General features: G+C 36.9%; 2 protein-coding genes across 2 annotated transcripts; one reads left to right on the forward strand and one right to left on the reverse strand.

Annotated features, from left to right (window-relative positions):
* The first annotated feature begins 32,434 nt into the window (after positions 1 to 32,434).
* LOC127786915 (hsp70-Hsp90 organizing protein 3-like) lies at positions 32,435 to 36,363 on the forward strand. The gene is made up of 7 exons (XM_052314681.1): positions 32,435 to 33,402; positions 34,737 to 35,025; positions 35,163 to 35,248; positions 35,383 to 35,606; positions 35,698 to 35,764; positions 35,848 to 35,907; positions 36,005 to 36,363. The coding sequence occupies exons 1-7, from the start codon at positions 32,521 to 32,523 to the stop codon at positions 36,116 to 36,118; spliced, it is 1,722 nt and encodes a 573-aa protein (XP_052170641.1). The 5' UTR covers positions 32,435 to 32,520; the 3' UTR covers positions 36,119 to 36,363.
* A 3,843-nt stretch (positions 36,364 to 40,206) lies between these two features.
* On the reverse strand, positions 40,207 to 45,616 carry LOC127787005 (elongation factor G-2, chloroplastic). Its single transcript, XM_052314828.1, has 4 exons — positions 45,278 to 45,616; positions 42,084 to 43,498; positions 41,106 to 41,618; positions 40,207 to 40,553 (listed from the first exon to the last, which is right to left on the reverse strand). The coding sequence occupies exons 1-4, from the start codon at positions 45,552 to 45,554 to the stop codon at positions 40,386 to 40,388; spliced, it is 2,373 nt and encodes a 790-aa protein (XP_052170788.1). The 5' UTR covers positions 45,555 to 45,616; the 3' UTR covers positions 40,207 to 40,385.
* Positions 45,617 to 60,948: the final 15,332 nt, after the last annotated feature.

Here is a 60,948-nt window from a genome sequence, read left to right on the forward strand (position 1 = left end):
CCAAATTCAGCAGTACTAAGTTCACCTCAATCAACTGCACATGACCGCGTATGTTCGCAGTCACCATCGAAATCGCCTTCTGAGTTTCGAACACAATTTACCAGAATTCACAGTCAGAATCAACTCCTAACTCTGCCTTCAAGATCCGTTTCCGATCCAAAACCCGTTGCACCACTCTGATAACAATGTTTTTGCTGCGCACATACTTTCGGAACTTGATTGAATCAGTTCGGCCACCAAATTCATGTCATGAAATCCATGATTGACTCTACTTCAATTCGCCTCAGGCCTGCGTACTTACTTACCCAATCACCGACCAAGCTCCGTAACCACCGAAATTCCTTGTCTCAAATTGCAGAACTCCGCTTCCAGATTACAACTCTCGACTGAATCAAGTCAGAGATAACCTGGCCACAATTCGCCCTTACACCTTGAGCAAGACTTACCGAAATTCGCGACCGAACGTCCTCCTCTTGCTTAGCCTTCAAAGATCGACCAATAGTTGCTTGCTCGCCTGGTTACAATCGGCCCTTGGTTCCTTTGGAATCGGATCTGAAATGTTGTCCGATTTGATCTGTTAAGGCTCTTCGAGAGTTCGACTGTATCGTTGAGAGTTCACGGCTAAGGATTGATCGGCCTTCTTTGCCTTCAATTCCGAGCCAACACTCACCTCCTCGTGCGTCGGAATCAAATTCCGAGATTCAATCGGAAGTCAGAATTGCCTAGCCAAGTCGCCTTCAAATCCCGAACTAGAATTACAGCCAATAGTCGATCGGAATTCACCAGCGGACCTTGGTTTCGATCAATCCTTGTTTCCTTCCTACTTAGATATGAAATGCGGACAAAATCGCTGCTCGAACTTGCCTGAACTACTGGTTTCCATAATCGCCTCGTCTTCGCGTCTAGATTGATTGAAATCACAACCGAGGAACGACGGCTCTAATACCAAATGTCACGACCCTAGGGTTTAGCTAGGGTCTAGGAAGGCAATGGGAAGAATTTGGGAGAGGAACGGAGAAGAAATTGGAGGGAGATATATAGCAGAAATTAAGAGAAAGGGAGGGAAATAAGGAGGAACTAGAGAGAGAAAGTAAGGAGGGAAATATGAATTCACTAAATTATTCCAACATATATTTCTCTACATGCTATGGCCTATTTATAGGTTGTTCAAGTAATAGAATATTGTAGAATAGCACCCATGTGCACTTTAACAGAATGAATAGCATCTCATAACCAACAATTGTAACTAATGGCAGCATTGCCCCTCTAATTCCTCTTGGGTCATGACAACATATCACTTAACTTGTATGATAGCAAAACTAGAACCTCACTGATGTAAGATATGTACCTAGCTTAAAAAGAAACTTGATATCTCTTGGCATTTTAGATGAGCTAGGATTTTCTTATAGAGCAGAAAATGGTTCTATGCATGTGTTTAAAGGAAATGATTTAATCATAACTGGTGCTAAGAAAAATGGATTATATGTTTTGAATGATTGTTATTCTCTCTTTGTTAACATGCATTCTGTCTGCATTGTTAATACTGATAAGACAGAACTATGGCATTTGAGGCTTGGTCATATGAGCTTGAAAGGTCTTCAGCCACTGTCAAACCAAGGTTACCTTGGATCAGTGTCATCGCATGGCACCTTATGAAGCCCTCTATGGGAAGAAGTGCAAAACACCACTTTGTTGGACGGAAATGGGTGAAAGACAGCTCCTGGGTCCTAAATTAGTACAAAGGACAAGTGAGAAGATCAAGATGATCCAAGAATGAATGAAGATCGCCCAAAGCCGACAGAAATCCTATGCGGACAATCAGCGGAGAGATTTGGAATTCAAGACAGGAGATAAGGTATACTTAAAGGTTTCACCTTTTCGAATGACCTCCAGAGGGAAGAAGCAGGGAAAATTGAGCCCGCGGTATATTGGGCCATATGAAATTCTAGATCGGATCGAACCTGTCGCATATAGGTTGGCCTTGCCCCCAGCACTATCCAACATTCACAATGTTTTTCATGTATCCTAATTGAGAAAGTTTGAGCCAGATCCATCTCGACGAACATTCGAAGAAGTGATCAAACTCCAAGACAACTTGTCGTACGTCAAGGAACCCATGAGAATTCTAGATCGAGAGGAACGAGTGTTGAGGAATAAATCAATACCGCTAGTAAAGGTGTTATGGAGACATCATGACATTGAAGAAGTTACGTGGGAAAGAGAAAGGGAGATGTGCAAGAAATACCCCTATCTTTTTGATGTAATAGAGGATATGGAATAAATTTTGAGGACGAAATTTTTTAAGGAGGGTTGAATGTAATATCCCAAATCCTTATGAGATTGGTTTATTTTGAAAAATATATAATGCTTGTAGGCTCAACAGAATATAATCTGAAGTTTTAAGCCTAAAACTAGCATGACCATTAGAAGGCTTAGGGTCAGGGTACAAGGCGCTTTCTCCTTGAGAGGTATTTGGGAAATTAAGAGTTTCCTAGGAAGAGAAGGCATAAATAATGAAAGAAGTAGGGATGAAGTGAAAATTCTTAAAACTCGTAACTAAGGAATTAGGCTAACCAAACCAAATGAACCAGTTGTTCGATAAGGATAAGGATGAGACACTTGGCACCATGGGGATGTGCCACATTGAAGAGCAATGATGAGTCAAGATTAGCATCAAATTTTCAAGATCTAAGTGTGTTTAACAAGTAATGACAAATGGCATAAGCAATGATGAAGCCTAATCCCTATATAACACTAGGCCAAATCATGTGGCACCCATAGTTCTGAAAGGCGCGAGACGCAAAGGATCATGGAGCCTGAGGCGCGAGATGCACTAGGCGAGGTGCGCCTTTGCGAAGCGAGGTGTGCCTTTTAGAAAAAAAACTCAAAATCTTGTAAAATCATAAAAAACTATCAAATTATCAATAATAACACATGCATATCATTAATGATTCATTATCTTCAAATTCTAAATTAACATCATCAAAGTTGATTCATTTATCATGCAAATTCAAAACTAAAAACATCATCAAAGTTCAAACTTAAAGTCTCAAACTCAAACAAGTACCAATCATCATGCAAAGTTCTAAACAAACATATAAACACTACAAGTCCACAATCAATAAAGAAGTTTTAATCAATCATAATCAAGGAGATCATCAACATCAAGGTCAATATCTTCATCATCCCCTTCAATCAAGAAAATGTTTTCATTTTGAAAAATACTATTTTTCTAAGTCTGGAAGATTAGCGCATTATAAGAAGACATATAAGAAAATATTTTTATTTTGAAAAACTATCTCCCGGTATTTTAATAGCTAATATTCATTATTGTTAAAATAATTTTTAATGAATTTTTCAAGAAATAGTAAGTATGTATTTTAGGAGTGGTAAAATCGCTAAATCCTAAATTTGTACTAAAACCAAAATTCTATTTTCTTATTATTATGGATTTTAATTTTTTAGATATTTTTATTGAATCCAAATGGGGTGTACTTTCTTATTTACATTTATGTATTAAAGTAAATATAAGATAAAATATAAATAAAAGAAAATGTGGACATTTATGTATTAAAGTAAATATGTTAATGTATACATGTTGGAATTGAGAAGGGGGGAGGAATTGGGCTGCCTAGGTTTTAATTAAAACCTAGGTTTCATGAGAGGTGCCTAGGCACGCCTCTTGCCTCGGCACCTCACCGTGCAAGGCGAGCGCCTCACTGAAATCGCCTCGCCTTGGCCCAAGCGAGGCGTTGAACTAGCACCTTAAGGCACCTAGGCGAGCGCCTAGGCGCGCCTTTAACAACTATAGTTGCACCAAGTGGCAAAAGCAATGATGAAGCCTAATCTCTAGATAACACTTGGCCAAATCATGTGACACCAAATGGCAAAAGCAATAATTAGTCATGATTTCAAAGTGCCAAATGGCGAAACGGGATTGGACGAACATTTCTATAAATCAAGGCTTAGTGGGGAAGGATTGGAGTAGAGAGAAGCAAGCATATTGAAAGGGAAACTCTGAAAAAAAAAAAGAGTCAAGGTGCTGCCGAAAAACAAAGGAGAAGAAACCTTGAAGAGCTCTCAAGCCTACACCAAAGAACTCGCCAAAACCCACTGAAATCTTGAGGTAAGTACGATTTAAGTTTATAATCTTGTAGAGCATGGGAAAAGGGAGCTATAGAAAAAAACGGGAGTCGAATCAGGGTTAAAACGGTCGAGTTATGGCCGAAAAACGAAAGAAATCGAAAACAGCCCGAGAAGCAGGGGCAGCACGTGAGCTTCACACGCCGGGAGGGGGCTGTGCATGGCAGCGTGTGGGGCCCCTTCCCAAGGCACGTGAGGCCTTCTTTTTCTTGAAATTTTTCAACAATAACCCCTACTTCAATCCCCACACTCTCATGTAAAAATATCTGATATTTACCTTACAAAAACTAGTGTTTTGACAGTAAACAGCCTTGATTTGCATGTAAATAGTATTTTCCGATGAACCCGAAGGTGAGTGGTTTCCTAAAATATCTTTCCCGCATACTGAGCATACTATTGAACACATTGGTGGTGATTATATGTGCATATCACGTTCTTTTATTTGGTATGCATATTTCTTTCCTGTATTTTCATGCATCACTACGTGTGGCTTGTGACTAGTTGTGATTATCATGGGTAAAGGGAGTCTTCACTTGGCCATGTTGTTAGGCCATGTTACATGATAATGTTGGGCAGGGGTGATTGCAACACCATTGCGTCACATCCACCTGGAGCATACATCTTTGCATTTACATGCATGAAATTAATTTTGAACCCTCATTTAGATTTAACAATCTAACCCGGGTGTTTCACACCCCTAGAATATTCAAATGTTTCAGGTTTGTCAGGCTCAAGCTTGGAATAAAAGGGAAAGGTTGTGCAAGTTTAGTTGTTCTAGTGTGTTGTTTCTCTTCTTGTTGTATTAATCTCACGAGTGATGTACACTTTATGTTCCCTGTTATCTTGTCATGAGAGGACTGGATTTTAAAGCTAAATTAAATAATCATGTGTGCTAATGAATGTTTGGTGGAAGTCCCAACACGTTTCAGATTACGATCCTAGTTACATTATATGGGATTTCCATAACGCCCATGTAAATATTATATTTATTTGTATCACATGTCCTAGTTTGGATTGGGGCATTATAGTAACCTGTAACATCCATCATCAAACGATAAGAAGGATCGGATCAACTTACCCTAATGGGTCTACACAAACTTTCCAGGGGTCACCCATCCTTGAGGTACCCTAGCTCAAGCACGCTTAACCCGGGAATTTTTTATCCACATTCAGCTCAAAAGGTATTCAGATGGTATTGTTTCTTTCCTTACTATTCTCGATATATATACTAGCTTCTTGTCATGACTCAAGGAATAATAGAAGGGTATTATTGTAATAGGGTTGTAATAGGTTGTTAAGATATTTTTACAAGTTGTTAGAAGCACATGGATGTTGTTAGGAGGTTGTTAGAGATTAATTAACTAGCTACTATACCTATATAAAGGCCCCATTGTAAGAGGAGAAGATATGCTTGAATTGATAATTGAAAACTCTCACTCTCTCTCTAAGAATTCTCTTAAATCTCCCTCTTATTTCTCTCTTCTGCTCTCCCTCAATTCTCTCTAATTTCTCCCCCATTCTTCTTCAATTTTCCTTCTAATACATTATACTCTTGACCTTAATTCAATTTGATCTTTCCGATTGTCCATTTCAACCCGTTATGATTTTATCGCTTGTTTAATAACTAAATTTTCATCCACCTGAGGAGATAAATTTCCAACATTAAGCTTGGTAGCTTGCAGATCTCCATTATCAACTGATCCAGGCTTCCCATCTGGTTTAAAATCATCTGGCAGCTCATCATTTCGGGTGGATGGGGCAAAATTTTCATTGTGGTGTTCACCACGCTCCTAGTTCCGCCTTTCCTTCATTTCTGATTCATGCTCCAACTCTTTCCATAAAATGATCAATGCTCCTTGCTTACTTGTTTGCTCTTTCTTTTAGCTTCTCCTCCTGCTGCTCCATTTTTAAGAATTCATCTTTGTTAAAACTTCCGTGATAATCATCAAAATATTTCGTTGGAAAATTGTAATGATACTTCTTAATCAGTATCATTGCAAACTCCTATAGCCTCTCGCGGAACATTCAACTGAATTCTTTGCACTCTTCATGTATTATACTTCTTGTTTCCTTGTCAACTTGGTTGATCCCCTTCTTTTGTTCCTTGTTGCTGCCAACTGAAAATGCAGCCTTCTTTGGCTGCCATTGAGGCTCCATTCCAACTGAAAATGAAGCTTTCTTCTACTGCAATTGAAGGCTCATCTGCCCCATGTATGCACTGCCTCCCCTAGCTTCACGAGTTGGATACCCCACTGAAAATGCAGCACTGGTCCGCTGCAATTTTGGCTGCTCTCTTGCATGAAAATTAACCACTGAAAATGCAGCATCATTCGGCTGCAATTGAGACCCCATTTGTTTCATGTGTGCCCTACTTCCCTTAGCTGATTTTTCACAATCAGCATACTTTGAAGACCAAGGAGCTATATACATACTGCTCTTCTTTGCCTCTCCCATTCAAACAAAGTTAACCAAAATTCAAAGTCAAAACTACCTTTTGTTTACCTTACTAACAGCCTAGAATTCAATTGGAATCACCTCCTATTATGCCTGTAGAAATTCGAACACTGACTGTCGGCTTCACCACTGGAATCGGCTGGCTCGAATTTGCTTTTCTTTCCACATTCGGCCTCAGCTTTCAGCCCAAGCTCAATCTCTGTAACCTTAGGAAATTGATCAGTGAGTAGTTGTCGGAACTTCCAGTTCACTGGACTCTAGAATTCGTTGCTCAATCAATTCATCAGAGTTGCCGAAAACACCGTCGGACCAGCCAGGCCAAGTTGCCTTCAATCCTTCTCAACCTGGACCTTAACTATGGAAATTGATTTCCCTGCCATACACTCAAATCAAAATCGCAGCCAAAGAACAACTACTACCCAATCACCGTCCAGGGCTCCCAGCACAATTTGCCATCACTTCTGATTCCAAAATCACCAGAATTCACTACCAGTTCAATCGCTACACCCACTCCCAAGTCCAAATCGTAACACCCACTATGTCGAGACGCTCCAACGTGCAACCCATTGCATCGCAATCAATGTCGACACCTACCGTGGATTGGTGTCCGTCGCGGCTACCAATGAGTTCTTTGAATTCTCATAAATCACCTTGAATCTTTGCTTGATCGATCCAACAGAGAGTCATTGTAATCGATTCCGAGATTCAACCAAAAATCTCCTGGTTGTTTCTCTATCTCGAATGCTAAATGCACTAGAATATTGGAATTGCGCCAGATCTCTAGGAATCGCCTTTGGGATCGTCTGGGCTGCTCGCCTTCCTTGAGCGACTACGATGCAACCAACGAAATTATGTAGAATTGAGAATTCGATGGTTGCAGTAGCTTACGACTTGGCTTCCAAATCCGTTGAAGCTGCGTTCCCTTCCACTTCGAGCAAGACTCACTGAAATTCATGGCCAAGCGTCAATGGTCGACTTCGTCTTCAAGACTCGAACACACTTTCGGAATTCTCAAGCTGAGAGTCACTCCTCCGTCGGACTCACAAGAAGCTGAATTCGCTTAGCTTTGCTTCATTGTACAGACAAGTCGGATCAAAATGACTGAAATGGTCTCCTCATTTAATTGATGCTAATCTGGCTCGCTAAAAATCACTTGAGGCTTTGCTTCGATCACACCTTCCTTCTCGCTATCAACTCATGATCAAAGTGACTTTAATATTACCAGTGGAGTTCCCACCCAATCACCAACCACTGGTTGGAATTCACATGAATTCTTGAATTGGTTTTGATTCCTTTCGGATGCTTGCACTCACCTATCACACCGTAATCAAGGAAACTCGTTGGAGTCCTTGTATTCGCTGGAATCACTTAACAGAGAGAACCGCCGAGAAACGGTGGCTCTGATACCAATTTGTCATGAACCTAGGGTTCATAACAGGTTGAAATGGACAATCGGAAAGATCCGATTGAATTAAGGTCAAGAGCAAAATGTATTAGAGGGAAAATTGAAGAAGAATGGGAGAGAAATTAGAGAGAATTAAGGGAGAGCAGAAGAGAGAAATGAGAGGGAGATTTGAGAGAATTCTTAGAGAGAGAATAAGAGTTTTCAATTATCAATTCAAGCATATCTTCTCCTCTTACAATAGGGCCTTTATATAGGCATAGTAGCTAGTTAACTAATTTCTAACAACCTCCTAACAGCACCCATGTACTTCTAACAACTTGTAAAAATATCCTAACAACCCATTACAATCTTATTACAATAATACCCTTCTATTATTCCTTGGGTCATGACACTTCTCTAACCCTGGGCTCTCGGGGTATTACATTCTCCCCCTCTTGAGCACATGACGTTCTCGTCATGTGACCTTACAACTGGTCACAGATCTTCTCCCCTTTGGAGGTTGCCATCCTAGAAGCCTGCCAGTAGCCGCTCCTTGTTCAGGCCCTCGCGCCCCAGCGCCATTCCCCGCCCTCATCGGACCACCTTCTCCAAGGGTTAACTCTGATACCAACTATAACGCCTCAATCCAAACTAGAACATGTGATACAAATAAATATAATATTTACATAAGCGTTATGGAAATCCCATATAATGTAACTAGGATCGTAATCTGAAACGTGTTAGGACTTCCACCAAACATTCATTAGCACACATGATTATTTAATTTAGCTTTAAAATCCAATCCCCTCATGACAAGATAACAGGGAACATAAAGTGTACATCACTCATGAGATTAATACAACAACAAGAGAAACGGCACACCAGAACAACTAAACTTGCACAACCTTTCCCTTTTATTCCGAGCTTGAGCCTGACAAACCTAAAACATTTGAATATTCTAAGGGTATGAAACACTCGAGTTAGATTGTTAAATCTAAGTTAGGGTTCAAAATTAACATCATGCGTGTAAATGCAAAATGCAAATATGCATGCTCTAGGTGGATGTGACACCAGGGGTGATCTACCCAACATTATCATGTAACACGGCCTAATAACATGGCCAAGTGAAGACTCCCTTTACCCATGATAATCACAACCAGTCACAAACCACACGTAGTGATGCATGAAAATACAAGAAAAAAATATACATACCAAATAAAAGAACGTGATATGCACATACAATCACCACCAACATGCTCAACAGTATGCTCAGTATGCGGGAAAGACATTTTAGGAAACCACTCACCTTCGGGTTCATCGGAAAATACCGTTTACATGCAAACCGATGTTGTTTATTGTCAAAACACGAGTTTTCGTATGGCAAACATCAAATATTTTTACATGAAAGTGTGAGGATTGAAGTAGGGGTTATTGCTAAAAAAATTCAAGAAAAAAGAAGGCCGCACGCACCCCGGGAAGGGGCTCCACGCGCTGCCACGTGCAGCCCCCTCCCGGCACGTGAAGCTCACGCACTGCCCTTGCTTCTCAGGCAGTTTCCGATTTCTTCCGTTTTTCGACCATAGCTCAACCATTTTAACCCTGATTCAACCCTCGTTTTTTTCTATAGCTCCCTTTTTCCATGCTCTACAGGATTATAAACTTAAATCGTACTTACCTCAAGATTTCAATGGGTTTTGGCAAGTTCTTCGGTGAAGGCCCGGGAGCTCTTCAAGGCTCCTTCTCATTTGTTTTCCGGCAGCACATCGACTCCTTTTTTCTCCAGAGTTTCTCTTTCAATATGTTTGCTTCTCTCTACTCCAATCCTTCCCCACCAAGCCTTGATTTATAGAAATGTTCATCCAATCCCGTTTCACCATTTGCCACTTTGAAATCATGACTAATTATTGCTTTTTCCATTTGGTGCCACATGATTTGGCCAAGTGTTATCTAGAGATTAGGCTTCATTATTGCTTTTGCCACTTGGTGCCACATGATTTGGCCAAGTGTTATCTAGGAATTAGGCTTCATCATTGCTTATGCCACTTGTCATTACTTGTTAAGCCCACTTAGATCTTGGAAATTTGATGCTAATCATGACTCATCATTGCTCTTCAATGTGACACATCCCCATGGTGCCAAGTGTCTCATCCTTATCCTTATCGAACGGCCGGTTCATTTGGTTTGGTTAGCCTAATTCCTTAGTTACGAGTTTTAAGAATTTTCACTTCATCCCTACTTCTTTCATTATTTATGCATTCCCTTCCTAAGAAACCCTTAATTTCCCAAATACCTCTCAAGGAGAAAGCACCCTGTACCCTGACCCTAAGCCTTCTAATGGTCATGCTAGTTTTAGGTTTAAAACTTCATATTATATTCTATCGAGCCTACAAGCATTGCATATCTTTCAAAATAAACCAATCTCATAAGGATTTGAGACATTATAGTTGTGCTCCCACATCTCCTCTCAAATCTGGTTGTGCATATCTCCCTGCAACCAATCTGCCACATCTTCCAACTTCTTGTCCACCACTCTGATTGCGTCCTCCATATTTCCTACCGCTATTGCACCTCCATCACCATAGAAGTTACATGTTGTAGCTGCATCTCCATTTATTTCATACGGGTACCATCAACCATCGTATCTCAACCTCCGAGAAAACGTCGACCAAGAAAGTGATCTGATGCCAATTTGTCATATTCCTGATCTGACAAAGTGAATTCTTAATTGCTTGAGAATGGCTATCGCGAGAGAATTGAGAGAATGTAAAGGGGAATTGAGAGATCAGAGAGAGGAAATGAGAATTGAGAGGGAAGAGAATTTGAAAGGAAAACTAATTTCCAAAATTCATTTAACATGTGGAGTAGGCGTAGATCAGTTGCTTTTATATTGATTTATGGCCTAAATGGGCGCAAAAAATGGTTATCCCATCCACTTGCTTTACAACTTGCCCGGTAGCATGCTAGAACATTCCTCCAGCTATGCCTATCCGTGGGACTTTATTTACACTAGGCCTATAGCCTATTACATCAGCCCAATATTCAACTAACATAACAAGCTCCTCAAGAAGGACAACTTCCAGTGGGACCCAAGGGCTGAGGCAAACTTCTTGACACTCAAGAAGGCCATGACAAAAGCACCGGTGCTAGCTCTCCCAAATTTTTCCAAAACATTTGTGGTGGAAACAGATGCATGTGACAATGGGATAGGTGCAGTGTTAATGCAGAAGGGAAGATCCCCGTCCTATATCAGTCAAGCCTTGGCTCCAAGACAGTTAGGCCTAAGTGTTTATGACAAGGAGTTATTGGATGTCTTAAGAGTTATTGAGAAGTGGAGGCACTACCTGGAAGCTGGACCCTTCATTATCAAGACTGATCACGAGAGTCTACAATTTTTATCCCAACAAAGGATGCACACCCAGTTGCAGAGGAAGGGAGTGTCCAAATTAATGGAGTTGGATTATACTATTGTGTACCGCAAAGGAAAAGAAAATGTGGTAGCAAATGCCCCCTCAAGAAGAGAAGAAAAAAGGGAATGTCAATCTATAACTGTTGTGGTGTCCGAGTGGGCAAAGGAGGTGGTAGGAAGTTATGACCAAACCCCATGGGTTCAAGACCTAATAGCCCAACTTGCAATTCAATCCACAGAGAACTCAAGGTATACCCTCTTCAATGGGCTGGTAAGATTTAATGGCAGGTTGGTAGTGAAAGAGGATGAGGCACTCAAGAGGCGGATCATAGCCCCTTTACATGCTTCTCTAGTAGGTGGCCACTCAGGGGTACAAGCCACCTACCAGAAAGTGAGGCAACTATTCTTTTGGTCAGGACAAAAGAAGGTAGTGGCAAGTTTTGTGTTGTCATATGAGGTATGTCAAAGATGCAAGCATGAGAACGTGGCTTACCCGGGCTTGCTACAACTGTTGGCAGTGCCAGAACAAGCATAGGAAAGGGTCTCTATGGACTTCATAGAAGGGCTTCCCAAATTAGAGGGTAAGGATGTGGTTTTGGTTGTGGTAGATAAACTAACTAAGTTCTCCCATTTTATCAATATAACCCATCCTTTCTCAGCCCAAGAGGTAGCAAGGAAGTTCATGGATTTAGTGGTTAAACTACATGGGGTTCCTAAGTCCATTGTCTCGGATAGAGACAAGATTTTTACAAGTGTGTTTTGGCAAGAATTGTTCAAGAGCATGGGGGTAGGGTTGCACATGTCCACAACCTACCACCCCTAAACCGATGGCCAAACTGAGAGAGTTAACCAATGCTTGGAGGCCTATCTAAGGTGTATGTGTTTCAATAAGCCCAGGAATTGGAATTGGTGGTTGTCGTTAGCTCAGTGGTGATACAATTCTAGCCACAACAATGCCATCAACTGGAGCCCTTTTGAAGCAGTGTTTGGCTATAAGCCACCCCTCATCCTAACCCTATCGAGTTCTACAACTACTATGGCCTCAGTAGAGCAGTACCTACAACAAAGGCATGAGGTTTTGAAGGTATTGAAGAGGGAGTTAGCCACAACACAGAACAGGATGATGCAAAATGCCAATAAGAAGAGGAGTGACCGGGCCTTTGAAGTAGGGAACAAAGTTTATTTGAGAGTGAAGAGGTTTTTGCAGCAGCCATTCACATCTACTCCTACATTCAAGCTAAGCCCAAAGTACTTTGAGCCATATACTATCAAGGCTAAAGTAAGGAGGGTTGCCTACAAACTCAGACTGCCACCACAGGTGAACATGCATCTTGTGTTCCATGCATCTCTATTAAACAAATCCATTAAGCCACAGGCAATAGTTTAGTTGTGGATGATGAAGAAGAAGAGATAGTGGAGCCACAGACCATTTTGGACAAACAGGTGATTTACCAAGACTCTTTACCCCTAACACAGGTGCTGGTCAAGTGGTCACACAGGGACCCTCATCACACCACTTAGGAGTATCTACCTGATTTGTTGACCCAATTTCCACGAGCTACAGGACTCTTATAGATTCTTAAGGACAAGAATGCTTTCTAGGGGTGGGGAATGTCATGTCCCAGTGGTAGTTTTTTAATTTTTGAATGAATTCTTGTAATAACCGTAGCCCACTGTCACAGTTATGGAATGTGACAATAATAATCCTTCTAATTCAATGTGTATTGGAAGAGATAGTTGAAGAATTGTGGGAGGAAAGGGAGAGATTGGAAGAGAAAGAGAGTGTGAGAAAAGTTGAGAGAGTAAGGATTGAATTCTTTCTTGATAATCGATAATCGCTTACAAGGAAAGTCTAAGCTTATATAGCTTGTTCTAGGGTGCTACCACAGCAGATCATAACCCTCATAACAAACTATTTTGTCCTATCCTAGCCACCTTTACACCTGGACATTCCTTCTAACTAACTAACAACTGGAAAAGAGAATTACAATTAAACAATAAAGAGAAACAGCGAAAGTAAATACATCCTCAGCAAAATTGGCCTGGGTCGGCCTCGATTCCGTGACACCCACATGGGCCACTTGTAGCAGGAACTACAACTTTCCTCACGGTTACGTAATGAAACCACAGGAAGGGCCTATATAAGGCCAAATGTAAGAGGATGGGACTTCTATGTTGAATGAGAAGATCTTTCCCTCTTGAATTCTCTCTTTTCTCTCTCATTTTCCCTCCCAATTCTCTCTCTCTCTCTCTCGATCTTTCTAATTCTCTACACTTCAAGTCTCGCGCCCAAGACTTGACATCCATGTGCGAGTACGCCTCCCTTGCAGCTTCCCAAATCTCTACAACTATTTCACAAAGGAGAAAATTTTCTCCAATCTCATTTGTCATGGAATTGAGGAGCCATGACATAACTAGGTTGTTTTTCGTCTTCCATGACCGATACTTCAGATCTTCCTTCTTTGGTTGCACGGCTTCACCGGTGAGATAATCATCTCCCCCTTTCCCAGAAATAAAGATCAGGACCAATTGGGACCATTAAAGGTAGTTTTGGCTATTCAGTTTATGGTCGATGATGCTGAACAATGTGCTATCAACAGTTCCCGTGTGGCTTGGGATGATTTTTGAAGACGAGGAACCTTCTCGGTGGCCATACTACTAACAGACAATAGGTTTTCAAAGGTGTCTCAAAGAATAGATGTAGTGGAGGAGGCTGCAGTGATGTCGAACAGGGGCTAGAATGAACAGGAACAATGATGGTGGACGACGCCGAAGTTGGGCAATGGACTGGGGAACAGCCCTTGATTGACTAGTTTCTTTATCTTGGTCACAGGCAGAAAGGATGCCAACAATCAAGGCTGAAAAAGACAAAGGAACAAAAAGCCCTAAACCTGCTCTAATACCATGAGGAAAAAGATAATTTCTTTTCTTACACTTAGTTGTACATCGAAGATACATATATATACAAGAAAGGAATCAGATCTAATCCCTAACTAATTTGAATCTTTTACAAATCATCAATCAACCAAAAAAGAAACAAGGAAAACAGAGAAGATTGCCTAACTGTACATTCCTTAACTAAACATTGCCTAAGGTAGTGTTAGTTAACTAAGATATGGGCTAGAAAAAGTGAAATATGGAAAGGATTCCAGACAAAAGTGTTTTCTATTGTATTTGTTAAATTTATCTAGCAATCTTTGGAAAAGAAATCAAGTGACTTCTTATCTAGGATTTTTCAGATAAATTTATCTCTTCTCCCCTTTAGATAAATTTATCTTAGACCTTACATATAAGAAAAAATTACCCATATGCCCTCCAATGCATTTCAAAAAATTTAACAAATAGTCTGATAAAAATTTTGGAATGTTTCTCATTCTTATCTTGACCATTCCATATTTTAGTTCGAAAAGCATTTCAATCTTATTTTACTCATTTTAACAAACACTACCTAAATAAAGAAGATTTGTCGCATTAATGTTGAAATATCCATAAGTCTACAGTTAATATGAATGCTTTCAACTAAATCTAATTACACACAGTGAGAGCAATAGGAAGGGTAAAAATATTCTTAGCCAAAAAAAAAGAAAGGAAGGATAGAAATGTGGCTCCCATCCAAATATTTATACAATCAATGTTTTTCTCTCCATATCCCAGTTCAAATAATTATATGCATCTTTAGCGGTAAGAAAAATATTTGAGCTTGATATATATGTATAATATGTATATGCACACATAGATGTATATATACTGGTGGACAAAGAGCATATATTGGAGCCAAAGTCCATCCTGACAACAAATGTTCGTGACTGAGATTATAATACTATGATTTCACATAATGATAATGGCCAGTATAATGGTGGCAGGTGATAATGATCCAGTTTCAGGGTGTAATGAACATGATGTAAAATTATTAATCTTTCACAAATCTTATTGATACATATGGCTTCTTGTTGGGATTTCACATGTCAGGTTAACAATTACTTCAGTTGAATTTTTTCATATACAAAGTTAATTTCATTTGCATGCTAACTTTTGTAATATTTTTAACCATTATTAACAGAGTATTATATATTGTCTCTTAATAATTGATGATCTCAAAATTATAGTCTACATATGGGTTAAGTACAATGACAAGCATTTAGACATAGAATACAAGTAATATCCTACTTTCGTCAATAAATCTGCTGAAAATCATGCACATTTAAAATAATGATTAGACATCTACATCTATTCAACTGGGAAAAAAAAACTTCATCTTTCAGAAAGTAAAACTCTCGTGATTACGAAAGAAAAGAAAAAAGAAAGTTAATGGAAGATGTGAAACATAATTTTATTTGAGAGGGAACCGATGACACATCATGGGACTTAATCATGCTATCATGCTCATGCTAACACTTTAAGTAACCAGTAAAAACTTGACATACAAACAACTAATTAAAATGGTTATACACTTGGTTTAATTCCAACACTGCAGCAGCATGGCACCAGCACGTTTTGAAAATCATACATGGTATCAAAACATCTGTGAAATTGCATAAACTTTTGTTAAGGTCTATACTTGAATTAGGGTTGAATAGCCCAGGCCATGCTATGGTTAAAACTTCTAATGGTGGATATTGCTTGGAGCATATTTTCAGGAATCACTAACACTTAAATTCCTAAGTGGAGAAGATATACTATGCAAACCCACATATAAGCCTCTTATCTAAACACCGTGAAGATATTTGGCATACTTGTAGCTTTCTCAAAACTAGACGAATTCTGCTATTGGATTAATTAGAAAGGTTTAAGGGGTCAAGTAACTTTGTGAAGCTGAGAGATCTAGACAACCATATTCACAAATCAGGAACCCAGTAACCATAAGGTACTAGAAACTCCAAAACTGAAGTCAGCATTGCCATGTTCAAAACAAGGAACAACATAATGAGTCCAAAACAACACTAGCAAACTTTGAATGAAACTCACAAGGTTCATTATAATGTCAAATATAGATACTCTGCTGGAAGTATGTTTAATGATTCAGGTTCCAACTAAAAATCAAGTAAGGTAAGTCATCAAACTATTTTTCCCAAGTAACCTAGTTCCTTTTATCTTTGGACATGTTTAATTTTGCCAAACCACCATCAAATTAAGTGCATGCAATGGATTCATATATTTGTTTGATATATATTTGCAAATGTGAAAGGGATGCCCCTTTAGCCCAGATCTACAACTGCAATAAAACTTTCAAATCAAACTAATAGTCTCCACAATATAATTCTTGCTACAGACTGCCAAGAAGCAACTGAAGGGAAAGATCAACTAATTTCCACCCATAGTCAACCTCCCAAAAACCATTCAGCAATGCCTACAAGATCCAGACCTACGAAGTTTTCATGGTTCATTCCTGCACAGAATTCAAAGAATTGACATGATTTTGTATTTATTTAAAACATGAGACCTCGTTTACAGTAAGTAGTCTAATAAAGGAAGCTCTGCAACTTCTTTTGCAAAAGGGTTAGAGAGCTACACTAGTCAAGCAAGATATTCTGGCTCAACCAATTAGGCAAGAGAAACCCAAAACAACAGGTCGAAGAGCTAGATTAGTCAAACTAGTTAGTAGTTTGGATCACTTTGTTTAATCCGTGGATCATAGTAATCTCAAGAAGAAATAAACAATATGAATTCAACTCATAGTTTCTGTAAGCGACTTGTGAGTTATCCAATAAGTTCACAGAATTCACTTCATTATTTGTTCCTCACTTTGCCACCAAAATGGCCAAGTAAACAATGTTCCTCCAATATGGGTGTCGCGCAACACCAGCCGCGACCTCCCACTACTTGATACAAAATACGGAAAACAATCACAGGCACTGGGCATATAGTCAATCATTCAATGGAAATTAATCGAACAGGTCTAAGGCATTGTAAGAAGTACATACAGAAACGGAATCAGTGAATCGGAGAGCAGCAACGACGAATGAACTGAAATTGCAACTGCTGCACACTGGATGCAAAGAAATTTTACCCGAAAACAACCAATGCAGCACACTGGAACAGAGAGAGAGGGAAAGAAAAGTCCCTCTTTTATTCCGCTCCAATTTTCTTCTCTCCGTGGGTTAAAAATGATGATCCTTGGGTGGGATGAACTATGGAAGTAAATATGTATATATATATACATATGTATATATCATATGTTCCTTAAATTTTGAATGTTTGGCGAAATGATTTTTTGGATAATTAAATTGATTAAAAATTTTTGAAATTTTTGTTTGGACACCCAATAAGCTTTATGTTTTGTTATATTGGTGCCTAAACTTTCTCAAAATGACTAAAAAACCCATATATAAGTTACAACATTAATTAAATTAAATAAATAAAGATTAGGGATAATGTCTACTTAAATAGGAACCCTTCTCACTCTTTATGGAACGAGTGTCGTAGTTATTTCACAAAAAAATAAAATTAATTTGATAAAAAAATAAAATTCCAAAGATATTCAAATTAAAATTTAAAATTTAAAATATGTACAATCAATTTATTTAACTCGTTAACAATTGAGAGGGTATGATGATTAATTTGTGAAAGTTCAATGACTTGTTTAAAAAAATATAAAATTTAAATGATGTTTTTTAATTATACAATAATATTTAACATGGAATATTTCATTATTTTGTAAGAAAAATATTCTCTAATGTATATATTTATTTATATACAAATTCAAAACCAGCATTTTCATATAGTGGGGGTCTTTTTTGAATTTTTTTAAAATACAAGTCAAATATCAGAAAATAAGATGAAAAATATTTTTATATAAAATTATTTTTATGATGAATTATTTTAAAATTAAGGCTCAATTTGTTTCAGCTTAAAATATTTTACATTGACTTCTGTTTGATCCTAATATTGATGCAATAATCTCTTTAGCGTATGTCAATTGAGTGGTGAGGATGCTATTCTTTTCATTAATGTGTTGGTGATTGATTGTGGTATGGTAGACAATCAATTTGTTCATTTACATACTTCTCTTTTATATTGTACGGAAACGAAAACGAGAAATATTTTTGATAGGAAACGAAAACGTGAAAACGAATATTTTTCTAAAAAAATAAATATAAATAGAGTTCGAAACGAGAATAGAAAACGTTTCTAAAATATTTCAAAAACAAAAAAAACGATATCTATACGATATTTTCGTGATCATAACTTCTCCTCCCCTGTGCCGATGGACAATCAATCACCTACTTCTTTTGCTGGCGTGACGACTTGGTCACTGTCCAAAGTTGGGGTCTTTTCCTGTCAGTCCACTACTTTTCCATCAAAAGTTCCTATTATTACACGTACAATCCAATCCACTATTTTACCTTTAAAGGTTTCTATTACATGTACAATCCAATTTGGCTACTTTGCCATCAAAGGTTCTGTTACACAAATGCCATCCAAGCTTCATCCTATATAAATTGTTCAATTGAAATCTATGTCAAACAACTCTGTATCACCCACAACAGTTGAGACTAACTATTTGTCCTTGATACCAAATCAACCTATGGCATCATTAAATGATGAAGTTGCACTAAACATGCCCCTAATTACAAGAAGAGCATCACTTTACTAATTATAATTCATGCTACACAATTTAAAAGAAAAGATTCAATATCACTAAGAAATATTTCATCATTCATTTTGAAAGAGATCGAGAGTTCATCAATTTCTCCAAATGATTCGGTGATAATTGAGTCAACAATTATTGTAAATTAATTGTTTGTTTATATTTTTCTAGTTTTCCAATGACTTATTTATCCATTGATGATATTTCTATTTTATTAACTTTAATTTCATATTAACTTGATAAACTTATTTCATTTGTACAATCGATGTGGTTAAATTGCAACTTCTAATACAAAGAAAATAGGACATGATATAACTAGAGGATTTGAGTTTAATAAGCAAATGAAAAATGGTAAAAAGATTAGAGTTATTATTAGAAAAATAATATATCTACCAATTAGGCCCGTTATAAAAAAAAATTAAAATGGAGATAAGAGTTGTCATTCAATTATTGGCACCATTAAGAGTGTTTTATTAGAAAAAAAAAATTACAAATGCTCTTAAGAAGTTCCCTTTTTTTTTTCAAATGCTCTTAAAAAGCCCATTTTCTAAAAAGTCGAGGTGATATACATTTATAACTTTTTATTTTCTTAGAAGAATTTGTAAGATTTTGTTACGGATATTTCTCGCTCTACTATGTGTGGGCTAGACTTAATGTAGTGATTCGACCCAAATGTTCAAGGCCAAGTAAAAATAGAACTAAGCTCGTCAAAGCGAGCTTAGATAATGCTGAAGCCCAGGATCAAACGCCGGGACCAAACGAGCTCCCGGTAGCACCTCTAACTTGTCAACGTATTCGGGCAGGCCCCCAGCAATGTTCTGAGCAAGTTCCCAGCGATCTCCATAGCTCGTTGGCTTAGCCCGTCAGCTCGCGTTGTAGAAGGGGCGTGTGTCGCGACATATCGACAGGCTAAGGGCCGCCCTGATTGGACCCTTTGGGCCCATTCTCTCGGCCCATTTGGCCAGCCCATGCCAGTCTCATCCTAGCGTTCTGGCAACAACATCATTACAAGTGCGCCTGGATTTCTGGACATCCACCTTAGATCTCATCCTCATTAATGGCATATCACATCCTCATTAATGGGAGATCTCATCCTCATTAATGAATGTCTCGTCGACACCTCGCCGCTCGTAGGGATGCCCCCACCGACTATTCCGTCTCATCGCCTGTACAAGTACGAAGCATGCAGATAAGCTTCTCCTCATATATATATCGACCAGCTCTCTTGAGGGCCGGGGTATGTACTCTTTTTCGCCAACTTACAAACACTCGATATATTTGCTTACTCGCTCACTAACTTGAGCTTCGAAGTACCTTGCAGGGACGGACCGGCGACTCAACAAATCAGGCCGGATACTTCACTGTTCCTCTCTCAGATCCACCATACCGGGGCCAACAAATCTCCGTCGACCAATTCCAAACGTCGACAGATTTATAGTATAGAAATCATAATTTTAAATTAAATATTTGTAGAGTGAATTCAATATAGACTTAAATGATCCACCTACAAAGAAAATAGTAAATAAGATTACAACCAATTTTTTTACGATTTATAAATACCAATGCCATATGCATTACCAAATATTCGTTATCCTGAGGAAAGCACATGAATATCATGTCGATCACATGGAATTAGATGATTGGAAAGCTTTATATACATATTTTGAAAAAAAAAATTAAGGTAATCTTTTATTACCAATATTATTATCTATTAAGTTATGAACTATACTAGCATAAAAGCATGGTGTGGCGGCCCCAGTCCCACCTTTGGGGTGCCATTGTAACCTACGGTTACAACCATAGCATTTTGTTGAATTTAAAAGTTAACTATGCCCCTAGAGATTTGTGCGCCCTAGGTAGGATCCAAGTTTCCCGCATTCGCTCATCAAGAACTCAAGTTTCAAAAGAAAATAGGCAGCAAATGGCACTCGAATCTCGTTCGAGCTACACGTTAAAATTACAAAACTGTTACAGAAATATGATGAGGTCATTAAAACAAACTTAAATGAAACCCTTTATTTTTTAGTAAATAGCTAAAGAAAATCCCAATTATATGTTCAATGCCTTTTTATCTCATATAAATTAGCATTTAATAAAATACTCAAAATCCATTCATCTCACACACTTATTACAAACCACAAAACCCATAATTAAAATAACTACCAAATAACAAAAATCTCCTCATGACTCATCGATCACGTCCATCAACAATCCTTCCTCCAACACTATCTTCCCTTTACTAGGATCCAAGCTATTTGCATGGTTAGTTAGGGGAATGAGTTCTAAAACTCAGCAAAGACAATATATATAAAATGGCAAATCACATTTCATAACAAACATGAAAAGGAAAACATGAAATGAGTTATGTATACATGTCCATTCACCTCATACCTTTCAAACTCTTGATGGCCCCATATGATTTTTCCTTAAACCCCAACACAGGCTTTGTTGAGTCCCCAAATTTATAGTCTCATGCTTAGGCACTTCTTTGTCATCACATGTAAGTTATGATTATATAATTTGCACATAAAATATACATTGACCCTTATAAATTGCTTTTGATGTCTTGATAGACCTTTTCGGACGAATTCCAAAGTGTTGTGAACATCGATATCACATTTCAGAATTCTTCTAACAAAATTAAAGATAATAGGTTAAAAAGAACTATTTCAACTAAGTATAACCTAAACCACTTTTAAATCTAATCTTAGACATTTTATTTTTGCTCGTACTTGGATAATATGTGTTGAGTCAACTTGCTCTATTTAATTTTTAATTAAGTTTTGATAATTAACAAAAATATTATTTTGAATAAATATACTAATTGTAGTATCGAATTATTTTGATTAATTTATAAAATATATTTTCATAGTATATGTATTACCAAAAATTTTATTTTCCCTTAAAATTATTTTTCAAGTAATTTTATAATGCATAAAAATTATATAAAAATATTTTTTATGATCTAGACCGAAAATCAACTCTTGGTATGCCAAAAGTCGACTCTTGACTGTTGCTATAATACCCTATAATAATTTACTATTTGCTACAGTGCCGTTACAATGAAAGTCGACTCTTTGATTTCCGAAAGTCGACTTTCAGTGCCAATTGCCATATTTTTTTACTATTGTTCTCATTCAAATAAGAGTCAATTTACCCACTTTAAAAAGTTGACTTTTGACCTAATGATCAACTTTTTGACTATTGGAATAGTGTCAAAAAAATGCCTATAAATACCCTCAAACTCATTTTTTGAGATCATTCATTGCACATATTGAATATCCAAAAAATTCCAAACATTCCAAGCTAACATCCAAACAATTCGAGACTCTCGAAGCGTTGCACATCAACCGAAGGTCCACAAGATAAGAGGAGAAAAATATTTTTAAGTCTATTATGAATTTTTTATCAAATATGAGGTCACCAATTTATTTATTTATTTAAACATTATTGGCTTGTATATTTTGTGCTTAATTGTTTATTTATTTGTGTCCAAGTATGGACAATTATTTGTAAACATTTAAACTATAGTTGTGGATTATATAGCTTTTTTAGAACCGTTAAAATTTAGGTGAATATAGTTTTCAAGATAAGTTAGGGTGGAAACCTTAGTATAGTAGTTACCTATAACCTGTTGTAATCTATGTGTGTATCTAATTTTTAACATGAGCTAATGTAAAAAATTTAGTGAGATTGATTTAGTGGAACCCTAAGGGTACTTAGACCTTGGGAGAGTAGATTAGGTGTGTTTGAGACACCGAAACACTTAAAATTATTTACTATCTCATTTAATTTATTTTTATTATATCTTGTGATTTACATTTATCATTAATCTCAAATATTATTTATTATATTTATTAAATATATATTTTTAAATAAAATTATTAATAAAAAATATTTATTAAAATTATAAAAAAATTTAATCACCCAACTCATTCCCATTTCCGTCAGCATTCCTAAAGACCAATAATATACCTAACCTCTTAGGTGGGCATTTGAGTGGGCTTGCTCAACCTTTTCAACTTTTTGTTTCTCACGTACTTCCCCTTTATATAAGTGCCATATATATAGAGTTATTCTTCCTGCTGCCCAAGCCAAGACTTTAGGTTTCCTATTTAAAAATACCAGATAGATTTTTCACTCTTTTTCACGTGTTTCCATCATTTACTATGCAAAGCTATCTAATCAAATTAAATTCTAATCCCACTTATTTTGTTTGCAGGTCCCACATGGGCTCTAATTTACCACAAGATCACTGCAGTACAGAGCAATCTCATATTACCTAATTCTAATCCCATCTCATGTGCTACTCTAATTACTCAAATCCCATCTCATTAATGCTCGTTGCAGTCAAATCATCAATAGCTAGCAACCACAGGGGCATCCCAACGACTGACACGTGGCACGACAGTGAATAAAGCGTGGCCGTCCCTGTGGTGCCCCAAACGACACCGTTTTTTCCCCAAAGATCACTACTTCCAAAAATATTGGCCACTGCCACCCCCTGCTGCTGGAATCCTTACACGCGCGCGAACCACTGGGTTGCAAGACTCCTCGCTTAATATATGCAACAATTAATTTTATATCAATCCAGCTCCCTAGTTTCCAGAATTACACTTAAATCTCATAAATTTTCCAAAACTCTCAATCATCTCCCTATTCAAAAACACAATAATTTTAATTTCTTCCATTAAATTCCTCAAATACATAAATCACCAATAATATCATAAATCATCTCAAATTCAAGAATTTATTTAATTAATTTATTTTCTTCAAAAATACCAGAATGTTACACATTGAAGTAATATGGACCATAAATCTCAAATATCTTGATTACAGATGCCGTTTATAATAATTTATTAAGATATTTTTTCTTTTAAATTTTGTTTCCTTGTACACTTCATATTGAGCAAATAAAATAATAAAGAACTATAATCATGAACATAAACATAAACATAAACATAAACATACGTGACCAAATTATAAGTTTAATATATTTTAAAGTCTTTCAACTATTACAAAATATGACATTGAGTCCCTCACCTAAAAAATCTCAAGATTCGATCTTTAAATAATTAAAAAGATATCTTGTTAGTCCTTGCCGTCAATGCGAGTAAACGGTTCCGTTATATTTATTCCAAATCGATACACACACATATATATACATATACACCTGATTGTCTACATATACATATATATACATATACACAAACATACACAGGGCCACGCCCATGACAGTCACCGCCAGCCGCCATAGTTGCGGTTATCACCCATCCCCCAACCACGGTCGTGGCCATCACCCACCCCCAATCCTGTAGCTCCTACTGCCACCCTGATGATATCTTCAATCAGGGCAAAGTTCCCCATTATATCAACATGAGCCCTACTCTGGGTTCCACAGCCTTCCAAGAGATTTGCTGGAGGGTGTGATTATATTCCCTTATGTAAGTATGAATGTTTTAGGGATTGAATCGGGTTTTCCCTCGCCAGCCTTTTGCAGCCATAAAACCTGCGCTCAGGATGGGAACTGTTTCATCTCCATCAACAGAAAAAACCCCACCTTTCATGCAAGTGCAATCGTGCCCACTGTCGGCAGAGGTATCAATCTGAAATGGAATATAACACTCGGCACCATAACTTAACTTATAGACATATGCCCTTTCAGTAGGGATTCCAACTCCATACATAGAGAAAATCTACATGTCGAACGCATTTGGTAATCTGCAAAAGCATCATAGCCATGGGAGATGGTGGGTACAATAAATATATATAGAGAGAGAGGGGGGGTCGCGACCATGGGAGAGAGTGGGTGCAGTATATATATATATATATAGAAAAAGAGAAAGGGTCGCGGCCATGAGAAGGGAGTGGGTGCAGTATATATATATAGAGAGAGAGAGAAAGAGAGAATGAGCCGCAGCCATGGGATGAGAGTGGATACAGTATATATATATATATAGAGAGAGAGAGAGAGGGCCACGACCATGGGAGGTGATGGCCGAGGCCATGGAAAGGGGTGAGTCTTTGCAATATATATATATATATATATATAAAGAGAGAGAGAGTAAGAACCACAGCCATGGGAGGGAGGTGATGGTCATGGGCTGGAAAGGTGATAGTCGCGGCCATGGGAGGAGTGGGTCTATGCTGTTACAATTAAATGCAAGAATATGTAATAGCAATTAAAATAATATAAAATTATTTTAAATCACACAAAATATTAATAATATTAATAATATTATATACATGAATTTATTATGTCACGCACTTTAAACGGTGCGTGATATCACACACAGACGGATGTAAACGGTAAGGACTAAGAATGTATCTTTTTAATTATTTAAAGACTGAATCTTGAGATTTTTTAGATGAGGGACTCAATGTCATATTTTGTAATAATTGAAGGATTTTAAGATATATTAAGCCCCAAATTATGTACACTAATTGCATGTCCCAATCAAATGATCAATAATGGGTGTTACGAATTGCTAGATTAATGTGAACGAATTGCTAGATTAATGTGAACCAACTCTTCTTTTTCTACTGTTCTATATTTTTATCATTTTGTTTGAAAATTGTTTAATATCATCACATAATAGATTTGCATATATTTTTTAACCTGGGAATACAACAAATAAATTTTCTCACTTTTTTTCATATGTAATTTAATTGTTTATATTACTATTTTTTTTTCCTCTTGCTATTAAATATTGTATAAATTTGTAAGCTCAAAGTGAATTAAATATAAATAATCTAGTAAAGATAGAAGTTCCAATACGTCAAGTTCAAAGTCCTATTGCAATGGCATGTATGAAATGATATACTTAATTAATTATAAGTTGAACTATAATTATCTAATTCACCTTGTACTTTATTTTTTCCAAACTTTTTGATATGTATAATTTTTTTTTACCAATTTTAAATATAGGAATTTCGAATTCAAAGAAAATCAAGAAAATAAATTGATGAGTTTATTGAAATAAGACTTTACTTTGAGACGTATCGTAAAATTGATGGTATTTGGATCCACTGACAAGCTCAAAAAAATTATGCAAGTAATTTCATTTTACTAATTTCTAATGATATATTATTTTAACTATTAATTTGTATAAAGATTTATACTTGAATTAACTTCTATTTTTATTTTTATATGAGCAAATGAATACTCTTTGCCTAAAAACAATGGAGGATGATATTAAGATGATTGGACAACATATTCTTAAAAAAGTTTTGAAACCAAAATCTAAATATGTTTGTAAACTTGGTTATGAAGTGAAATCAAGTAAATCTCAAGAATTGGAACTAGAACCTCTTTTAGAAGGTGAAAAGATTGAATTTAAGAAATGAAATGATGAATTAAGCGAGTAAATACAAAACCAATAAGTCAAAATAAACAATATACAAGAATCTTATAATCAAGTTAAATTTTTGAATGATGAGTTAACACATGAACAAAGAAGCGAAATCTACTTTTTTTCATAGAGGTAAACGTATAATTTAGTTAATGATTAAGTGTTTTATTCAATTCAAATTTATTTAATTTTCATTTATTCTAATAATTTTTTTTGGTAGATCAATTGAAATTATGGAGTAACAAGCCGATAAAGATAAAAAAATGATGTTTCCAACAATAAACTTTATTTAATTTTTATGTATCAGGATTGAAAGTAGGTTTTTTTTTTTTAGTAATGATGACTTTCTATATTTTGGGTTATTTTTATTTGCATTGTTGGTTTTATTTATTATATTTAGCATGGTTGACTTTATCATATTTAGGTTTTTATTTAATTTTTAGTTTATATTAAAATTTAATTTGCATTTAAATTATGATAGTACGTTATGATAATACTTTGAATATGAAAAAAAAGATTAAAAAAATATTTGATATAAAAATGAACAAGTTCTGTCATAAAAATAATTTCAATAATATGATTTTTATCACTAAAAAGATTTTAAATAAACAAAAAAATTTATCACCGCTTGTCATTATTATAATTATGATAAATAAAAAAATATTTTTTACTATTAGATTATTAGAAAATATTTTTTATTTTAAAATTTTGATAAAATACAAATTTATTGCACTTTTCCAAATTTTCATCACTTTTACTATTTTTTGACAAAAAAATCACTTTTAAGAATTATTAATATAAATATTTTTGTCACAATTGAGAATATGACAAAAATATTTATCACCCTTTGATAATTTTGACAAAAATATTGTTGTCACTTAAATGAAAAGTATGTCATGGATTTGCTTTTTTTTTGGAGAATTTTGTTAGGGGGAGAAAAAGCCAACCATTGTATTTTGTCATCATAAAATTTGGGGAGGTAATTAACTTTAAGGATAAAATCAAATAAGTTTTGATAATAACAAAATTCATTATTCTTTATTTTCAAATCATGTTTCAAGAAAAACAAATTATTTTGTTTGATCCTTAAAATGGAGGTGACAAAATGGATTATCACTTTTTTTAAATAGAAATCTCTTAAAAAATTTAAAATTTATCTAAAAAAATCTATCTAGTTGACCAAAATAGATAATTTAGTCGATGAAAACTTAAATTAACAAGTTTTATAAAGAGAAAATTATATATGGTTGACTAAAATTTGATGAATGGTTAATAAAATTTATGTAATAAGTCTAAAGTCTTGTCCCCTTCTATGCAATAAACCAAAGTAAGTGTATGGTCGACTGGAGCACCCAATAACTAACATTCATTCTTTCTGAATGTTTTAGTCGACCAAACATTAGGTTTGGTTAACTAAAGGTCTCTAGTGTAGTTTGGAACACTCTATCGGTACTAGTTTGGTCAATCAAATGTTATACTTTAATAGACTAAAGTCCTCCAGAACTGATTCTAATAATTCTAAGAAACTTGATTAGTTGACCAAAGTTTCACTTTGATAAATCAAGTACCGTCAAAAATTAAAAAATTATTTTCAAAGAATATTCTTGTCCCTTCTTGTTCAAAATTAGACGATCGGAGGCGAGACGCAGGCTCCAGTGACAAATATGTTCGGGGAGCGACTATCACCTACAAACACTTCGACGCTCAAGTAAGTAAGAGAGTAAGGAAAGACAGTGTATCAGTAGGTCAGAGACTAAAATATATATTGCCTATGAAAAGAGGTGGTTGATATAAGATGAGGAGATGTCCTTTTGCATGTATGCGTCGTGCGTTTGCAAGTGATGGGACTAACTATCCCGCCCCAGTAGATGGCGACAAAACTTTCATTAATGTGGATGCGATCCGCCATTAATAAGAATGAGATCTGAGACGGTCGCGCAAATATTTAGTGGGGTTGCAATGATGCCGTGACAGACTAGAAGTGGGCCAAGATTAGGCCTAAGGAGAGGGCCGAGATCGGGCCGAAATGTCTAATTCTATTTACCATATTTCATTCTTCATTTTAAACAATTCCTAAATCTTTTTGCATGATAATTTTTTTTGTTAAACATGATGTCCTTATTTTCCTTAAAAAACAAACATGTGAATCTCTTGAAGACATTAATGAATTTTAGTTAAATGATCTCTGGGACTTTGTTTTGTTCTCAAAAATAGTTTGTTGCAAGTGTTAACCTGTTTCAAAACTATCTTGTTTTCCATTCTTATAAAAATCATTACGTTTCCTTTTCTTCCTTATTACCTGTGTTTTATTGTGCATCATTAGCTCACTATTTGTAACATCTCAAAATTTGAGATAATTGATAATTTTTAATTTCACCATTTGAAGTGATTTTAGAATTTAAATAAAATAATTAATTTATGGGCTTTAGGGTAATTATCGAGTTATGTGAGGTTTTATAGAAATTAATGAAAAATATTAAATTTGGTATGTTTTTGGGATTAAAAATAATTATTTGAGGTTATAATTATTTTATAGTGTTTAAAAAAAAAAAAAGAAATTTCGAAGCAGCCTAGGCGCGCGCAGCCACGCGGGTCGCATGCGCATGGCCGCACGGCCAAGCGCGGCACACAGGGCCCTGCGCGGCCCTGTTGCACGCCCACGTGGCTACCTCCTGTAGCCACGTATCAAGGCTAAATTTTTTGGTAAAAAAAAAATATAAAATTTCTCCCATGTGCCCTACCCCTTTGGCCTATAAATAGGCCATTGATGCTTGAGTAAGAGAGAGTTTGGGGGGAGGGAGAGGAGGTGGATTTTTGGTGGTTTGGGATTCGGTTGAGTCACCAATAACTCCGGTACGTTGCAAAAGTTAAGGAAAATAATTAAAGCAAGTTCTCTTCCTAGTTTTTGCAAGATCTTATTCCTATCTTGCAAGTTCTGTTTTTTCCTCTTCTTAAGTTCATGTTTTTAATTTGCAGGTTCTTATTCCTATTAAGGCAAGTCATTCTTCCTCTTTGTTCCATTTAAGAGACAAGATTTCAGTTTCCTTATTAATATGCAAACTCTTAGTTCCTGATCTTTTAAATTACAAGTTTAGTTCCTCTTTTCTCAAGTCATGTTTTAAATTATAAGTTTTATTTTTTAACTCTTGTTATTGCAAGATCCTACCTCTTAATTTTCTAAATTCCATGTTATTTTCCTATTTTACAAGTCATTTCCCCTTTGCTAGTAAATTATTTCATGATTTACATTTATACTTATTGAATGTCAAATAGGGTTTTGTATCTGTAATACCCAAGAAATTGAGATTATTGGAGAATAAGCATTTTATTAAAAAAATGAAATTTCAGGGAAGATTGATATCTAAATAGCCCTAAAAATTGACCGAATCAACTGAAGGGAGTACCCTGAAACCGATATGCCAAAGGAAAATGATGTGGCATTAATAAGCATCTCGAGAAATGATTTTTAGCATCGAGAGAAGTCGAATCAGGAACGATTTTCGATAGCTAAAATACAGCTGCGATTTAGGTTGTAAAATCGAATTATCGTAAGAGACTTCTGGAAAGTTAATGGAACCTTGAGGGGGCTCATATTCGGTATGTAAGACAACCCTTCAGATGTTTCAGGAAGAAACAGATGGGTTTAGGGCCAAAATGAAGATTCAGGCCTAAGTGTAATTTTTTAAAATTACCAGAGGGAGGTCAAAATGATGTTTTTTCAAAATATTCGGGGGTTAAATTGATGTTTTAGAACTTGAGGGTCTTAAATGCAATATTGAAAAGTTCAGTGGCTAAGTAAAAAGGGCCAAAAAGGTAAATGTCAAAGTTTGAGGGGCCAAAATACAATTTCAAGAAACCTCAAAATAACCATGGCCGACCAGCCTTTCAAATCGCCAAAAATCGGCCATGGGAGACCCGAGAAAAGGGCTGGGGGGTTTCGGGGCAAGTCCAAGACAAGCCTCTTGGCCAAGAAGTGGCCAAAATTGCGTCGAAATCGAGCCAACTTTCGGCCGAAAGTGGTCGAAAGTTTGGCCACTAAGATCATGAAAATGAAGAGTCTGACCCACAACAAAAAACTCACTTAGTTTAGCCCTTTATGCATTCAAGGTAGAAAAAGTTTTCAGGGCTTCTTAAAGCATTCAAGTTTAAAGTATTGGTGTTGCTGCTGCAAATCTTTCTTCTTTGTTTTAATTTAAAAATGATAAGAGAAAATATTCTCGAGTCCATAATTACTCTAATATCCCGAAAATATAGCCATTGACAGTAGTGACACGTGCCCATTAAAGAGCCACTCTCTAACGTCACCCTACTTAAGCCTAAAGACTACACGCGGCAGATGTATCTCACTACCCCGGCTAGCCGTTTGCTCGGTGAAGATTCTCCAAATTCCTGGGGATCAACCACCACCTCGGCTAGCCGTTTGCTCGGTGAAGATTCTTTAAATTCCTCGGGATCAACCACCACCCCAAGAGTCATGGAGATAGGAACTATCCCGAACTCCTCGGAAACAATTATGGAATCCATATCAGTAAGATCTCAGCTCCATGAAGAACATGATAGGGATCCCGGCAATTGGAAAAAGAATCTTTATCTTGGCAAAAGGATAAAATGGAGAGGACCAACAACGGGTAAGAGATCCAATCTTTTTTTTCTCTATGTTCAAAATTGCATACTTGGAGCTTGTGTTAATCTGGTAAATTAACTTGAACATCAGAGTGGTTCAAGGAGAGCAAGACCTTGACTTCATTGCAGGTACTTGGTCTGAGGTGGAGGAAGGTGATTGACCACTGTATTATCAAAAAGGTTTATAAGTTTATTTTTTTTTTCACTCATTTGTACGTGACTTGGTCTTAATTTGTGAGTTTTCATTTACAACATGTGTGATCTTGTTAGTAAAGTAAATTGTAACGAGTTTTTAGTTTATACGCAAAACTTAATGTTATTTTCATTTATTTTAATAAAATGTTTAAGTTTTTAACTTGAAGAGAGATGGTGTAGGCTTGTAAAGCAAATTTCGTTAAAATTTTATGTGTTTATACTTGATTATTTTATTACTTACTATTATGCATTCATGAGCAAATCACACGTTAAACTTGACTCTAAAAATAAAAAAAAAAATTGAAAGAAAAATTTTAAATCTTACAAAACTCAATTCATCTCCTCTTGAATTATTTTTTTAGACAACAAAAAATTATTTGACTATCTTACCCTTGCTTTCTCTCTTGTAATCTCCCTTCTCTTTAAACTAAGAATATGTAGATTTTATTTAACAAAAATATGTTTCCTAAATATATTAAAACTCTAATTCTAAATTACAAAAATGTATATATACATTCTATAATATATGTTCTAATTACAAAAAATATTTTTTATATATTATAAAACTACATTGAAAATAAAAAATCATATATAATATATATGAATAAATATATATATATATTTTTCTAAAAAATATATTATTTAAGTTTTGGAGAAAGTTGAGGATGGCTAAGTTTGATTATGACAATCAAACTAGAATTTTTAGTTATGTAGTCTAACGTTATGGGGGAGCCTTTGATGAGACAAAAGAAGGGAGAGAGGAACAAAAGGAGAGATGTTAGATATTCGTTTCTTGAGAAGTATTTTCTTTTACGTAAATAGTCTTTAATAAATATAAATAAAAATTAATTATCGAATCCAAATTTTAACAAAAAAAATATGATTTGAACTACTGGAGTCTATTTCAAAGAGTTATGAAACCTTATTTCTAATTCAAAAAGAAAGTTGATTTACATTCTCATATCAATTTTAATGTAATATAATAATTTTATTTTGTACTAAAATCAATTATTAATTACTCCTAGAACAAGGAGCAAAATAATAGATAATAGATAATAATAAAAACAGCGTTGAGTGCTGAGCGGGCTAGCCGAGCTTCTGTATTATTGTAGCCAAACAAACAGGAACAGCCGCTGCTCCCCCAATCCCCACGGCCACGGCCCCAACTCAGGGCCGGGTCGAACGAACCACACCCGACCCGCCCAGAACCTTCCAGAAACGGCTGCCACACACCAATCGCGCACAACCTAGAACTCTCTATTGCCCCTTGGCTCTTTATAATGCCCAGGCTCCTCTCTCTCACTCTGCCCAATTCCATATACACAGAGGAAGGAGCTGCAATCGCCAGTTGTGCTTCCAATCCACGACGATTCACATGGCCGACGAAGCAAAGGCCAGAGGCAACGCGGCCTTCGCCGCCGGCGACTATTCCACGGCGATCCGCCACTTCACGGAGGCGATTGACCTCGCTCCCACCAACCACGTCCTCTACTCCAACCGATCCGCCGCGTACGCCTCCCTCGGCCAGTATTCCGACGCCCTGTCCGACGCCCAGAAGACTGTTGACCTCAAGCCTGATTGGTCCAAGGGCTACTCCCGCCTCGGCGCCGCTCACTCGGGGCTTCACCACTACGACGACGCCATTAACGCCTACAAGAAGGGCCTCGAGATTGACCCCAACAACGACGCTCTCAAATCCGGCCTCGCTGATGCTCAGGCCGCCGCCTCCAGATCGCGGCCACCTCCGTCGGCGTCCTCTCCGTTTGGTGACATTTTCTCGGGTCCCGAGATGTGGACCAAGCTCACCGCCGACCCGGCTACGAGGGCCTATCTTCAGCAGCCGGATTTCTTGAAAATGATGCAGGACCTTCAGAAAAGCCCTAGCAATTTGAATCTCTATTTGAAGGATCAGAGGGTTATGCAAGCTCTGGGGGTGTTGCTCAACGTGAAGCTCCATACGCCGAATTCGGCCGAAGATATGGAAATTTCGGAGGCCACGCCGTCCGAGAGGAAGAGGCCGGCTGAGGTGGAGCTACCGAAGGAGCCGGAACCGGAGCCTATGGAGGCGTTGGAGGAGGGAAAGGAAGCTAGAGAGAGGAAGGCGCAGGCTCAGAAGGAGAAGGAGGCTGGGAATGCGGCTTACAAGAAGAAGAATTTCGAGACGGCGATTGAGCATTACACTAAGGCGTTGGAATTGGATGACGAAGATATTTCTTTCCTCACCAACCGTGCAGCTGTCTACTTGGAGATGGGAAAGGTACGCTACCATTAATTCTGCTTTTATTTCGATTTTTGTTCCTTGCTGGCATCTTTTTCTGAAGATAAAGTGTGTCATTCAATTGGAAAACTATCTGTGAGTGTGAGTGATCGTTCATACTTGTTAATGCCCATTGTTGTTGTTTTGGTTTGTCGATGCGGCTGAAGTGAAGTCGTCCAATTTGAAATCAACTACCTCTTTATGTATCCTCTGTAGTGTAAAGGCCTTGTCTTACTAGTTTTACCTTCCATTGAAAGAGTGCTTTCCACTCCTCTGAGCTGGGATCATAGGTAAGTGTATTAATATTATCCTTAAGGATATTTGAAGGTATGAAGTTGTGTAATTTGTGTTGGTTAGATCGATTTAGTTCAAGGTGTGTTTTTTAAACTTAATTTGAAATTATAGTTGAAAGATTAGAAGGCACAATTAAAGGGATGACCTCCTTAATGGGCTCCATCACTTCCAAAAGTCCGGACTCCCAGGATGGGAGACTTAAAATGTGTCTTCAAGGAAGCAGCTGGCTTGTGTAAATTTGCTTGAGATTCTATTGCGTGTGTGACGTGATGAGTTAGTGCAACTAAAGAGCTGCTGTATCTTTTATATTTAGGGGTTACCTTTTGTTCAAAACAGAGAAGGTTCAGCATTATGTTTTGAGGGATAAGATTAGTTGATCTCTGCCTGGTGAAGAATTGTGTCAATGTTTTCTTGCATAACGAAGTGATTCAAGCATTGTTAAATGTGTTTGCTTATGATGTAGATATATGTTGATGGCTTGGGTCAAAGCATGCTCCTCATGTTGCATGTGGTGTTTTTGCTTTCTATCATCGTCTTGATTGTACATAAAACAGAAAGGGGTTGTGGTTCGTAGAACCAACAATTGTTAATAGATGAAGTCTTCGTTAACTGCCCTGATACTTGCTACCTAGGGATATTATTTGTTTCCTAGTCCAGTCTAGGATGCCAGTTGGTTGAACGTATTGCTTCTAATCGGCTTGAATAATTCTCAGGAGCATGGTTGTTAAACTCTCGATTTTACGGGTATGATTTTATGATTTTTTGCACCGAAAACCCTTACAATTTTACAATTTTGAAGTTGAAATTGCACTCAATTTTATGATTTTAACAACCTTGCTCAGGAGCCTGTTCCTTTTACATGGTTTCTGACAATTTACTGGAGCCATAGTTCAAAAGTGGACGTGTTTGTAGTTATAACTATCTGTTGCTCAGTGTCTTATTTATTTGATCTTACACAAGTTGCATGGATGAATTTAACAATGTTTGTTTTATCTTACACAAGCTGGATGGATGAATTTAACAATGTTTGTTTCGTTCAGTATGACGAATGCATTAAAGATTGTGATAAAGCTGTTGAGAGGGGTAGGGAGCTTAGGTCAGACTTTAAGATGATTGCAAGGGCCTTGACAAGAAAAGGAACTGCATTGGTTAAGATGGCAAAATGTTCAAAGGACTACGAACCTGCTATTGAAACATTCCAGAAAGCTCTTACAGAGCATCGCAACCCTGATACGTTGAAGAAGCTAAATGATGCTGAAAAAGCAAAGAAAGATCTTGAGCAACAAGAGTATTTTGACCCAAAATTAGCTGATGAGGAGCGTGAAAAAGGTACGTTTTAGGTTGGGAGTTTCATTCTTGACTTGGTCTCTCTCTCTCTCTCTCTCTCTCTCTCTCTATGCCCACGCACACATGTTTAAATGTATACACCTTCCCATAAGGTGCCTGAGATCCAAATTGTGATGCAGGCAACGAGTACTTCAAAGAGCAGAAGTATCCAGAGGCTGTGAGACATTATACAGAGGCCCTAAGGAGGAACCCGAAAGACCCAAGGGTAATTAATTTAAGCATTGTGTTTAGTTTTTTGGTACTGTGCTAAAACACACTCTTGTGGGTGCTATAGGGATTTTAGCAAGGATCTCTCTTGTGTTGGATATTAAACACACTGCTTTCAATTGCTTTTGCCAGGTATACAGTAACAGGGCTGCATGCTACACAAAACTTGGGGCAATGCCTGAGGGATTGAAGGATGCGGAGAAGTGCATCGAGCTTGATCCAACTTTTGCCAAGGGGTACAGTAGAAAAGGTGCAATTCAGTTCTTCATGAAAGAGTACGACAAAGCTTTGGAAACATACCAAGAAGGATTGAAACACGAGCCTAAGAATCAGGAATTGCTAGATGGCGTGAGGAGGTATTGGTAGTTCTAAAAATTTCTTGTTGTCTAGATGCATGTACCTTCTTTCAAGAATTTACACGACATTGGAATTATGTCTTGTTTGCAGATGTGTGGAACAGATTAACAAGGCCAGCCGTGGAGATTTAACCCCCGAGGAACTCAAGGAGAGACAGGTATGGTTTACATACATCTAAGTTGGTTTGTCTTGTTGTGTACTAGTTTGAGTATTGTACCAATGTCTGCTACCCTTTTGTAGGCTAAGGGAATGCAAGATCCTGAAATTCAGAACATCCTTACAGATCCTGTTATGAGACAGGTATGCAGTAATTAATAATATTGTGTTTCACAATGAGATGATTTTTGGGCTGCCCAACTCTGAAGGAGGAATTCAAGCATTTCTTGTCTGTGGACAGGTGTTGGTTGACTTCCAGGAAAATCCCAAGGCTGCTCAGGAGCACATGAAGAATCCCCAAGTGATGAACAAGATCCAGAAGCTAGTCAGTGCTGGTATAGTCCAGGTCAGGTAAAAGCTGAAAAGAGATGTTTGCCAGCGCCAGCTACACGGATCTGTTTGGTTGCAGCACTCTCCTAGTCCTAGTGTGTATTTTCTGCACATTGATTCGACTGATAAGAGTAATTTAACTAGTAACTTTCAAAATGTTGCTGCTTTCCATAGACTGGATTATTAATCTGGAGATACTTCTTGTTCTTGTTTTTGTTTTCGTTTTTGTGATGGAAGATGGAGCCAAACACTTGAAATTGATTTTCGTCATCACTGATCTGCGCTTCTACTTGGTTAATGGTTTCATTTGTTTTGTTCTGTTATTAAAGCTGATGGGCATTCTGGGTCTCTGGAATTTACTTGGCATCCCCGACCCCGAGGCTTTATATAACCTGCTGCCATTGCCAAAGTCCTCCTGGATCTTGTATTTAGTCCCATCTGAAAGGATTTTGGTGCCTTAAATAATCTTCTCATTTTCTGGGCCATGTGGATTAGGTCAAGTTACTAAGGCTATCTCTCTAGGTCAAGTTACCTAAGGCTATCTCCAACGCATGGCTAGAATCTTCTCAGTCAAAAAAAATAGGAGGGAAGTGTTTGAATTCATCTCTGCTCGTTATATATCGTTAAAATGACTTCTTATAGATGAGAAGTTGAAATTTGTTTTTTATTTTATTTTATATATATTTTATATGTATTGAAGTATTGGGTGAATTATGTTTTATGTATTTAATTATTTTTTTTATATGCATGTATTTAATTATTTTGTGTATGTATATATTTAATTATTTTGTATACTTGATTATTTATTTTGTGTGTATTTGATAATTGATTATGTGTATTTAGTTTATTTTGTGTATTATATAATTTTCGTATATGTTTTAATGTAATGTTTTGAAATTGATCCCAAAAATGAATGTTAAAATTATTTAATTAGATTATTTAATGTTATATTTAAAATAATAATTATTATATTACAAGATAGTATTTATTTTTGTGATTTTTTATATAGTTTGACAATTAAATTTTGAATTATGAAAATATTTTAAATAATTTTGTTAAATAATTATTTTTAAAAAATATTACTAAATTTATTTATAAATATATTAAATATTATAAAAATTTAGTATCATCGTATTTATTATTAAATTATTAAATAAATAATAAAATTTTATAATAATAAAAATTATAAGTGAGGTAAAATAAATGGAATTAAAATTTATTAATAAATAAGTAGAATATGGAGTATGATGAGAGGAGAATAAAGAATAAGGTGGGAGTATGTATAGTTTTTTAAGTTAAATTAGAATAGGGAGTGAATTGTTTATAATATAATATGGAGTAGAATAGGGAATGTGGTTGGAGATGACCTAATTATTTTAAGACAGTGTTAATTTTCTTTTTTGGAGAATTTACATGGTTTAGGTTTAGTTTTACAAAATTTTTTCCTGATTTGATTTAAATGTTTTTAGGGGTTTGATAATTTATATTGGGCCAAATTGTGCCTCAAAAAAATTTATTTTTATTTTTGTTTTAATTTTACGACAGTAGTATGTTTCAATTTGAGGCCACATTAGTCTCATTTTCATTACTAACAATTTTTTGCCATATCAATTTGTATTTATAATTAGAGTATGTTTGTGTAAATTGACATAACTATTGTTGGCAAAGGTCTATTAAAAAATTAAAAAAGCTCAAAAGTTACAAATATTGTAATGGGTTAAAAAGCTCATAAGTAATCATAAAAAATTTTAATTTTAAAAGAATTTTAAAATATTTAAATAAATATTATTTATAAGAATTTTAAATTTTAATGAGTTTTAAAACATAAGAATTATAATGGAATCGTGAGATGAGCATTATTTAAAATATTTTTAATTTTAAATTATTTAAGATTATTTTATATTTTTTATAAATAAATAAATATTTCTTATTAAAAAGTATGATTTTAATATTAATTTTAATATAATATTTTTAATGTTTAATTTAAGTATTAGAGTATTTGTGATGCATTTTTTGACTATATTTTTTTTTTACAATTTTAGATAACTTAACCATGATATAAAATGTAAATTTATAATTATATTTTAATTTACATAAATAGTGTTTCTAATAAGGATTTGGGTAACCCATATCTTAAGGTATTTGGTAAATTATATTTAATATATTTTATTTTTAATATTTAAGTAATTATATTAAATAATAATAATATTAATTACCCTCAATTAAAATTTAAAGCACATTAAATGTACTTTTTTAACGAGTACTTTGTTAACAATTTTTTTTTTTTTTTTATAAATATAAGTTGAAGGGACAAAAACTATAAAGATGGTACTCACCTTAGTAATCTTGTAGGCCATGTCAACATTTAATGGTTTTTATTAATAAAAATTTAACATTAATATAAAATTAAAGTTAAAACATTATTATTAAGAAAATTAAAAGTTTAATTTAAGATTAAATGAAATAAAAGTTGGGTTTTTAATTACAACATAATAAAGTTTTTTTTTTATTATTATTTACAATTTCTCCACCATCCCCAAAAGCTAAAAGAAGTATTTGAATAAATTGTATAGAGATATTTTTTTTGTAGTTTTGTAATTTGCACAAAGACTCTTATGGTTTAAAAATGATTCTAAAGATTTATGTGATTTTTATTTTTGGCTTATACATTTATTTTGTTATAAATTGTATTAAATAAAATTTAATTAAAATAAATAAAGTTAATTAGTGATAATAAATTATATTAAATTTAAATTAACAAAATATATAAAAAAAAAGTTGTTGGTGATGGTTGATTACAAGAGTAATTATCTTTTGCAAGGGGTTTCACGGAAAACGATAGGCACTGACACCCATTGTTTCACCTTTTATTTTTGGTCACCATGGTTTCAGATTTTTTGAATCAATTGCCAAAAGGGTCACTTTTGACGATCTAGTCCAATGAATTTAGAATTAGAAATAGAGGATAAGAAGCTCGCGTGTATAAATTAAGTGATTGAGTCACGATATATTAAAATTTATATTAATGGATTATAAGTTAGAATTTTTATTTTACGTGGTGAGGTAAAATTTTTATCTGTAATTTATTTTCTCTTTTAAAATTGAAGACATGAATGGTGAGAAACCATGCAAGAGTGGTAATCCTAAAAATGAAGAATGAGAGAAGAAAAAGAAAATGAGTGAAAAAAAAAATGAAGGAGAAGGAGAAGGAGAAGGAGAAGGAGAAGGAGAATAAACCCCATTTAAGGAAAAAAATTGAACTCAGTTCTCATTCCATGATTGAGTCCATAACATAACTGATGCTTCATCTTCCTATTCCTTACGAAATCGTGCAACAATGAATTCGATTTGCAAAAAATTGAACTATCGATGGCCAAGGCCAAATTGAACCCATTAATCAAATTTCTTTCATTTTTTTTTTTTCTTTCTTTCTTCTTCTTTCGCCATATGTTTTAGATATAGAATTCACTTGTTGTTGCCAAAAACAACAATAGGCGAGAAAACTAATTGGTTCTAATGTGGGCAACAAAGGGTCTTGTTAAAAATAAAAATGATGCCTCCGAAATATGGCGCAAGTGGTAAAACTATGATTTTTTTTTAGAATTGACAGAGATCAACTCTTGATGAAGGCAGAAATATCTTATTTAGTGAGAAATTGATTGTATGTCTGTTTAGAAGTATATAAACTTACGACTGCATCCAATTTACTCAGAAGTTGAATTAGAAGGAAAGATCGATCTCTCTAAGATTAAGTGGGCGAATCCCAAACACTTGAATGATAAAAAAAAAAAAAAAAAAAAAAAACAATGGGGTGATGGAATTTGGAACCCATTAATTTCCAATCATGGCTTCTTTTTTTTTCCTTATTTTTTTAAAAATTTTTAGTTTAGTTTTTACTTAATATAGTTTAGTTGACTACTAATTAACTTAATTTAATTTACTTTAAGATTTATTTAATATCGCTTTTTAACAAGAGTATTTGAATAAAAAATAAAAACCGCAATGACCTTAAGAACCATTTTTTAATCGTATAAAGTTTCCATGCAAATGACTCAAATTATACATGTGCAGTTGCATTTATACATCTTAGCAAAAAATGGCAGTACCAACCAATTACCAATTTCCTGGTTCGTCAGCGTAAATGTCATAATTCTTTTTTCCGTTTTGACTTGCATTTACATCTATGAATTTGGTACAGTAAGAATAACTAGGTAGAATTAAAACATCAAGCCGGACAAAAATTTAAGGTTTCTTGAATGTTTTAAGTGAATTTGAAATCAAGAAAACCATATTCAAGCAGCAACAGCTTCCTCCTTGGCAGCCAGCTGGTTCTGGATGTGCTGTGGGACGACATCAAACTTGGCTAACTGCATGGTGTAGGAAGCCCGACCTTTTGTCATTCCCCTCAGTGTGCTGACATATTGGAACATCTCTGCTAATGGAACCAGGGAGTCAACCACCTGTAGAACCATAGACAAGAAAGATAAATTAGGAAGAAAGAGTTATCAAAACCGTCCACAATGTGTGAGACTCCCCACCTTGCGATATTGTATTTATACACAGCTTTCCCCTTGCCTTCTTTATTAGAAGAGGCTGTTTTCACAATCCAAACCTTTGAAGAAACAACCTTATTTTTAAAACCAAGATTCACCCTCTCAAGTTTTCTCAGAAACAAATAGAAAAAAATCAACTGGAAAGCAGGGCAGGGCCAATACGCGGCACTTGTCCCCTCCATGCAGTTTTGAACCAAATACTAAAAGGTTGTGATTCAATTATAAAGCTTGTAGTCCATGAGTTCAAATTGCTACCATATGTTCGCTTACAGCCATATTATGGTATAAAAATGTGGGAGTCAAGTCAGGTGACTAACTCTCTGCATGCTTTTAAGGGACATAAAACACACACATACATGCAACAAAGAAATGCTTGCAACTAATGCCACTATGCTATACCAAAGTCGATTGGCGAAGTTAAAAGAACTAGGTAAGGAGGAAAGACGGCATTTCACATACCTTGAGACTGCCAGGCTTGTCATGGAAGCTGTTTATCTGGCCTCTTCTTGAGTTCAGATCGCCAATCACATCTCCCAAATGTTCTTCAGGGGTAACAACTTCAACTTTCATTATAGGTTCTAGCATCTTTGGCCCAGCTTTCCTCATTCCTTCCCGAAAAGCTCCTCTGGCAGCAAGTTGGAATGCCAGGACACTTGAATCAACGTCATGGTAAGAACCATCCACTAATACAGCACGGACATCAACAACAGGAAAGCCAGCGAGCACTCCATTACTCATGCACTCCTCTAATCCCTTAATCACTCCTGGGATATATTCTTTTGGCACTGCACCTCCCTTGATTTCACTCTTGAACTCATATCCACTGCCTGCTTCCATGGGCTCAAACCGTACAGTAATATCAGCAAATTGTCCTTGCCCACCTGATTGTTTCTTGTGAACATATTTCACTTCTGAAACTTTAGAAATGCTTTCGCGGTAGTTTACTTGTGGTGCACCAACATTAGCTTCTACCTGTGTGACAATTGAACGAACTTAGCTCATAATCAACACATCAATAACAACTCTGTTATTGGAAAATCTAGTACTGAAACAATCAAATTACCAAATGAAAATCTAAAAAATGCATCTGTATGAAATATTGGCAATGGAAAAGAGAAAGTATAACTTTGAATGTGTGAAACTATTTATTAAACCAAAAATATAAGCTCATAAAACTTTAGCTTTTGTGTAAAGAAAAAGCAATGAATTTGACTTAACGAGCAAATTGACACCTCAAACAAAAGATGATTCATGTGCAAAATTATACCTGACAACAAAGGTAGCTTTAATAATATTAAATGATTTTTCTGGGAGCAAATAGTCTGCCTGCGTCTGTGTTCTTCTCTGGCTTTGTGTGTGCATGTGCGCATAGAGAGAGAGATGTAACCAAATAAACAAGAAATACAAAGCAGATGCACAGAAAATCAAAATACAAACCTTGAATTCCCTCTTCAGCCGATCAACAATAATCTCGAGATGCAGTTCACCCATCCCTTCAATAACTGTTTGGTTAATCTCTTCATCCCGTGAGAAGTGGAAAGAAGGGTCCTCTTGAGCAAGCTTGATCAAACCAGTAGCCATTTTGTCAACATCGGCTTTAGTCTTGGGCTCAATTGCTACCTTTATAACAGGATCAGGGAAGTCCATCCTTTCCAGCAGAATAGGCTTATCAGGATCACACAGTGTCTCTCCTGTAATGGTATCTTTAAGGCCTGCAAGAGCAACAATATCCCCTGCCAAAGCTACTTTAACATCCTCTCTGCTGTTGGCATGCATTTCAAGAAGTCTACCAATTCTCTCTTTCTTTCCCTTGTTTGCATTCAGTACATAAGATCCTGCTGAAAGCTTCCCCGCATACACTCTTACAAATGTAAGAGAACCGACAAATGAATCACTCATGATTTTGAAAGCCAGCCCAGAAAAGGGTTCTTCATCATTTGCAGCCCTTTCAATTATCAGTTCTGGGTTCTCAGGGTCTGTGCCTTTCATTGCTGGCAAGTCTTGGGGTGAAGGCAAGTAGTCCACAACTGCATCTAGTAGCGGTTGGACACCCTTATTTTTGAAAGCTGAACCACATAGAACTGGAACAAAACTGCTTGAGATTGTACCTTTCCTAATCAATTTCTTAATGGTTTCTTCATCAGGCTCAACTCCTTCTAAGTAGCTCTCCATAGCTTCATCGTCCAACTCAACTATAATCTCTATCATCTGTGCCCTGTAATCCTCTGCCAACTCTTGAAGGTCAGTAGGAATATCATCATAAGAAAACTTGGCACCCAGTTCTTCTCCCGACCAGATCACAGCTTTCATCTTCACAAGATCAACCACTCCTTGAAAATTGTCTTCTGAACCAATTGGCAATTGAATAACAAGGGGTTTGGCACCCAAATTTGTAACTATCATATCTCTTGTTCGGAAAAAATTGGCCCCAAGACGATCCATTTTGTTAACAAAACAAATTCTCGGTACTCCATATTTATCAGCTTGTCTCCACACAGTTTCAGACTGTGGTTCCACACCAGCAACACTGTCAAACAAGCATATGGCACCATCCAAAACCCTTAGAGCACGCTCAACTTCAAGTGTGAAGTCAACATGACCAGGTGTATCAATTATGTTAATCCGATGCTTGTTCCAAAAAGTAGTGGTTGCTGCAGAAGTTATGGTGATGCCTCTTTCTTGCTCTTGCTCCATCCAGTCCATGGTAGCTGTTCCCTCATGTACCTCACCAATTTTATAGTTTCTACCAGTATAATATAAAATCCTTTCAGTTGTAGTTGTCTTTCCTGCATCTATATGAGCCATGATCCCAATATTGCGATAATCTTTCAAAGGTATTGCACGTTTTGCCTCTGGAGAAAAAGGAAGAAGACATTCATGTCTTTTGTCAGCATGTAGGTAGGAACTTGCATCATTGCATGTGGCAACAATTAACTAAGAAATGACATCCAATCCAGGACATCTATTTTGTCGTCAAAGAGATTAGAAACACAGACAATTTTAACAACCAACTTTGTCAAATGTACTACATATACCTATAGCGAGGTTAACATGGCCCTGCAACTTTAAAGTGAGGTATGCTGCATCAAAGTAGCCAGATTCTTCGAGCAGGTATAAAATTTGTGTCAATTACCTTCTAAGCATCTCTAGCAGTATTGAAGAACTTTTTCCAGACTCATACAAGTATGTAGACAAAGATATCAAGAACAAGGGCAGTCACTACATAACAGCCATTGAATAGTTTTTTTGATCATATTCCATGAAGACATCCATAAATCTGAAACATGTAAGGAAGATAGAGTGCAGCTATATTATTTGTGTTTCCACTCTGTACAAACAATCATGCACCATAACTCTAACTGAATGGTATGATTGAATTATCAACTATCATACAATTAACTAGGTTAGAGCTAATAGCACACATCCTTAATATGCATACATATTTCAGAATTTGCTAAGGGATCATCATAGAAGGCCAAATTTATACATATCACAGACAAACTATACCATAGTGGTCATATTCAAAAATAGTAAAAAAGACAAAAAGATGCAGAGATGAGAAAGTAGCTATCAATAGTAGCTTACCAGGTTTCAATTGTTGAAATAACAAAGAATCAAAACACCATCAGCAACTCGGCCAAAAAAAAGATAATCCAAGAAACGGTAATTGATACATAATGTCATGGATAGAATTCCAATGGCATCAAGAATATATAAAGATTAAGACCAAACTCCCACAGTACCAGAGATAACAATTAACAAGTACGTTTTGTCCACATAACTTGGTCTTAGTGTCCAAGGACATAGAAATTAGATTCTGCATGTGCCATTAATAATCCAGGCCCAAAATAATATTATTTACATTTTCTATACTCTTTCTAATCTAGACAAGTTTTTCAAGCCGCTATAATCTGTAGATGACAGAATGGAGTCAGAAAAAAAAAGGAGCAATTTTAATTGAAATTTGAACGATCCCATTTCCAACAAACTTATCCAAATTATATCTATTCACTGTGTGAAATTGGAGATGACAAGGGAAACTCCTTACTACACCCACTTTATATAACTTGAGAATGTGAATCAGATGAAAATTTAACAAGCACGGGAAGCATCATAAGTCAAGATCACCCAAATTAAATAAAAAAGCTGCCCCATTAGCACTTCTATACCCAATTAAAGATTAATCCAAGAAATACATAATTCTTTGAACCCTTGTAGGGGAATCTAAATAGGACTAATCCTTATTCGCATACAAATTTACATAGAACCAAATAGATAAACAGGATAACCAATCCAAAATTCACAAATTCAAGCAACAAACAAATAATGCATCCGAACTAATTGAATTCTCAATTTCCAACCTTAATGCTATCGTTGGAACTAAGAAGTGTCAAAGGTAAAGTAAAATGAAAGGAAGAGGAATATGCCTATGCGTTTTATCATGAATGAACAAGTAATTTAGCTTCCATCCTTCAATTGCCCCTTCATCTTCGCTTTCCTATATAGGCCCTAGTTGAGTACTGAAAATAGTAAACAATCCACCAATTTCACTTCTAGGAAACTGTAATTCGATAACTACATATACGTATATGCACGAGATGAACATAAAACAAGGAGAGAGAGAGAGAGACCGTCGGCGGCCATGGCGGAGACAGAGAGGTTCCTCCTGCTCTGCTGCTTGAGAGCAGAGGCAGCGCTGATGCGGACGCTTCTTCCGAAGAATTCAGAAAGGGAAGACGAGGAAGAAGCGAGAGACTGAGCGCGGCGGTGGCGGAGGGAGGAACTGAGACCGAGGAGTCGGCGAGGAGACGCAGGAAGAGGCCTGCGCGAGCAGCCACTACTGCTGAAGTTGCACAGTGAAGAAGCCGTCGAAGCCATTGATGACATCCTGGCCGACTCTGCCGCCATTTCTCCCTAATTCTGCTCTGCTCTGCTCTGCTCTGCTCTCTCCCCCTCTGTGGTCCGGGGTATAGCTTGGGATAATAGATAACGAACGATAAGGGCGTGTTTGCGGCTTTGCCTTCTCGGGCTTTCGATTTCTATTGTGATATATTTTTCGTGGTCTCACATTTTAATTATAATAATTATTAAATTTATTTTGTTTAATGGTTAAACTAAATTCATCATATTAGGAACGTCAAACTTAAATTCATTTTGCACATAATTTATGAGATTTTCGCTCTTATTTAGTGGTGTTTTCTTTAATAATCGTTGGAGTAATAATAATTGTATGGAAGAGCCAGGGCTGTTGAGATGCCACGTATGCCAAAAATTCTATCCTCATGGCCAATAGGAGGTGTAGGGCCCATTTTGCTCTCCATTCCAACTCGTTTTGGTGGTAGGATGGGCCTCGAGGCCCACTTAGAGCCACAAGCCCATTGATTTTGTCTTCTGTGTGACGTGGCCCTAGCCTTGCCCTACGCCTCCTCATCAATTTAGGCCCACCAAGCCCATTTGTATTTGGCTGGCCTTACTTTTGCCTGATATTACGATGAGATTTGCGTCTTCATGTATGTATCTCTTGGCTCAGACCACTCAAATTATATATGTTCTAAGAAAGAGTAACCCTAATCATACCTTTTCAAATATATATATATATAAAGACATTATTTTACAGTACTCTGCTAAAAATATGTTTTCCCATATATTAAATTCCAACAAATTGACAAACATAAAATTCTTAAGACAAACTAAAACAATACCAATACTAAAATGTTAATGGTCTAATAATAAGAGATTATTACGTTGGACTCATTTACAATTAAGGCACAAATCTTTTAGAACGAATCGCACACATATTTATGTATGATATTCCTTGGTATGTGTAATTTGTCGAATATATATATATATATATACTAGAGATAGCTCGTGCCTGAAGGCATGATGCAACTAAAAAAAATCAAATATTGAATTTGAATGTGAAATAACCAAGCATTGAACTCAAATTCGCACCCCTCCACCGCAAAGAGCATTGTCATCGCCTCTCTCGCCCCACCACCACCGCTCTTGATTCGCACCCTTCTCACCGGTCGCCCCCACCTGTCGGCCCCCCGTCATTTGCACCGCTTGTTGTCCCCCCCCGCCAACGCACCATCGGACCAGATCCACCATCGCCCTTGTCTCTTCATCTCCTCCGCCATCCCTCATTCTCTCTATCTCTCTCTAAAACAACCCATCGCCCAAAGAGCACCATTCGCCGACAGTCGCTCCTCTCGCCCTGCCACCGCCGTGAGCATCGTCCGTTGTCGCCCCCCCACTGCGATTACCGGCCCGTCGCCCCTCCCTCTGTGCTCACACCCCTCATCTTTCTAAGTTTCTCAACCTATTGTTCCCCCCCTCTCTCACATTATTCTCTCTTTCTCTTGCTTATTTTTCCCCTCTCTTTCCTTGCTCTCACGAACATTCCCCTATTTATCTCATTAATTAAACATATATAATTAAGTTTGGGGTAAAAACAAATGTTAAGATTTCAGTTGGGAGTAAAAAAAATGTTAATGAAAACTTAAAATTTATTTTTTTTCAAATATGTAATTTGTTTGTTATAAAATAATAGAGTAAAACATAGCATCAAATGAAGATTGATCTATTTTTCAAAATATCTTTGATTTGTTTTTTTACTGCTTTCTTTAACAAAAAAAGAGATATTTTTGAATAAAAATGAGATTTTCACCCAAATTTACCAAATATAATGTCACTTTTTCTTATGGCGTGTAATGTTTTTTACTTTTTACTCTTCTTGTTATTTTTTTTAAGAACTTCTTATAAGAAAAATAAAAATTAAAAAAATTATATTATGTAGTTTTCTTTTCATCACATATTCGTTTTCTTCTCTTATATTTTTACATCTGTTATATGTATTTCCTACATCACTCCTTATGGGCCGAACTCAGCCCAATGGGCTGGCCCAATCGCCGGAGCTTAGAAGGTCCAGGCAACCTCGTCAAAGAAAGTTCATACACCACCGAAATTTGGAGCTCACAAAGCGATCTCCTTGGGAGCTTCCGGCCAAACTCCTAGCGAGCTCTTAATAAAACCCCCCAGTTCGTTGGACCGATAAGCTCGTTGGCCTAAAAAACATCCAACTCGCATAAATGACAAAGTTGCTGAACAGCCAGAAACAGGACCCACTTACTTTATCTGAAACGGACCATACTCCTAGAAATGAGGATCACACTCCTGGTTTTATGTAGATGATAAGAGCTGTTTGTCCCCCATTATATCATCTTTATATTTCTATAATTTATCCAAATTGTAAAAGCCCCTCATCATAAATAGGAGTCAGAGATATCATAAGGGGGGCAAGGAGAATAATCAGATACCGCCATTCTGAAAGAATAATCAGAGTGCAGTCGTGGAGTAGGCAACGTTTTGGACGAACCACGTGAAAATTGCTTGTGTTCACTCATATTTGAGATTTTTGTTTTCTTCTTCTTAGCATTTAGGATTCACTCACCGCAGCCCAAAACGAATCACGGTCGGCTGAAATTAAACGTGAACATTTTGGCGCTAGAGGAAGGGGCCGCTTTGATCGATAGCCATGGCAAGAGGAAGGAATACTCGAAGTTCCGAGGCGGCGGTCGACCCACCAGAAAATCACCGTGATAGATTGCGAGATTGTCCACCAAATGGAGGGCACGTTGCTTCGACAACGGATATCCCTTTACCACCAACCGGAGACACTACTGGTATTCCACCGCGTTTTCTTATCCCACCCACCTCCCAAACTGTCGGGATAGGGGTAAACCGGACTGGCAACAACGTCAGGAGACGTTAGAGAATACGGTGATGCAGCTCGCTGACGCTGTCAGAATTCTGGCCCAAGCTCAAGCGCCGGTTGTCGATGATCCGCTGGCTTCGCCTCGAAGGATCCGCCAACCATGAGAAAAGAGGCCTTCGCCTGCAGAATAGGATATCGGGGATAACTATCCGTCCCCAAATCACCACTCTCCAGATCGAGAAAGAAGTAGACAATCGCAAGCCCAACAATCAGCAGGCTCGGACTCAACCGTGGAGGAATTATATCAAAGAGTTTGGCAGCTGGAAGCATAACAAGGGGTCTGTAGCTAGAATAATAGCCGTGGGGATAGGACGCCATTCACCAGAGAAATTGAACTCGAACCCCTCCCCTGAAGATTTAAAGTCCCGAGTATGCCACAATACAACGAGGACGACAACCCCTACGATTACCTGGATGTGTACAACGTTCAAATGGATTTGCAGACGACTAGCTCGCTGGCTAAATGTTGCGCCTTCCCGACGATCTTGGGTGATATTCCCTGAGCTTGGTTTAAGGGCCTCTAGCCTTGCAGCATCAACACTTGGGAGGAATGCCAACAGAAATTCCTCAATAAATACAAGGCTCTGAGGAAGCAGCTTGCGCCACCATGTCACCTCGCCACAGTGTTCTAGAAAGAAAACGAGCCCTTGAAGGACTATATTGCCAGATTCAGGCGCGAGGTGAGTAATGTCGAAGATCCCTCCGATGAAAGTATCTTGACGACGATCTTCGCTGGCCTTCGCAAAGATGGGAAGCTCTATGAGAGCATCTACAGGACCCTGGTTAAAGACCTGGGGAAATTTTACGAACGAGCTTCCAAGGAGGTCCGATGGGAAGACGCATCGGGCCAAAAGAAGATGCTAGGGGCTCCAATCAGAATAAGAAAAGGAATAACGGGGACGCTGGGAGGGAAGCTCGGAGGAAGCGCTCAAGCAATGAAGTCTTCAAGTGAGCTCACAAGACGGAGAGAGATGAGCGACCTATGCGGTCGCGGCGCTTTGACAGCTACTGTGTCCTATCCCCAAGAAATGATCTTCGCTATGGAAAGAAACAAAGAAGAGTTCGGGAAGCCCAACCATCTCAGAACAACCAACAAATTCAGAAATAAGGAAAAATTTTGTGTATACCACAACGAGGCGGGTCACAACACCTCTGAATGCTGGGCCCTAAGGGACGCCATTGAGGACCTGATTAGAAGAAGTCTGTTGAAGGATTACGTGGTACGACCAACCAATCAACCGAGCCAACCACCGGCATAACAACCGCATTCCTCTGATAATAAGTGCTCATCGGCTGTAATAACTATCAAAACTATTCATGGCGGACCTCACCTCGCGGGAACTTCCCACAAATCTTACAAGAAGTACGTGCGCGAAGCCAACCATGTCTTGTTGGCAAGATTAGACGAGCAGTTTGCCCCCGCAAAGTGAGCTGTACCCCATATATTACCTCTCCAAAAGCTTGATTGCTGCAGAAATAAGGTACGCACCGATTGAAAAACTGGCTTACTGTTTAATAATGGCACCAAGGAAGCTACGACCTTATTTCCAAACTCATGAGATCGAAGTCCTGACTAAGTACCCGCTAAAGCAAATCTTGCAAAAGCTGGACACCTTGGGTCGCTTACTAAAATGGTCTATCGAGCTCGCTCAGTTCGATATAAAGTATAAACCAAGGATGGCGATAAAAGGGTCAGGCGTTGGCAGATTTCATTGCTGAGTTCACAAGACCAATTGACGAAGAAATAGAGAACTTGAAAGGGCCATCCTAGGAATTATACGTGGACTGATCATCAAGTGAACAAGGAGCGGGAGCCGGGGTTATGTTAATAAGCCCCGAGGGTCACAAAATCATCTGCGCCCTAAGGTTCGGATTTTCGGCCACCAATAATGAATTCGAGTACGAGGCCCTATTAGCAGGGCTTTGCCTGGAAAATGAGGTACAAGTTGAATCCCTGGAAATCTTCAGTGACTCTCAGCTGGTTGTCAATCAAGTACGGGGAGAATACCAGGCCAGAGATACAAAGATAGTGGCATACTTACAAAAGGTACGCGAACTCTTAGCCACTTTTGAAAAGTATGAAATGCGCTAGATCCCTCGCTCCCAGAACTCTCATGCTGACACATTAGCTCGCCTAGCAACTTCCCAGGATGCGGAGTTCTTGGGAGCCATACCTGTGGATTTCTTAGCCACCCCTAGCATGGAACAACGAGCTGAAACGATGGCGATCACGTTGTCCCAAAACTCATGGATGATTCCCATTCTGGGTTATCTCCAAGATGGGAAATTGTTGGAAGATAAATTGGAAGCACGCCGGCTACGAGCTCGAGCAGCTCGATATTGCATTTATGATAATAAACTATACAGGAGGGGGTACTCAGCCCCACTCCTGAGGTGCATTAACAGCACAGACTGCCAGAGTGTGCCGGGGGAGATTCATGCAGGCCATTGCGGTAATCATGCCGGGGCACTTTCATTGGCACATAAGGCACTTCAACAAGGGTTTTATTGGCCCACCATAAAGCAAGAAGCCGTAGAGATAGTCACAAAATGCGAGAAATGCCAAAGATTCGCCAAGATTTCACGAGCTCCGCCAACCTACCTGCAGCAGATGAGCAGCCCGTGACCTTTTGCTATTTGGGGCATGGATCTGATCAGACCACTTCCAATAGCCCGCAGAGGGTGAAAATATGCCATAGTGGCAGTTGACTACTTCACCAAAAGGGTAGAAGCAAAAGAGCTCGCACAGATCATTAGCTTAAAGGTACAAATATTTACATAGGATAATATCATTTGCAGGTTCGGAGTTCCACAACAAATAATAATGGATAACGGAACCCAGTTCACCAGTGAGCAATTCATCCAATTTTGCGAATCAATGGGGATCCGAAAAAGTTTTACCACCGTGGACCACCCCCCAAGCCAATGGGCAAGTGGAAGCTGTCAACAAGATAATCAAACAGATTCTGAAAACGAAGCTCGAAGCTAGAAATGGGGCTTGGGTGGATGAACTGCAAACAGTACTCTGGGCTTATCGAACAATAGCTCGGAGCAGCACTGGAGAAACCCCATTCTCGATGGCGTATGGATCGAAGGCAATGATCCTCGCTGAGAATGAAGTGGCTAGCCACCGGAGGGCTGGCTTCAATTCAGACCACAATGATGAGCTGTTGGCGATGAACCTCGACTTGCTCGAGAAAACGAGGGATGTAGCTCTCATAAGGGTCGCCGTTTATCAACAAAGGGTGGCACAGTACTATAACAAAAAGGTTTGAATCCAACAATACAACGTCGGAGGTCTGGTATTGTGCTTGATACTCCCGGGAGCTCGCACGACGAGTGTGGCACCCTAGGCCCTAACTGGGAAGGTCCATTTATCATCAAGGAGAGTTTGGGTAACGGAGCATATCATCTAGCAAATATGGACGGGATTCTTCTCCCGCGAGCTTGGAATGCGGAACACTTTTGTCCTTACTTCCAATAAATATAATTGCTCTGACCTATGCTCCAAACTTCTACTATAATTTATTTTCATAATTTTGATTGGAATTTATGAATTTTCATGCATTACACTTTATTTCTATTGAATATCTCTAAAATGAGGGATTGAGAAACCATGGTTTGCTAGCTGGGGCCCATTCAACTTAACCATCGTGCTATGGTTTGCAGCTTAACTGAGCATTCATTATGGTCCCCTCTCAGGTCGTGGTTTGTGAGCTGAGAACCATTCATCTTGACTTAACATCATTATTTGGAACCTACTAAGCAACAACTTCCATAAATGATTTCAAGTTAGGTTCACCAGCTAGGGTCCTTTCATCTTGACTCAAGTCATGGTCTGTGACCCACCTGGGTGTTCTCTCTCGGTTCAATTAAAACTTGTAAAAGCTATGGTGTGTTAGCTGAGGTCGTAATACGATCTACCTGGACACATAGCTCGGCAATGCAAGTCAATAAAATAACAAGTTACGGTATGTTAGCTGAGATCGCGACATAATCTCATATCTTGGCAAATTTTTCATTACGACCCACATGTTATTTCATTAAAACGTGTTAACTGAGGTCCGTTTTAATTTTCCTAAGTAAGACTATTCGCGACCTACCGGACACATATCCTGGTTATCAATTATCATGTTCATCAATCACGAGTTGCTCAGCCATGGTGCGTTAGCTGAGATTGTAAGGCGATCTGCCTGGACGTATATCTCGCTTGTTAATCTGCACGTTGGGAATTCTCTGGGTCTATCTAGACTTATGTTCGGACGATTCATTCTCAAGTTATATTCTTGAATATTTCTTCCAAGTTAATCTTTCGAGCTTATCTTGATATATAGAAGTTTTCTGAAGATCGTTTCAAGTTATATCGTGAAAATTGGTTCAAGAATTATTTTGTCAAGTCTTTGTTAGAATTCAAATTTGATTGGCTTGAGTTCATGAAGAAATTTGAAGTAAGATACACGAGTGTAGAAAATGTTTCATTTCATTGAATAAATACTTGTTTTACAAAAAAAAAAAAAAAAAAATCGGTGGGAATACTAGCTAGGAGGGGTGGTTGCTTTGATAGGCTGGGCCTCGACTAGCTGGATGTCAGTAAACTAAGTTGGTTGAGGTTCGACAGTTCCGGCAGGACGGACCTCGGCAACCTTCGCAGATTGTGCCTCAACAGTCTCACCAGGCTAAACCTCGACAGCCCCAGATGGCTCAACCTCGTCTTGAGTAGCCTGCGTAGCGACATCTGATGAATCAACTGAGGTGGCCTCTTTAACGTCCTCAGCAGCCTCAACCGCGTACCGTTTCATTTCCTCCACGGCCTGCGCACCAAAGAACACAGTGTCCATCCGAGCTCCTACCTCTGCCCTGATATCGTCAATAATCCTTTTAGCGAGCTGCTCTCATCAGAAATCTCGATCATCAGCCTGCTTCCGCTCCTTTTTTGCCATCTTCAGCTCCGCCTCAGCCGATTTCAATTGGTCTTGGACCCTTCGCAACTCCTTCTTTGCTATGTTCAGCTCACCGGTGAGCCCGGAGTTAGCGAATTCCCACATGTTCTTCGATCGACGAAGCTCCTCATCAAGATCTTTATTTCTTTGGATCTCCACTCTTAGGCGCATCTTAGAACCCTCCACCTTTTTTTGGGTAGTGAGGAGCTCGGTTTGGAGAGCTTTCTTCTCGTCCACGAGCTTCGTTAACTCGGCCTGAAGAACATCTTCCCATCCTCGAGCTTCGTTATTTCAGCCTGAAGGGACATACTCACCGCCTCAAACTGTGTATCGAAGTCCATATGATGTTCTCAGATCTTCATGGTAGCAAGGGAAAGCTATGAAAGGAGAAAAGTTAACTCGTTAAAAAGTAGACTAAGGAACAAAGGTTCGAAAATTCTGACTCACCACCAAGCTATGACGGGCCATGTACTCGTAGAGAGGAATCACCTTCAGCTTCGCGTCATCGAGAGGCTTCGCATTTGCACCCAAAAGAGTGGGCATGGAGTCCAGGAGGGGGCCAACATAGATCCCCCCGGCAGGGACTCCAAGGCTGGCTCCTTTTTGGAGACCTTAGCCCGTTTGCCCCTACTATCCTCCCTCTAGTATGGCTAATCAGGCCTTTTCTTTGAGCCCGCAGTAGGGGCATTCTGAACCTCCCCCATGACTTCCTTCCCACGAGCTCCACTCGAACCATGGTCGCGGGAGGCAGGAGCCCGCTGCCCTGGTTGCTGTTGGGGGTGCTTCTGTTGTTGTGGTTGCTACAGTAGAGTGGTTGCACTCCCACCCTGCAATTAAAACACAAAACAAAACACAATAAAATTTTTATATTTTTTTCTTTATTTAGGTGAGAGGTTTATACTCGTCAGTGTACGAGTGCAGTTGTAGTCTAAACTTAAATTTATATTTTCTGAATGAGTCCAGGTCGTCCACTGAGAGATTTATTTATGGCAAAATAAAAAGAATGTCACACAAGCACACACGCATTTGGACAAATTGGCAACAAGGTTTTTTATGGTTTTTTAAACAACAGATACTAGGAAATAAATTAAGGCAGTAATTGAAATAAATACTTTAAGTGAGAATATAAAATTGGATAATACTTGAGTTAAGACAATTTCAGTGCCAACCCGTTGATTCCCAAATTTTAACAGATAAGGTTAGTAACATTAATTTAATTTCAGATATGAGGGTTTGTTATTAAATGCAATTAGAGATTATGATAGTTCTAGTTTAAGCAATCCCCATACATGATATGTGAGATTCTAATTTAAGCAACTACCATAAATCCAATTACAATTAATATACAAGACAACTAAATTAATCATCCGGGTTTGGGTATGATAGCGTTTCCAGTTCTAGTAACTCTCATGCGTGACATGAAAGCTCTAAGTTAGGCTTACGCTCCAATCCAAACCTAGTGATTTCTCAATAATTAAGATACACTCATACTGAAATTTAAATTAATGTTACTTATTTAAAGCGCAGCTTTCTTTGGGAATCATTGGCGTTGGACACTGTCCTTGCCTTAACCCAAGATTAGATTTAGCTACTCATTTCCATTTAAAAGTTAATTGACATGAATTTAAACGACGTAATTTAAATAACAGAATTTAAATGATAAGAATTAAAATAGCAGAAACTAACCGGCCATTTAGGCGGTGGATAATTAAAAGACAAGAATTAAAATTATAGAAATTTAAAGGCATAAACTAACCGGCCATTTAGGCGGTGGATAATTAAATGACAAGAATTAAAATTACAGAAATTTAAAGGCATAAACTAATCGGCCATTTAGGCGGTGAATAATAAAGTAATAATAAATGACATAAGAATTTAAAAGAAGAAAGGAAGAAATAAGATCACAAGAGAAAAAACTAAAGAAAATGAGAGAGAACAAAAGCAATTCTCAAAGAGAGAATTCTAAGGAAATAACTAAACTTTGATTCAAGAATAATAATCACACTTACAAATGCAATCAAGTGAGCTATTTATAGGCCACAAGATGCAATACAAACCACACAATTTCAATTATTCAATTAGACATAATTATATCTAATAGGCACTCACACACTTAAAGTTAAATAGATTTTAGCTATAATACACACCTAATATTAAATAGATTTTAGCTAAAATACATACCTAATAAAGCACTCATAAAGTTAAATGGATTTTAGCTATAATATCCACCTAATAGTTAAATGAATTTTAGCTAAAAAACACACCTAATAAAGCTCTCACATAAAAAATAAAAATAGATTTCTATAAATTGATTTTTTAATCTTCATTAGGATTAAAAATAATCCTTGGGTTTTCTCCAAATAATATCTTCCATGGGTTGCTCAAATTGGGCCTTAATTCTTCATGGACTTTAAGTCTTCATGGGCTTGAATTCTTCATGCCTAAAAAATAATTTAATGTTATTAATAAATTATATATTATATATATATGTATTACACATGGCACATATATATATTATATTATATTATATATATATATATTACATGCATGCATATAATGATGTATATGTATTATATATAATTTTATATATTATTATTATTTACTTTAGAACTTCATTTCATTCATCTTTCAATTTAAAGTTGCATATAACCATAAAATATATATTAATATCTAATTTAAGCCATTTTTAAGATCAAAAGAAGGGTATAATTATAACAAAATTTTTACAAAATTAACCACTAATCATACCCCCAACTTAAACATTGCTAGTCCCTTTGCAATCAGACTATACACATGCCAAGCTTTAATAACTGTATGAATGTAAAAATTTCAAATTCGAAACCGAAATGCATAAAATTAAATAAATAATTTAGCATTCTAAATCAGATTTTTGGTTAAAGGTCATACAATCTCAAGAATGGAAATTAGGATAACCAACACACAGACTTACTCCCTCGAAGTTTTGACTTCAAATCTTACTATGGATTTTCTCTCCAATAAAAAGGATTCCTCAAGTGTACACACAAGGGGATGCACCGTTATAAGAGTAAATGCAGAATAAGTTCAAAACTCGGTGCCATCCCAAATACAAGAAATGTATTTTCATGAAAAAAAGGAAATTGACATAGCTTCATGATTGGAATAATGCTCTAGATGAGTAACTTCTGAATTTAAACATGATTCCCTACTCCAAACTCAAATTCTGAGATCACATGATTTATAGCATCAAAAGGGACCAGACTGGGTTGTAATGGGGCTATAAGGTTAATACGGGTTGTCAAAGAAAAGGTAGAGTGTGCAAAGGGTGTGTTAGGATTTTTTTTTTTTTTTACCATTTATTTTGAAACAGTTATACTGAATAGTTAAGAGAATTTGCCCCCTTTTTTTTCACTCTTTTTTTTTTCTTCCTTTTTTTTTTCTTTTTTTTTTTCTCTTTAAATATGAAAATAGATAAACAGACTAATTCCTAAAATCACACCAGGTTGGATAAAATTCATATGGTTATGGGTTAAACGAGGGTAACGAAAGAAATTATACTACAAATGGCTCAAATGGGATAGCAAATGAGGTTAATGTAAAGAAAGAAAAAAAAGTTAATAGGCCCAAAATGAAAGAAATTGATCCCTCTATCATACTTCTACAAAACGATGTTACTCAGTCATCTAATTCAGAGTTTGAAACCAGTTAAACTTATCCGCTATCATACTAGACATTCAAAGCAATTTGATGTTTTGAAGCCATTGAAAAGATAAGATAAACAATAAAGCATAATGAGAGTAAGTGTTATTTTACTTAGAATTAACGGTTATTAGGCTCAAACACTCACTTGGGTAATAGTCTCCACTTCTGTTGAGGGATCATACAGTGTACTAATCAGCTAATTACTGTTACCTTTGACTTTATGACCGATAACCAATTTTTAAATTTTGAATCCCTGATGAATGTAAATTACTTATTCTAATGCATATACGTTTTCAAATAAGAAATCAATGCATTCATATTTCATATTGCAAACTTAACCGGCCATCAGTGCATAACTTCAAAGCTTTAGGAATAACATTATTTAAAACACATAATTTTTTTTTTTAAATAAGAGCAGATAAAGATAATCAATTCACACAAGACTATAAACTAGCAATAGCAAACTCACAGTTAAATATGAACCAGATAATTCATAACTAGACCTTACACCCCCCAACTTGAATTGTAGTAATAAATTAGGGTTGTTAGGAATACCTGTAACTCCACAAGTCCATTTTGCTGTGAACTGCTAAAACTTAAACAACAAATGAGCATACCATATAGATATATATTTATATTTTCACACCAAAATAAAAATTTCATGCAAGTCATAAGATAAGCAAAATGCGTCTCAAGAGTACAAAAAGTACTCCTTACTCAGCCATCTTATCAAAGATTTTGCCCAACAACATTTCACAGTTTTTTTTTTTTTTTTTAAGAACACAACCAAGAAAAATCCTGCAAGTTGTACAATAACTAGATGCGTCTCAAGAGTACAAAAAGTACTCCTTACTCAGCCATCTTAATAAAGAGCATTTCTCACAGTGATAAATCTAAATTAATCGGACCCCTTTGGCGCTTGTTACTAATTGCCTTAGACCAGTCTATCCGAGGCTCATAAGGATCGTACTATGGAACATAAACGTGTAATTTCTCTAGTAGCTTATCAATGGTGGATGCAGAAATGAGAATCTTTCTTGCTGAACGAGAAATGAACTGTTGGTCCACAGCCTGATTAAGAAAAGAGAGTAACCCATCAAAAAAATGGTTAACATTTAAAAGTCCAATGGGTTTGGTATGGAGATTACTCTTGGCCCAGGAGATTATACAAAAGATTTCTTCAAGTGTTCCAAAACCTCCTGGTAAAGCAATGAAGGCATCTGACTGATAAATCTTACAAGCCATGCGCTCAGACATAGAAGTCATTTTTATAAGTTGACCGCGTGTAATCCCAGAAATATGTGGTTCAGCTAAAGGGATTGGCATTACACCTACCACAGATGAATTTTCAAGATGTACAGCTTGTGAAACATAACCATTCAATCCACGACTTCCCCCTCCATATACCAAATTAATTTTTTTCTCTCCTAATTTTTTACCAAGTTCGCTTGCTGCAAGTGCATAACAAATATCGCTCCCAAGTTGAGAGCCACAAAGTACACATATGGTATTGATTCGACGAACTAACTGGCCTTCCATGTTTGTTCCTTTTGTATGTCCTGAAAAGAAGTTTGGCGATCAAAAGTAGCTATACAACAATTCAACAAGAAATAAATACAAACAAAAATCATGCGTATGTATAAGTAGTTGTGATTGTGGCTCACATCTTCCTCTGGTTTTACGTCCAGAAACGGCTTAAACACTTTCTATGAAGCGGGGATAAGCTTCCCATCCAATTTTCTTATAGATTGGCAAACAAGGTCGTTTTTAGTCAGATTCCCAAGACTATAGCGTTGGTGGTCACTTCTGAACTGGGTCCATAAAGCAAGAAGTTCTCTTTGCACTATTCCACATGGATGCGTCTCAAGAGTCAATCGGATATCATCCAAAGACTCCTTACTCAGTCCATCCTTTATGAAACTAATTTTATCTTCTCGATTTATGGACGTAAACCCCACAGATTTGCATCGTGTGTTACAGGTCCATCGAGTACATTTGTAACAACCATTCACTCTTTTCGCTCTTCTTTTCTTCGCAAAACTACTCTTCCCTAAGTCTGAAAAATGCTTAAAACTAGGTGAAGTTTCACCAGCTAATCGAACTTTTGCTTCGATTAGCCAACAAATATCTTCAGGGATGTTATTACGCATCAACAGCCAAAGTCTTTCACACCTAGCAGCATAATTTTTTTTCAAATCATTCTGCGGGAGAGATGGATAGTACTTGTGAATTTTTGAGAGATAAAGATCCATTTTTTTTTAAAAAAAAAAAAATTATACTAAGAAGAAAGTAAAGAACTATAAACTTTACAAAAGGGATGAGAGTACCTGATCGGAGAATAACACAAAAGAGAGAAGATTGAGCTCAAGAGGGGTGACTTGCCTCATACAGATATGGAGTCTCTTATAGAGCAATGGGCATCACTATTCTACACTCGACTCGAGGCATGCCATAATTGCACCATCAAGCTTGGCGTCTCTTTTTTTTTTTTTTCAATGCTTGGTGCCTCATTTTTCAACATTTGGCAGTGTGCCTTATCCTTTATAGGGCAGTGTGATTGCACTGCCCAAGAAAAGATGGCTACCACCAGCGTCAATTCTATCTCTCTTAATTCAATTTTTTTTTTATTTTTTTATTTTTATTTTTTTATGATTATTATTATTATTTTTTTCTTGTTTATTTTTTTAATTTTTTATTATTATTATTATTATTATTATTATTATTTTATTTATTTATTTATTTTTTTTGTTGATTTTTTTGATTTATTTTTAATAAAAATTTTGTTTTAGGGGCCCAATAAAATCATACATACCACACAAGACAATATTATCGAGTCTAACAAAATTATTTGCACAATGGATCAATTTCAAACACCAATAAATCAACACCAATAAATCAAGTTCACCTTACCCCCCAACTTAAATTACGCATTGTTCTCAATCGGAAATAAAATGATAGAAGATAGGCATACCTGGTGGTCTTCATTGCATGAACTCGTATGCAAAAAATTTTATTTAGACTGCACACAGAGAAATACTATTTGAATCAAAGTTAATTAAGTAATGCAGAAAACGAACAACTTATATATATACTTCTTTATTATTTTATTTTTATTTTATTTTTTTTTATTTTTTTTCTTTTTTTATTTAATTTTTTTTATTTTTTTTTTCAGATCTATAAACATCCATTTAACCTAAATGGAAAGATGGTCTTTTAACGTCAGATTCCTAGACGACATGAAACTACCTTTATTCATCAGATGATGGTGGATCATCCAAATCCACAACTCCTTCATTCTCCTCAACACTACTCTGGTATGGTTTCAACCTATGACCATTGACTGTTAGAAGCTGTCCTGACTCCGGATTTTCTATCTCAAATGCCCCATATCCTGAGATGGACTTGATTACAAAAGGGCCGACCCATCGAGACTTCAATTTTCCTGGGAATAGATGCAATCGAGAATCATACAAGAGTACCCGTTGCCCTACCTGAAAGCTTTTTCGAATGATGTGCTGATCATGTAACTCTTTCATGCGAACCTTGGCCAATCGTGCATTTTCAAATGCTTCATTCCGAATTTCCTCAAGTTCATTCAATTGGAGCTTCCTGGATAAGCCTGCTTCAGTTAGACTCTTGTTGATCTTATGAATTGCCCAATATGCTTTATGCTCAATTTTCACCAGCAGATGACAAGATTTACCGTATACTAGCCTATAGGGAGACATTCCCAAAATTGTTTTGTAAGCTGTTCTGTATACCCAAAGAGCGTCTACTAGTCTTAAGGACCAATCCTTACGATTAGCAGCAACAGTCTTTTCCAATATGCGCTTAATCTCCCTATTGGCTAGCTCGGCTTGACCATTGGTTTGGGGATGGTATGGTGTTGCAACCTTATGCAGTA

The sequence above is a fragment of the Diospyros lotus genome, chromosome 12 (genome assembly GCF_014633365.1).
Source record: "Diospyros lotus cultivar Yz01 chromosome 12, ASM1463336v1, whole genome shotgun sequence".
Taxonomy (NCBI): domain Eukaryota; kingdom Viridiplantae; phylum Streptophyta; class Magnoliopsida; order Ericales; family Ebenaceae; genus Diospyros; species Diospyros lotus.

Coding starts and splice junctions, on each gene's coding strand:
- LOC127787005 (XM_052314828.1), bottom strand. CDS start 45,554: ATGGCGGCAGAGTCGGCCAGGATGTCATCAATGGCTTCGACGGCTTCT. Junction 43,499..45,277: donor CTCCGCCATGGCCGCCGACG/GTCTCTCTCTCT, acceptor CTTTTTCTCCAG/AGGCAAAACGTGCAATACCT. Junction 41,619..42,083: donor GGCTGAAGAGGGAATTCAAG/GTTTGTATTTTG, acceptor ATTGTCACACAG/GTAGAAGCTAATGTTGGTGC.
- LOC127786915 (XM_052314681.1), top strand. CDS start 32,521: ATGGCCGACGAAGCAAAGGCCAGAGGCAACGCGGCCTTCGCCGCCGGC. Junction 35,607..35,697: donor TTGCTAGATGGCGTGAGGAG/GTATTGGTAGTT, acceptor TCTTGTTTGCAG/ATGTGTGGAACAGATTAACA. Junction 35,765..35,847: donor AGGAACTCAAGGAGAGACAG/GTATGGTTTACA, acceptor ACCCTTTTGTAG/GCTAAGGGAATGCAAGATCC.